The sequence below is a fragment of the Anomaloglossus baeobatrachus genome, unplaced genomic scaffold (genome assembly GCF_048569485.1).
Source record: "Anomaloglossus baeobatrachus isolate aAnoBae1 unplaced genomic scaffold, aAnoBae1.hap1 Scaffold_2569, whole genome shotgun sequence".
NCBI classification, from domain to species: domain Eukaryota; kingdom Metazoa; phylum Chordata; class Amphibia; order Anura; family Aromobatidae; genus Anomaloglossus; species Anomaloglossus baeobatrachus.
The window spans coordinates 137,316-201,078 of record NW_027442128.1 but is presented as its reverse complement, the minus strand read 5'-3'; the positions used below and the strand labels follow the sequence as shown (position 1 = coordinate 201,078).

The window sequence follows — 63,763 nt, the reverse complement described above, 5'->3', positions numbered from 1 at the left end:
ATACCGTCACCCCCGATCCCTTCATAGCGTTACTGTATAATGTCCCAGCATTCCCAGCAGTGTCACCTCTCCAGTCAGCAGCTCAATCATCTTGTAGGTGAGTTCTAGGATCTTCTGGTCATTGATGTCCTCATGTATCGGGGGGTGAGGTGGAGGCCCCGTGATTGGGCTCAGGGGTCTTTCCCATCCCTCAGACACAGGGGCCTGACAGCGCTCACTATGGGTCTTCTTCACTACTGTGTAATCCTGGTTATGGAGAGACACAGTAATAAATCTCACTACAGACATTTCCAGTGTCCTCACCTCTCCAGTTCTGTCCATCTGTTATTCCCATAGATAAGAATGATGTAATGTGACGTCATCAGAATCTCTCACCTCTCCAGTAAGCCGGAAGAGGATCTCTAGTGTGAGGTGTAATATCCTCTCCGCCATCTTGTCCCTGTCGATATCCATCCTTGATGGGTCAATCAGGAGAATTCTCTTATATAGAAGATCTCCACTGAGAGGATCAAATATTGTAAGGACCTGAATGGGGAGAAGATGACGATGTAACATCATAAAGAATCTGGTGTAATAATACAATTTTTGGAGATAACCGTTCACTAGATAGGGATGATTGCCGCACTGCCATGAGGAGTCCAGACTAACTCTGCTGACTCATTACAGTGAATGGATCTTTAGGGGGTTTCATCTGAATCATGTCATTTGAAGAATTACATGTAGACCTGTCATGCTAATAGGTTGAGGAGAAGGGACGTAGCCTCACTGCGCCCTGAACCAGGCTTATCCAGAGGGGCATGATTAAGTGCCTACCCAGTCATCACCAGAGCCTCTGAGGTTGGAGTTTGCTGACAGTAGGCACCAGTTACCAATGTGTTCCACCAAGAGGCTGTGCATCATGAGAAAGATAGGGTGGGAACCACTGCTTCTAGAGAAGAACAGGAAGGATAACCCTGTCACTTACTCTGAGCAACCCTGAGCTCCCCGATGTCCCAAGAGAGGTTCTTTCACGTCGTGTGACAATCACGTGTCTTACCCTAACCACAACTGTGTCTAGTGAGCAGGGCAGGAGGAACACTAGTCCTTCTTTATGATAATGACACAAAAGGAAAAAGAAACTGCATTCCCAAACAAGTGGTAAAAAAGAGGGATGGAAGAGAAATGAATAAAAAGGGAGATGATCAATAGGAAGACACCAAAAAATGTTTTCCAAGCAGCAATCTCCAGGATCAAATTAAAAAAAAATTCTCTTTCCATGGCTCTCACCTCCATGCCAGCACCATGGAAAAGCAAGTTATCCCTGGCAACTACTGAGGTAAAGTGGTGAGAACTTATACCAGGAGGGAGTGCAAAAATCAGAGCAGCTGAGACAACTCAGGATGGTAAGCCAAGAAAGACACAAGGGTCCGCTTAACCCTAGAAGCACCAGCACAAGGATCGTCTGCACAGCTAAGTGGAAAACAAAGCAGATCCAAGTAGTACTAGCTTGCGCGGTGACCTTCTGACCCATGGGATAGGGGCGACCTCTCTCTGTCTGATAACCTGGTGTCGAAACTCTGATGTAAGTGTTCAGTGTAGAGAACGGGATAAATGTGATCCAAAAGTCACAGACAGATGGAGAAGTCACATCTATGATCAGCTCTAATCCTGCTGTGGCGCCCCTGAGGCTTCAGGCGCCACAGGGTACTGCACCTCAATTAAGGTGTAGTACTTATCCTGGGTCCAAGGAGGGTCGGTACCAGTTCCACCAACACACATACACACAGTTACAATGTGTTGCCCTCCCCAATGGGGACCGTACCAGTGTCAGGTCACAGTAGGGGGTCACTACAGCGGTTGGGTTTACAGGACACCACCGCACCAGGGGCTCCCCGATCCACAGGAGCTGGGACCCAGGGTCAGGGAGAAGCAACCACCAGGGGGAGTCAGGAGCAAACAGTGGGAAGAGCAGGTTGACCTAGTGAGAGTAGTCAACCAGCCTGTGGCAGCGCCTGGAGGCAACAGCTTGGAACACACAACACAACTACAAAGGAGGGAACAGCTCTAGACACGGAGCAGAGCGGATGTGCTGCGAGGCAGCTCTGTGGGCCAAGGCGTTTGGACACGGGCGCTGGGGAGAAGCAGGCGGCTGCTTCCACAGGACCCACGCTGTCTGGGTACAGAACCCTACGGCAGATATACTTCACGTTGTCTACCAACTCTGCAATGGTCACAGGAATGGCTAGAAGAGTCACCGGACCTGTCCCACCGAGTCTGCAGCCAAATAGCATATAGGATCCAGAGCTGAGGTCTTGGACCAGTCCCACATCGGAACCACGCTATCAGCATACAGAATGGGACACTTTACTGACACCGGGATCCCCAAGTGATTCACGCCACAGGGATCCAATACTTAGCGCAGCAAAGGAGGAAGGGCTCATAGACTGACATACACCAGATCTGACCTTCCACAGAATCGTTATTGTCTGGAGTCCATCGTGGCGGAGAATGGTACTCTGGGGCAGCGCCTGAACTACCAGTGAGTAAAAGACCTGGAACCGCAGCCCCTGTCTCTGCTTCTCCTTTTCTGGCACCAACGGGGACCACCACCACCCCCGTCCGTCTTCAGTCATCCTTCCTGAGGTAACCCCACTATGCCTGTGATGAGCGACACCTTACCAGCGGCGACCTTCACCACCAGCCCCGGAGAGGATAAAACAAGACTGAGCACAAGACCTTCACAGCTGTTGACACATCCTAGGGAGATTTCATAGCACCTTCTCTCCATCTACCTGATGATCCTGAGGAACTTTGGGATCTTCTTGTTTACAGTCCTGTGGGAGAAGAGGACGGGGACATCCCTCTGGTGTTTTCCTCTTACTGGATGGAACTGGAGGAGACACATACAGGGACTGAATTCATTCATTACATACAGATAATTATAGGCCGTGTGTATTTAGTCCTGTCTATTACCTGGTGATGTGAGGGGCAGGGGAACCTCCATCATGACGTCCTTGTACAGATCTTTGTGTCCTTCTAAATACTCCCACTCCTCCATGGAGAAATAGACGGTGACGTCCTGACACCTTATAGGAACCTGTCACATACAATGATACCGTCACCCCCGATCCCTTCATAGCGTTACTGTATAATGTCCCAGCATTCCCAGCAGTGTCACCTCTCCAGTCAGCAGCTCAATCATCTTGTAGGGGAGTTCTAGGATCTTCTGGCCATTGATGTCCTCATGTATCGGGGGGTGAGGTGGAGGCCCCAAGATTGGGCTCAGGGGTCTTCCCCATCCCTCAGACACAGGGGCCTGACAGCGCTCACTAGAGGTCTTCTTCACTACTGTGTAATCCTGGTTATGGGGAGACACAGTAATAAATCTCACTCCAGACATTTCCAGAGTCCTCACCTCTCCAGTTCTGTCCATCTGTTATTCCCATAGATAAGAATGATGTAATGTGACGTCATCAGAATCTCTCACCTCTCCAGTAAGCCGGAAGAGGATCTCTAGGGTGAGGTGTAATATCCTCTCCGCCATCTTGTCCCTGTCCATATCCATCCTTCACGGGGCAATCAGGAGAATTCTCTTATATAGAAAAAAACCACTGAGAGGATCCGATATTATAAGGACCTGAATGGGGAGAAGATGAGCCGATATGTAACATTAATCGAGATAATAATGGAGGGAAGATATCATTTGGGCAGTAGAAAAAAATTCAAGATGAAATGAAGTTGCACCTAAAATGATATCAATGAAAACGTCAGTTCATCAAGCAAAAAACAAGTCGTCACTTAACTCTGATTTCAGAAAATGGAGACACAAGCCGATTTTTTTACGTTTTTTTTTGTTTTTTTTTTTTACAAAAGTCTGATTTTTATTTACTCCTAGAGATGAGTGAACCTGAAGTTCGGTTTTCGGTACAAACTCAGACTTTTGCAAGATAGCAAAGTTCAGTTTTGGGTTCGGGAGCTTTACGTATGGAAACCGCTCTCGTGTGATCAGATGTATTGTGCACCAAGAAATAAAACTGAAAAGACCCGCCCTCCCCTGTTAGTGATCTGTTTATGGCTGCATGTGGGCGGAGACCTGAACTGCCAATCAATGATTTCAAATAAAGTCCATGTCAAGTCCAAGTCCAGAACCGATCTTTGCAAATGATCAGCTGGACCAGCAGAAGCCGAACGTCCACGGGTCCGCTCATCTCTAGTCACCACTGAGATAATAAATGTCTGATATTGCCGTAATCATACTGACCTGGAGAATCACGCTGATCGATCACTTCCAGCACATCGGGAATAGAGTAAAAACAATGATGGAATTAGTTTTTTCCTCAACATTTCGCAGCACTTTGAATTTTTACTTAATTTCCAGTAAATTTTATGGTAAAATTAAAACCTATGCGACATTTAAAAAAAACAAAAAAAACAACTATCCTTTATACGGCAATGTGGGAGGAAAAATAAAAGAGCCGCGCAGTTACCCACGATCATGTATCAACGGAGATGAAATCCGTCCATCTCTAGATAAGGCACAGATGGTTTATTACTGCCTCTGCCTTCTCTGTCACTGTATACACAGCTTTGGTGTAATGCAGCGGGAATGGTGAGGGACCTGACAGTGACACAGATCTCTGTGTGAGAGCCCATGCACCAACGGTAGTTGCCAACTGTAATTGTTTGGGGCCTGGTGAGTGCAATTATTTTTTTGGGTATCTGCTTCCTTTTGAGGGTCTCCACTTTCTTTTGGGGTGCCTGCTTTCTTTGATAAAACTCCTCCTGTATTCTTTAACTTTTTTAGATATTTGGACAATTCATTATGGAACCACAACTGGAGCTTATTTTTGGAGTAGGGTTTATATCTTAAGTATACTCAAAAAGCCCTCAAAAATCCTACTAGGGCTTATTTTCCGGGTACGTCTTATTTTCAAGGAAACAGGGTAGAAAGTGCTGACGGTGCCTCCTCCCTCATATACAGAGGATATGGTCACCGCTGAGTCATTATATCAGCCCCAGTTACAAGGGAAGGAAGATGAAAATAAATACTGAATTGACCCCCCCGCCCCCTTCCAAATGTGTGACATATAGTAGAATACCACGGTCAATCCAAATCTCTGTTATTAGCCCCGACCAGGTAAAAAACAGCGATATACACAAAATAAGAAGTGTTACTAAATAGCTATGAAATATGTAAATGTGATCATAGACATATATTGAGACGGCGTCCAGCTTTCAGTCATAGGGGTGGCAACGATGCGGTTTTAGTCACTGCTCAGTATACCGCACTCTCGGCACTGACTGACAGCAGGTTCCAATGCTCAGCGGCTGTCAGTCAGTGTGGGGAAAAGGGTATATATGTGGTAATAACAGACATTTCCCTTATTTTCAAACTGGTATCGCTTGACATCAGACACAATGCTGAAGTTGGTTTCTTAATCATCCAGTTTCTTATTCGAGGCTGAAGTTGGTTTATTTTTTTTTTCAGTTTTTATTGTTTTGGTTTTTTTTTACAGGTTTAACAACAAACATAAAAAATCACAATAATAAAATACAATACAGTGCGGAGCCCTGATGTGAATAAACTTAAAAGCAACAAAAAAAGTATCAAACTGGCACAAAATGGGCATCAAAGTGACATCAAAGCTCTTTTTTCACAAGGGTAACAGGAAAAAATGCACCATACAATTTATTGTGCAGTTTTTCCTGAGTACACAGATACCTCATATGTGGTGGAAATCAAATGTTTGGGTGCACGGCAGGGCTCGGAAGGGAAGGAGCGCCATTTGACTGTAAAATTGGCTGGATTCATTAGCAAATGCCATGTCGTGTTTGGAGCTCCTGAGGCGCCTAAACAGTGGAGCTCCATCAAAAGTGATCACATTTTGGAAACTAGACCCCTCAAGGATTTTATCCAGGGGTATAGTGAGCATTTTGAACCCACAGGTACTTTATAGAATTTAATAAACTTAGGTCGTCATATTGAAAATTTTCTTTTTTTTTCACAAAACTGTTGCTTTAGCACCAAATTGCTCACTTTTTCAAGCGGCAACACCAAAATGTGGACAACACAATTTGTTATCCAATTTCTTATGAGCGCAGGAATACCCAACACGTGGCTAAAAACCTCTGTTTGGACAAACGGGAGGGCTCATAACAGAAGGAGCACCATGTGAATTTTGGAAAAATTGAAAAAAATTGCAGGCACCATGTCGCCTTTTTGAGGACCCCTAAAGGGACCTATACAGCATAAACCCCCACAAGTGACCCCATTTTGAAAACTAGACCCTCAAGGATTTCATTCGAGGGTATAGTGAGCATTTTGAACCCACAGGTACTTCACAAAAGTGTTGCTGTAGTGCCAAATTTCTCACTTTTAGGCTATGTGCCCACGACCAGGTGACACTGTGTCTAGACGCAATGTCAGCTTTCGTGCAGAGATGCGAGTATTGTCCACTGGAGAACGCAGCTGCCCGGGCCACGATCCAGATTCAGGATGCTGAAGACTTTAGCTGTATTTTCCCTTTGGACGAAACTCTCGTCTCCACTGCATAAATTGACATCCTTAGGCTCAGGAAGCCGCGCTGCAGGTCAGTTTATGCTGAGGAAAAAAACAAGCACAGTGGGCAGGAGATTTCCAAAAATCCTTCCATTGCGCTTGTACTGCACAGCGCAGCATTTTGGAAGCAGCAAAAAGACTCTGTGTCCAAAATGCTGCAAACACTGATTGTGGACACAAAGCCTAAAAAGCTAGGATGGATGGATAGACAAACACATATCTAATGTCCCACCACCCAGCATAATCTAAGCTGGCACCCTTTAATGACTTTCATGTGGCAGTGAAGGGTGTTTACCTTATATTTAGCCAAAAAAATAAATAATTTAAAAAAAACCTATGTGGGTTCCCCCCATTTTTGATAGCCAGCTAGGGTAAAGCAGATGGCTGAAGCCTGCAGATCACAGTTGGCAGCTTCACCTTGGCTGGTGATCCAAAACAGAGGGCACCCCACGCTATTTTTTTTTTAAAATTATTGATAAATAATTTAAAAAAAAACCATGGGTTCCCCCCAAATTGGATCACCAGCGAAGGTAAAGCTGACAGCTGGCGTCTGGTATTCTCAGAGTGGGGAGGTCCATGGTTATTTGGCCCTTCCCAACCAAATAGCAGGCTGCAGCCGTCCCAGCAGTGGCGCATCCATTAGATGTACCAATCCTGGCACTTCACTCTGGCTCATCCCGTTGCCCTGGTGCGGTGGCAAACAGGGTAATACATGGGGTTGATACCAGCTGTGTAATGTCACCTGGCATCAAGCCCTGGGGATAGAACCGCTCTGCGTATGCAGCCGATATTTTTCAGAAGATGAGTAGGGATCGCGAGGAAGGAGCAGCAGCTGGTATCAGGAGACCGGGGGAGGACCGGGGAGTGACAGGGGTGACTTAGCTGGACCTGGGGAGGACATTTCTGTCACATCTGACATGTCAGATGTGACAGAAATCAGAGGAGGAGGATGAATGCAGCGTGCAGCCACCATCTTAGATTATCAGTATGAGGAGGGGGAATGGGGGGCACTTTGGCCAGACGGGGGACCGGAGGAGGGGATTTATCTCCCATCTGACATGTCTGATCAAGCAGTGCTGGCTCCTCCCTTTCTAATATGAACATGTACCTGATCAAAAACCGGAGTAAACTGGTCTGGAACTGGACATGAAGGGGTTAATGATAATGATGATGACCCCAAAATAACAGAGACCCTGCACCAGTGCACTTACCTCCACCTGCAGAGCCGCACACTAGATATATAATACCCTGCACCTACCTCCACCTGCAGAGCCGCACACTAGATATATAATAACCTGCACCTACCTCCACCTGCAGAGCCGCACACTAGATATATAATACCCTGCACCTACCTCCACCTGCAGAGCCGCACACTAGATATATAATACCCTGCACCTACCTCCACCTGCAGAGCCGCACACTAGATATATAATACCCTGCACCTACCTCCTCCTGCAGAGCCGCACACTAGATATATAATACCCTGCACCTACCTCCACCTGCAGAGCCGCACACTAGATATATAATACCCTGCACCTACCTCCACCTGCAGAGCCGCACACTAGATATATAATACCCTGCACCTACCTCCACCTGCAGAGCCGCACACTAGATATATAATACCCTGCACCTACCTCCACCTGCAGAGCCACACACTAGATATATAATACCCTGCACCTACCTCCACCTGCAGAGCCGCACACTAGATATATAATACCCTGCACCTACCTCCACCTGCAGAGCCACACACTAGATATATAATACCCTGCACCTACCTCCACCTGCAGAGCCGCACACTAGATATATAATACCCTGCACCTACCTCCTCCTGCAGAGCCGCACACTAGATATATAATACCCTGCACCTACCTCCACCTGCAGAGCCGCACACTAGATATATAATAGCCTGCACCTACCTCCACCTGCAGAGCCGCACACTAGATATATAATACCCTGCACTTACCTCCACCTGCAGAGCCGCACACTAGATATATGGCTGCTCTGTGCTTACAGGACCTGTGATGATGTCACATGGAGGGGAGGAGTCAGGGGTCACATGATCAGCTCCTCAGTGTATGCAAGACTCTGCTGTGCTGGTTGTCATGGTGCTGGATGAGGGGAAGTTTATGTGTGGGATCAGGAGGGGTTTACAGTGTGGATGTAGCAGAGCTGTGTGTGTACGAGGTGTACAGAGCGGAGCCGTGTGTGTACGAGGTGTACGGAGCAGAGCCGTGTGTGTACGAGGTGTACGGAGCGGAGCTGTGTGTGTACGAGGTGTACGGAGCGGAGCCGTGTGTGTACGAGGCGTACGGAGCGGAGCCGTGTGTGTACGAGGCGTACGGACCGGAGCCGTGTGTGTACGAGGTGTACGGAGCAGAGCCGTGTGTGTACGGAGCGGAGCCGCGTGTGTACGAGGTGTACGGAGCGGAGCCGTGTGTGTACGAGGTGTACGGAGCGGAGCCGTGAGTGTACGAGGTGTACGGAGCGGAGCCCTGTGTACGAGGTGTACGGAGCGGAGCCGTGTGTGTACGAGGTGTACGAAGCGGAGCCGTGTGTGTACGAGGTGTACGGAGCAGAGCCGTGTGTACGAGGTGTACGGAGCGGAGCCGTGTGTGTACGAGGTGTACGGAGCGGAGCCGTGTGTGTACGAGCTGTACGGAGCGGAGCCGTATATGTACGAGGTGTAAGGAGCGGTGTCGTGTGTGTACGAGGTGTACGGAGCGGAGCCGTGTGTGTACGAATCAGAGCCGTGTGTGTATGAGGTGTACGGAGCGGAGCCGTGTGTGTATGAGGTGTACGGATCAGAGCCGTGTGTGTACGAGGTGTACGGAGCGGAGCCGTGTGTGCGCGACGTGTACTGTAAAAACATTAAATATTATTAATACATCTAGCTATCATACCCATTATAATAGGACATATTGAGTGTGATGGTGGGATATGGGGGGAAGTGTATCTTGCTGTACAGATTCCTATTTTAAGCTTGGTTCATTGTCCATTATTTGTACTGCTTGTGTGTACATTGTATTGTTTGTAAGTAAGTGCAAGGTTACAGCCTCTTGAGGAACTTCCGTCCCTGGGTGTGGGTGAAGGTGGGCCTAGAGTCCACCTACTGTAACATCTTTGCTTACCAGGAAGATTCAGTCAGTCTGTTTGAGAACTAGAAGGAAGATTGATCCTCTGGCAGGGAAAAGCTGAGGCTGCGGCCAGCATGCCAGAGAGACTGTAAGAAACCCCCATTTGCCTGGAAAAGGACTGCTGCAGGATTGTGACTGATTCCCTGGACATTTATGCCATTACTGGACAATTTTACCCTCTGTTTTGTGGATTATGTTATGGACCATTTGATTTGCTTGGAATAAATGCTTTTTGTATTGTACAGCCATCTCTCGCTCTGTTGAATGTGTGATATGGGAGAAGAACCCCGTGACAACAGGTGGCAGTGGTGGGATCAACAGAGCACAGCCCAATGGAGATCCACCCACAGAGTGAGTACAGAGACTGGACCGTATCCAGTCTACAGGAGATAGCCAGAGATCTGGGCCTGAGCTACCAGGGACTGAGTAAAGAGGCCTTAATTGATCTACTGGTTGATGCGAGCCAGTCCACCTCCTCCCAGATGTCTGACGGACAAACATTGGGGATGGGGAACCCTGCTCCAAAAAGCCAGTGGGTGGTGCGGTTTGAAGAAAAAATGGCAGCTCTTGGCGAGCACAGCGGAGACAAGAAACAATGGAGTCCGACAGAGGGAGTAATGTGAGTTGGAGTGTAAACTCAGCGATCCGGGAGCCTGTACTGATCACCCGGGCAGACTTCAAGCCATTTGATGAGGCTTCTGGAGATGTGGAAGGGTTCTTCAAGGACTTTGAGCAGCAGTGTGCGGTGATGGAGGTTCCCCACTCTGGCTGGGTGCGTTTGTTAGTGGGACTCCTGAATGGAAGCCTGGCAGAGGCTTATCGCACCATTGACTCACAGCGGAAACCGGGATTATAACATTGTAAAACGGACTATCCTGGATTTCCATGCCATCACCCCAGACTCACATAGGGCACAGTTCCAAGACCTCCCATGCACCACGTGGGGATCGTTTAGGATGTATGCCCATAAGATGTCCCAGGAATGTCGAAGATGGCTGGAAACGGAAGACGCTTTCACTGTGGAAGACGTTATGCAGGTATTTCTTATAGAACAATTTCTTTACAAGTGTCCCTCAGAATTATGGGAATGGGTCAGAGAGCGCAAGCCGTGCCCCTTTGATCGAGTTGCAGCCCTGGCTGATGAAGCCCTTACTATCTGACCACTATGGAGGGGGCTTCTGGACAATAAGCCACAGCCTTCTCCTGCTCCTCGGCCCTCTCCAATTATATCTGCCCCTCCATGCAGCTGCAGGCCAATGACAACCACGGCTCACGATTCTGGGCCCCAACAGTTCCGACCACGCCCTGAGGAAATTACAGAGAGGAGATGTTATGGGTGCGGGCAACCTAGGCAGCTGCAATCCATTTGTCCCGCAAAGATTCGGAGGGACCCCCACACACCTACATCTCGTCCGGTACATTTTGTGCACTCCATATTTCCTGAGGAAGAGTTACTACCACCTCCACCGGAGTGTACCACTGACGCCTGCACCATAGATGCCGCTGTTTTAGTGTATGGCCTCTGGCCTTTGTCACCAGGTTCTCCTACTGCCTTCTCCAGAATGCACATTGAAAGGAGTACGACGCAGAGGAGATGTTATCGATGTGGGCAACCTGGGCATTTGCAAAACATTTGCCCTGCTGGTCGTTTAAGGAATGACCTTGCACCAAATCGACCTGTTCATTCTCTACAGCCGAACTACCATCAAAGTAAGCACTTACAGGTACAGGAGGTTGTGCTGGATGGACAGAGAGTCATTGGATTTTGTGACTCCAGGGCATTTCTCACAATAGCTGATCCCCGAGTGGCTCGGCCAGAGGTGATACATCATGGACCAGGGATTGTTATTGAATTGGCTGGAGGACAAAGGAGGAATATCCCAAAGGCGACTGTGAATCTGGACTTTGGCTTTGGAGTCAAGCAATGTGTGGTTGGGGTGATGGGCGGCCTGCCTGCAGATATTCTCCTAGGAAATGATGTGGGAGATCTACAATGCCGATTTGTGGGTGCAGGAAACACAGTTGGAGTAAAGGAGGACAAAAAGGGAAGTTTGTCCTTCCAACCCTATCGCTGTACAAGGGACTACCTACAGCTTCTCCATCCAATACAAGCGTGGAAGCCAACACCAGAATGCTGATGGACTGTCCCGGCAAATAGAACCATATACTATCCACAGCTAAGCAATATGGACTTAAGTGAGATGGCCAGAGATCTGTGTAGACCTCATGGCATACTCACTAATTCAGAAGAAGGGAGAGGTTGTGATGGTGGGATATGGGGGGAAGTGTATCTTGCTGTACAGATTCCTATTTTAAGCTTGGTTCATTGTCCATTATTTGTACTGCTTGTGTGTACATTGTATTGTTTGTAAGTAAGTGCAAGGTTACAGCCTCTTGAGGAACTTCCGTCCCTGGGTGTGGGTGAAGGTGGGCCTAGAGTCCACCTACTGTAACCTCTTTGCTTACCAGGGAGATTCAGTCAGTCTGTTTGAGAACTAGAAGGAAGAAGATTGATCCTCTGGCAGGGAAAAGCTGAGGCTGCGGCCAGCATGCCAGAGAGACTGTAAGAAACCCCCATTTGCCTGGAAAAGGACTGCTGGAGGATTGTGACTGATTCCCTGGACATTTATGCCATTACTGGACAATTTTACCCTCTGTTTTGTGGATTATGTTATGGACCATTTGATTTGCTTGGAATAAATGCTTTTTGTATTGTACAGCCATCTCTCGCTCTGTTGAATGTGTGATATGGGAGAAGAACCCCGTGACAACAGGTGGCAGTGGTGGGATCAACAGAGCACAGCCCAATGGAGATCCACCCACAGAGTGAGTACAGAGACTGGACCGTATCCAGTCTACAGGAGATAGCCAGAGATCTGGGCCTGAGCTACCAGGGACTGAGTAAAGAGGCCTTAATTGATCTACTGGTTGATGCGAGCCAGTCCACCTCCTCCCAGATGTCTGACGGACAAACATTGGGGACGGGGAACCCTGCTCCAAAAAGCCAGTGGGTGGTGCGGTTTGAAGAAAAAATGGCAGCTCTTGGCCCCGGTGTATCTCAGGAATATACGGAGCAGGCTGCTCGCCGAGCACAGCGGAGACAAGAAACAATGGAGTCTGACAGAGGGAGTAATGTGAGTTGGAGTGTAAACTCAGCGATCCGGGAGCCTGTACTGATCACCCGGGCAGACTTCAAGCCATTTGATGAGGCTTCTGGAGATGTGGAAGGGTTCTTCAAGGACTTTGAGCAGCAGTGTGCGGTGATGGAGGTTCCCCACTCTGGCTGGGTGCGTTTTTAGTGGGACTCCTGAATGGAAGCCTGGCAGAGGCTTATCGCACCATTGACTCACAGCGGATCCGGGATTATAACATTGTAAAACGGACTATCCTGGATTTCCATGCCATCACCCCAGACTCACATAGGGCACAGTTCCAAGACCTCCCATGCACCACGTGGGGATCGTTTAGGATGTATGCCCATAACATGTCCCAGGAATGTCGAAGATGGCTGGAAGCGGAAGACGCTTTCACTGTGGAAGACGTTATGCAGGTATTTCTTATAGAACAATTTCTTTACAAGTGTCCCTCAGAATTATGGGAATGGGTCAGAGAGCGCAAGCCGTGCTCCTTGGATCGAGTTGCAGCTCTGGCTGATGAAGCCCTTACTATCTGACCACTATGGAGGGAGCTTCTGGACAATAAGCCACAGCCTTCTCCTGCTCCTCGGCCCTCTCCAATTATATCTGCCCCTCCACGCAGCTGCAGGCCAATGACAACGACGGCTCACGATTCTGGGCCCCAACAGTTCCGACCACGCCCTGAGGAAATTACAGAAAGGAGATGTTATGGGTGCGGGCAACCTAGGCAGCTGCAATCCAATTGTCCCGCAAAGATTCGGAGGGACCCCCACACACCTACATCTCGTCCGGTACATTTTGTGCACTCCATATTTCCTGAGGAAGAGTTACTACCACCTCCACCGGAGTGTACCACTGACGCCTGCACCAAAGATGCTGCTGTTGGAGTGTATGGCCTCCGGCCTTTGTCACCAGGTTCTCCTACTGCCTTCTCCAGAATGCACATTGGAAGGAGTACGACGCAGAGGAGATGTTATCGATGTGGGCAACCTGGGCATTTGCGAAAAACTTGCCCTGCTGGTCGTTTAAGGAATGACCTTGCACCAAATTGACCTGTTCATTCTCTACAGCCGAACTACCATCAAAGTAAGCACTTACAGGAGGTTGTGCTGGATGGACAGAGAGTCATTGGATTTTGTGACTCCAGGGCATTTCTCACAATAGCTGATCCCCGAGTGGCTCGGCCAGAGGTGATACATCATGGACCAGGGATTGTTATTGAATTGGCTGGAGGACAAAGGAGGAATATCCCAAAGGCGACTGTGAATCTGGACTTTGGCTTTGGAGTCAAGCAATGTGTGGTTGGGGTGATGAGCGGCCTGCCTGTAGATATTCTCCTAGGAAATGATGTGGGAGATCTACAATGCTGATTTGTGGGTGCAGGAAACACAGTTGGAGTAAAGGAGGACAAAAAGGGAAGTTTGTCCTTCCAACCCTATCGCTGTACAAGGGACTACCTACAGCTTCTCCATCCAATACAAGCGTGGAAGTCAACACCAGAATGCTGATGGACTGTCCCGGCAAGTAGAACCATATACTATCCACAGCTGAGCAATATGGACTTAAGTGAGATGGCCAGAGATCTGTGTAGACCTCATGGCATACTCACTTATTCAGAAGAAGGGAGAGGTTGTGATGGTGGAATATGGGGGGAAGTGTATCTTGCTGTACAGATTCCTATTTTAAGCTTGGTTCATTGTCCATTATTTGTACTGCTTGTGTGTACATTGTATTGTTTGTAAGTAAGTGCAAGGTTACAGCCTCTTAGGAACTTCCGTCCCTGGGTGTGGGTGAAGGTGGGCCTAGAGTCCACCTACTGTAACCTCTTTGCTTACCAGGAAGATTCAGTCAGTCTGTTTGAGAACTAGAAGGAAGAAGATTGATCCTCTGGCAGGGAAAAGCTGAGGCTGTGGCCAGCATGCCAGAGAGACTGTGAGAAACCCCCATTTGCCTGGAAACGGAATGCTGGAGGATTGTGACTGATTCCCTGGACATTTATGCCATTACTGGACAATTTTACCCTCTGTTTTATGGATTATGTTATGGACCATTTGATTTGCTTGGAATAAATGCTCTTTGGATTGTACAGCCATCTCTCGCTCTGTTGATTGTGTGATATGGGATCCCGTCACAATTAATTAAAAAAAAACATTAAATATTATTAATACAGCTAGCTAAACTTAGAATATTAGGACATATTGAGTATATATGCTGACAGTCCTGTCTATATTGGAGGCTTACATCATGTGTACAGCAGAATCTCCCTATATGGATTTGAACTGCTGCATATATAACATCACACTTCTCGGAGGGGAAGGGTCCGGAGGCAGAGGGGAATCGCCCCTGCAGAAGGACCCATGTCGAAGCTGCTGAGCCCTAAACCATCCACCCATCCAAGATGAAGCAACACATGATGACACGTCTCCAGCATGCCCTTACCCATTCAGGATCCAGGGAAAGATGAATGAAGAATAAGACTTCTACTGATTTAGTAAAGAAATGGACTATTATTGAACTCCTCACGTAAGCTAACGAAGAATACTATTTTTCATTTCTGTAACTGAACTAATGAATTGTTCTATTTTTGTCAACCATTTCTACTCAATATAAAATACATTTATTTTTACATTTTTTGAAGTCTATTACTCATGCGTCTTATCACATATTTAAAGAAAAATATATTTAAGATATATATTTTTAACAGACTATTAGACCATTATATGTATACGGTTCAAACAACACTATAATTCCATCACCACGAAAAAAGGCTCCAACTGCTTGATTAACTATATACATGAAAATCACGATGGTAACCCTCACTCCTTGTGGTTTGCAGGTCTGGTCTGATGCAGTTGTTATTTTTTAGTCCACGAATGGCATTATACTGATTTTTGGTTAAATTATATAACTTTTAAGGCTAGGGCCTCATGAGCATTAATGCGATTGCATTGCATGACACTTGGCTCCCACTCTGCTGGAGTGTAAGCTGAGTGTGATGCCACTGTGATGCTATCCTGCGATCGCAGCACAGCTGCGGCAAAGAGGGACAGGCGCTGCGGAGGAGAGGGAGGGACTTATCTCCCTATCTTTTCCCTTGTCAGCTGATGTGTATGTCGCACTGCACTCCGTTGTGAAGCGAGTGCAATGCGATGTTTCTCTCGCACCCATAGACTTTTATGGGTGCGAGTGAAAGCTAATCAGATTCCACCCACAGAATGCTGCAATTGTTTTTTCGGTCCGATTAGGGCTGAGAAAAAAATTGCTCATGGGAGCTGCTCCATAGAGTAACATTGGTCCGAGTGGAAAGCGATTTTTTTTTATCACATTCCACTCTCCGTTTTACTCGCCGTCTGTCCTTAGCCTTACTGTTATTGCAGGAGACATAACGGTGCAGAGCCAACAGGTCCTTTTCTACCAAATTCTGAATCATGTCTAATGATGGTATACGAGATGTTACTGGATAATAATCAGGGTTTGAGACCTTAAGGTACCGTCACACTAAGCAACTTACCAGCGATCCCAACAACGATAGGGATCGCTGGTAAGTTGCTAGGAGGTTGCTGGTGAGATGTCACTCTGCGACGCTCCAGCGATCCCACCAGCAACCTGACCTGGCAGGGATCGCTGGAGCGTGGCTACACAAGTTGCTGGTGAGCTCACCAGCAACCAGTGACCAGCTCCCAGCGCCGCGTGGAAGATGCTGCGCTTGGTAACTAAGGTAAATATCGGGTAACCAACCCGATATTTACCTTGGTTACCACTGCACGGAGCTACACGTGCAGAGAGCAGGGAGCAGCGCACACTGAGCGCTGGCTCCTTGCTCTCCTAGTTACAGCACACATCGGATTAATTAACCCGATGTGTGCTGCAGCTAAATGTGCACAGAGCAGGGAGCAGTGCACAATGCTTAGCGCTGGCTCCTTGCTCTCCTAGTTACAGCACACATCGGGTTAATTAACCCGATGTGTGCTGCAGCTAAATGTGCACAGAGCAGGGAGCAGTGCACAATGCTTAGCGCTGGCTCCTTGCTCTCCTAGTTACAGCACACATCGGGTTAATTAACCCGATGTGTGCTGCAGCTAAATGTGCACAGAGCAGGAGCCGGCACTGACAGTGAGAGTGGAGGAGGCTGTATCAAAGGTAAATATCGGGTAACCAAGGACAGGGCTTCTTGGTTACCCGATGTTTACATTGGTTACCAGCCTCTGCAGAAGCCGGCTCCTGCTGCCTGCACATTTAGTTGTTGCTGTCTCGCTGTCACACACAGCGATCTGTGCTTCACAGCAGGACAGCAACAACTAAAAAATGGCCCAGGACATTCAGCAACAACCAACGACCTCACAGCAGGGGCCAGGTTGTTGCTGGATGTCACACACAGCAACATCGCTAGCAACGTCACAAAAGTTGTTCGTTACCAGCGATGTTGCTAGCGATGTTGCTTAGTGTGACGGGGCCTTTAGATTTTACATCATGATCTCCCACCAATTCTTCCAAATTACGATCCTCATCCATTTAGTTTAGCATTACAATGGCCTTCTGTTCAGAGAAAGAGAATCCTTCAAAATCTGTTCCCTTCCCCCGCTCTGCTAAACTTTCCTGTGCTCCATGTTCGGTTTTATAGGTAGCCGGACACGCTCCATGTGCTGAGCTTAACTGGCCTATATAAGGCTACCAAGATACACACCTGTGACCTGGTAATAAGACTATTAGTCTGTGCACAGCGACCTGTCTGCAGTCTCCAGAACATCTCCAGACTATCTGTGGCATCCAGCACCTCAGCTACCAATCTGCCTGTGGCTTCCAGTATGTCTGCACTTGTCTGAGGTCTCCAGGACGTCTGCGGCTTCCTATACCTCAGTTACCTGTCTGCCTGTGGGTGTCAGTACCTCTGCAGCCTGTCTGCAGTCTTCAGGACTTCTGCTGTATGCCTGTGACTGGTAGTGCCTCTGCTACTCGTCCCAGGTTTTGCAGGATATCTGCTCCATGTCCGTCCACGGCTTTCAGTCTCCTGTCTGCCTACAGCTTCCATTACCTCACTTTGTGAGCCCTTCACAGAATACCAAGACCATGGATCCCAATGGCGCAGTTACAATATTTTTTGGGAAAGTCCCTACACGACTCCGCTCCGCACACCTCGTACACACGCGGCTCCGCTCAAGTACACCTCGTACACACACAGCTCTGCTCCGCACACCTCGTACACACACGGCTCCGCTCCGTACACCTCATACACACGCGGCTCCGCTCCGTACACCTCGTACACATGCGGCTACGCTCCGTACACCTCGTACACACGCGGCTCCGCTCCGCACACCTCGTACACACGCGGATCCGCTCCGTACACTTCGTACACACGCGGCTCTGCTCCATACACCTCGTACACACACGGCTCCACTCCGTACACCTCGTACACACACGGCTCTGCTACATCCACACTGTAAACCCCTCCTGACCCCACACTTGGCGCTCTGGACAAGCCAGGTCGTCACAGATACTACAACAACACACCTCACACCCCGACTAGGCACACCGAAGTCAAACAAAATCCTTGTTGCCTCCCTCCAGGGGCTGATGTCCACACCAGGGGGTGGGCCAGGCGGTTGGCCCCGCCCACCGAGGAGTTCACAGTCCTGGAGACGGGAAAAGGAAGACAGATAGAGTTTGAAGTTGGAGAAGTGAGGAGTGAAGTGAAGTGGTAGTAGAGGAGACTAAAGGCGTCCGGGTGTGTGGCCCGGACGGAACAGCAAGGTTGGCAGACGGTGGTGACCGTCTGCAGGAGAGGCTAATTGGAGCGAACCGTAAGGACTGGAGACGGGCGGTGGCCCGATGGTACCGGATCGGGGAGCAAAGAGAAGCCAGTACCATTCGGCAGGGATTACGGACCCCGACCAGGCTAGGAGTCGCCGTAAAACCGGTCAAATCCGTTAGCAAAGGGAACCTCTGGGGTTTCCCAGCAGTCAAGACCCGATTGAAGGCAACAGCTCAAACCATAAAGGGAAACACAGTCACCGCCAAGGCTACAGTTCCCAGGGCCAGAGCCTGCGGGCAAAAGGGGCTCCCTCAGCATCCATCCAAGCTGGGGAGCGTCTTCCCGAGTAGTGGAGGCGCGAAAGCTGAAACCCCGCCCCTGTAGAGGATGAGCCGGAAAAAGACTAAGGGGGACGGATGGCGTCTGGCCGCATGTAGCCCGCGGCTATAGAAGCAGGGACGCCGGGACTCTGCGATCTGCTGATTCCTGGAAAGTATGTCTGCTCCACCCATCTACGCAGAGGCTACAGAGCCGGTGCCCGGAACGGCGGCGTGGCTCAGGGCCCGAACGGCAGGGATCTGCCGACGCTACCGGAGTCAGATATGTATGCTGATGGAGCAGTGGACCGCGGAGGTGGAGGAGGTAGCTGCGGTCGCCCGGGTGTATGGAATGGAGGCCATGATGGAGGAGCTGGTGAGTGACCCACGCCCCTGTGTCCCCGAGGGACCGGCCGTTGCGGCTGAGGGACCCGGTCTACCCCTGGCCCCCATGCCGCCTCCGTCTTCCCTGCCCGTGCACCGCGCTACTGCTGGTCCGTCTGGCGTACACCAATTCGTAGCAGTGGCCGAGAGAGTGGTGAGCCCGGCGGCTGCGGCAGCTGGCGGTGACCCGCCTGGCGCAGGGACGGATGATAGCGACTCCGGACCTGACACAGAGCCTGTTTCGGAGGAGGACGAAGGGGTCGTTGCCCTGTGTGACATGTTGGCCACTTACATCCCCCGGAGCGGAAATAACGGGTACCGGGCGGCCCTTCCTCGTCGCGCCTGCTATGCGCTGGAGGGGCTGGTTCCCGTGTTCCTCCACCCGGGGCCGGCTGAGGATGATGAAAGCGAGCAGTGATGGCAGCGGAGCCTCGCTGCAGTTGTCCCCGTTGGGACCACCAGTTTGAAAGTTTTTAAATGATAAGCGAATCAACCGAAGTTCATCTGATTGACAACCGTGATTTAACCGGCCGTTGCCAGCAACTGGTCCCCGTAGGGACTTTCTGAAACCATTTCATAGAAACTGCTACGGACAAGCCCGAAAACTGGCAGGGCAACCACAAACTTAGTGGAATGTAAATAAAAATGTTGTTGGCTTGATACCGTTACCGCCTCCGGAGAGGCAGATTTGTGAGGATGGGCCTGGAGGAAAGTGATGGCCCAGGCCCGCCACTACCGTAACCGGTGGCGATCCTCCGGGGGTTCAGGGGTCCCCCATGGACGTGGGTCCCCTGAAAGAGACAGAACCCGCTCGGGCAGCCTGGTGATGGACTGGGGTCAAGGGGTGCTGCCCACTTCTTAGGGGCAGCATCAGGGCCAGGTTGTTTGGGTGGGAGAAGAGCGGAAGCCGTAACCGTTTTAATAAAAATGTTTTGTAACGTTTAAGAATGTGCCTCCCGATGTGGGAAGATTACAAAAAAAAATGCTTATGTTTCACATGTTTTTACCGTTTTTATCTTTTGCAGTTAAAAAAAATAAATAAATAAAACCGGTGATGGACGGGCAGCCCGCGGACGGTCTGCATTTTACTAAGGGGGAATGTGGCGCCCTGGACAAGCCAGGTCGTCACAGATACTACAACAACACACCTCACACCCCAGCTAGGCACACCGAAGTCAAACAAAATCCTTGTTGCCTCCCTCCAGGGGCTGATGTCCACACCAGGGGGTGGGCCAGGCGGTTGGCCCCGCCCACCGAGGAGTTCACAGTCCTGGAGGCGGGAAAAAGAAGACAGATAGAGTTTGAAGTTGGAGAAGTGAGGAGTGAAGTGAAGTGGTAGTAGAGGAGACTGAAGGCGTCCGGGTGTGTGGCCTGGACGGAACAGCAAGGTTGGCAGACGGTGGTGACCGTCTGCAGGAGAGGCTAATTGGAGCAAACCGTAAGGACTGGGGACGGGCGGTGGCCCGATGGTACCGGATCGGGGAGCAAAGAGAAGCCAGCACCATTCGGCAGGGCTTACGGACCCCGACCAGGCTAGGAGTCGCCGTAAAACCGGTCAAATCCGTTAGCGAAGGGAATCTCCGGGGTTTCCCAGCAGTCAAAACCCGATTGAAGGCAACAGCTCAAACCGTAAAGGGAAACACAGTCACCGCCAAGGCTACAGTTCCCAGGGCCAGAGCCTGCGGGCAAAAGGGGCTCCCTCAGCATCCATCCAAGCTGGGGAGCGGGTTACCGGTGGGAAGCCATTGGAACCGTTAACACAACACAGGTGCAGGGAAAGGCAGTCACCATCAACCTACCGGGAGAGCTACCGCAGCCGTCTGTGGGACCCGTCCATCCAGCCGTTTGTTTTACCGGAGACTTTGCATTCATTATTGGCTGATTGAGTACCACCGTGCCGTGCGGCACAGCGCTGCCCCCGCGACCCTGCACCTCACCAGGCCCCGTAACCCGCCTGCCATCCCTCCCTCACCGGGCCCCGGAACTACCAACCCCCCTACCCACGGAGGGGAGAACCAACATCCAAGCTGCTCCCTGTCACCGCTCCCGGGATCCCCATCCAGAGCAGCGGTGGTGTCACAACCTCACCACAACCGTGGGTGGAGTCACGGCAATAATCCTAAACCAAACCACTCCCCCCCCTTTCACTCACGGGCGAGGAGCGCCGCTCGAGTCCCCGGGATCCGGCCCACCGCTCAAGCCACCAACCGAGCGAGCAGCAGCAGCAGCCGGACCCGAGCAGTGGGAGAGCGCAGCGTCCCCTCCCCGCCCGCGACACACACATAAACTTCCCCTCATCCAGCACCATGACAACCAGCACTGCAGAGTCCTGCATACACTGAGGAGCTGATCATGTGACCCCTGACTCCTCCCCTCCATGTGACATCATCACAGGTCCTGTAAGCACAGAGCAGCCATTATTATTATTATTATTATTATTGTTTATTTATAGAGCACCATTGATTCCATGGTGCTGTACATGAGGGGGTTACATACAGAATACATGTACACGTTACAATAGACAGACTAGCACAGGGGGAAGAGGGCCCTGCCCTTGCGGGCTTACATCCTAAAGGATTTTGGGGAGGAGACAGTAGGTGGGGCCATATATCTAGTGTGCGGCTCTGCAGGTGGAGGTAGGTGCAGGGTATTATATATCTAGTGTGCGGCTCTGCAGGAGGAGGTAGGTGCAGGGTATTATATATCTAGTGTGCGGCTCTGCAGGTGGAGGTAGGTGCAGGTTATTATATATCTAGTGTGCGGCTCTGCAGGTGGAGGTAGGTGCAGGGTATTATATATCTAGTGTGCGGCTCTGCAGGTGGAGGTAGGTGCAGGGTATTATATATCTAGTGTGCGGCTCTGCAGGTGGAGGTAGGTGCAGGGTATTATATATCTAGTGTGCGGCTCTGCAGGTGGAGGTAGGTGCAGGTTATTATATATCTAGTGTGCGGCTCTGCAGGTGGAGGTAGGTGCAGGGTATTATATATCTAGTGTGCGGCTCTGCAGGTGGAGGTAGGTGCAGGGTATTATATATCTAGTGTGCGGCTCTGCAGGTGGAGGTAGGTGCAGGGTATTATATATCTGTGTGCGGCTCTGCAGGTGGAGGTAGGTGCAGGGTATTATATATCTAGTGTGCGGCTCTGCAGGTGGAGGTAGGTGCAGGGTATTATATATCTAGTGTGCGGCTCTGCAGGTGGAGGTAGGTGCAGGGTATTATATATCTAGTGTGCGGCTCTGCAGGTGGAGGTAGGTGCAGGGTATTATATATCTAGTGTGCGGCTCTGCAGGTGGAGGTAGGTGCAGGGTATTATATATCTAGTGTGCGGCTCTGCAGGTGGAGGCAGGTGCAGGGTATTATATATCTAGTGTGCGGCTCTGCAGGTGGAGGTAGGTGCAGGGTATTATATATCTAGTGTGCGGCTCTGCAGGAGGAGGTAGGTGCAGGGTATTATATATCTAGTGTGCGGCTCTGCAGGTGGAGGTAGGTGCAGGGTATTATATATCTAGTGTGCGGCTCTGCAGGTGGAGGTAGGTGCAGGGTATTATATATCTAGTGTGCGGCTCTGCAGGTGGAGGTAGGTGCAGGGTATTATATATCTAGTGTGCGGCTCTGCAGGTGGAGGTAGGTGCAGGTTATTATATATCTAGTGTGCGGCTCTGCAGGTGGAGGTAGGTGCAGGGTATTATATATCTAGTGTGCGGCTCTGCAGGAGGAGGTAGGTGCAGGGTATTATATATCTAGTGTGCGGCTCTGCAGGTGGAGGTAGGTGCAGGGTATTATATATCTAGTGTGCGGCTCTGCAGGTGGAGGTAGGTGCAGGGTATTATATATCTAGTGTGCGGCTCTGCAGGTGGAGGTAGGTGCAGGGTATTAAATATCTGGTGTGCGGCTCTGCAGGTGGAGGTAGGTGCAGGGTATTATATATCTAGTGTGCGGCTCTGCAGGTGGAGGTAGGTGCAGGGTATTATATATCTAGTGTGCGGCTCTGCAGGTGGAGGTAGGTGCAGGGTATTATATATCTAGTGTGCGGCTCTGCAGGTGGAGGTAGGTGCAGGGTATTATATATCTAGTGTGCGGCTCTGCAGGTGGAGGTAGGTGCAGGGTATTATATATCTAGTGTGCGGCTCTGCAGGTGGAGGTAGGTGCAGGGTATTATATATCTAGTGTGCGGCTCTGCAGGTGGAGGTAGGTGCAGGGTCTCTATTATTTTGAGGTAATCATTATCATTAACCCTTCATGTCTCAGCTATTTTCAACTTTAACCAGTTCAGGACCAGTTTTCCGCTATTCCAGACTCGTTTTCATTCTGTTTTTGGTTTGTACATTCAGATTAACCCCTTAAGGATGAAGCCAGTTTTGTACTTCATGACGGGGCCATTTTTTGCAATTCTGACCAGTGTCACTTTGACACCAAAAAGTGGACCCCACGGTTTGTTCCGCACTTTCTCCTGAGCACGGTGATACCTCACATGTGGTCAGAAACCTGTGTTTGGACAAACGGGAGGGCTCAGAACGAAAGCAGCACCACGTGAATATTGAAAAAGTTGAAATAAATTGCAGATACCATGTCGCATTTGCAAGGCTCCTAAGGCACCTATACAGCAGAAACCCCCACAAGTGACCCCATTTTGGACACTACACCACTCAAAGATTTTATTCAGGGATATAGTGAGCAGGTAGTTCACAAAAATGTCGCTGTAATGCCAAATTTCGCACTTTTAGGCTGTGCCCATGATCCGGTGAGGATGCAGTGTCAGCCTTCTGCACAGATGCCAGTGTTGTCCACACGAGAATGCAGCTGCTCGTGCTCACGATCCGGGTTCAGGCCGCTGCGGACTTTATTCTCCAGGCTGCGAAGAATACTGTCATCTCCACAGTATAAACTGACATCCTGCGTCTCAGGAAGCCGCACCGCTGGTCAGTTTATGCTGCAGAGAAAGGAAGCACAGTGGGGATGAGATTTCTAAACATCCTGCTACTGTGCTTGTACTGCACATCATCGCAGTCAAAACACTCTATGTCTAAACCACTGCAAATCCTGATTGTGGGCACATAGCCTAATAAGCTAGGATGGATGGATGGCTAGATAAATAGATGTCAAACACATTTATAATGTCCCACCCCCTGCATAGTCTAAGCTGGCACCCTTTAGTAACTTTCATGGGGCACTAAAGGGTGTTTAACCTTGTATGCAGCCCTAAAAAATAAATAAATAATAAAAAAAAAACAAAAACAACAAAACTAGAGTAAAGCAGACGGCTGCAGACCACAGGTGGCAGCTTCACCTTGGCTGGTAATCCAAAATGGAGGTCTCCCCATGCTGTTTTTTTTCATTATTTATAAATAATTAAGAAAAAAAGTGGGGGTTCCCCCCCCCCCCAAAAAAAAATAGATTTCCAGTAAAGGTAAAGTGAACAGGAACAGCTGTGGTGTGGTATTCTCAGGGTGGGAGGGACAATGGTTATTTGGCCCTTCTCAGCCTAAAAATAACAGGCCGCAGTCGCCCCAAAAGTGGCACAACCATTAGATGCGCTAATCCTGGTGCTTCGCCCTGACTCTTCATGTTGCCCTGATGCGGTGGCAAATGAGGTAATAAATGGTGTTGATGGGGTTGGGGTTAATGATATCATGGCGTCTATCAGATACCCGCCATCACTAACCTAGTCAGTTATAAAAAAAAAAGACAAAAAAAAAATTATTTGAATAAACTCTCCCCAACACATTCCCTCATTCACCAATTTATTGAAAAGAAAAAAAAATCCGGTCCACCGTAATCCTTTTTGGAAATCCCATGACGAAAATCCAGAATATAGGGGGCACGCTCAGAGAACATATCTCCCTTTTTCTGCAAGTGCAGACCCCCCATGTGATGAGTGTGGGTGCAGTGATGCTACACTCACACTTCCTGGGTCCGCAGCACGACAGTGTGAGCTGCAGTAAGCTCAGTGTCACTACTAGCAGGGAGCCGACTGAGAGCCATTCTGCACATGCGGCCAGCATCTTTTTAGGAGGAGGAGAAGGGATCGTCACTGCAGGAGGTAACGAGAGACTGGGGATTGACAGGGGGTGACCTGGCTGGACCTGGGGAGACCTTTGATGTCACATCTGACATGTGAGATGCAACAGAACTCAGAGGAGGAGGATGAGCGCAGCATGCGCGGCGGCCATTTTAGATCATGGGGTTGAGTGTGGGACTAGGGGGGCACTTTGGCCACATCGGGGGACCAGGGAGGCGACTTATCTCCCATCTACATTGATTAATTATACCAGGTGGTAGATAAATCATTTTTTCCCCCCTGAATCGTGATCTCTAGGGTCTGAGCTATCCCCGGTAGCTGAAACCATGGAGATTTTCCGATGCTGAGGGCCGGTATACACTTTATTTCTTGCCGCTGTTTTAAAACGGCGAATCAGAATAAGTACCTTTTTCTGCTACCATTTTAATCCGTAAGGCAGTTATAAAGGGGTTAAAGATCTGTGAAAATCTTTTTCCTTGTTCGGATATTCAAGTAAATGTTGCGCATTTTCTCGTGATTTCCTCGGCTTCATTTTCATGTTCCTCTCATCGTATTTATTGTTTTTGCTTTTATGACGAGGCTGAAGTCGGTTTCTTATTCGACGATTTTTTTTAAAAATTTTTTAATGGTTTTTAGCAACAAAAATAAAAAATCACAATATAATCCACTGCAGTGCGGAGCCCGGATGTGAATACACTGAAGAGCAGCAACAAAAGTGATAAAACTGGCACAAAACTGGCATCAAAGTGGCACCGAAGGGTGTTGTGGAAAGGGTTAAATGGCCTTGGCCCACTGATCTATATAGGTGAAACCATAATAATATGAGAATAGACTGAAATCAGAGAACAATGGCGGCTTTCCCTTTATGATTACTAATTAATGCCAGAAACCCATTTACATCAGCCGGAAGAGAACTTTACAGAACACCAGTTACTTATTCACATCTGAGTGAATTGGCTATTTGCTCACTTTGCTGCCAGTTCTGATGCCCAGAACCCATTTGGGCCGGGCTGGAGTGACCTGAATCTGATGCGAGACCTCACTATATAATGGTGGTGTGAGATCAGTGACCCAAGGCCATTTAACACTTTCAAAAAAACCTCCGGTGCCCACTTTAATGGCCAGTTTTGTGCCCGTTTTATAGTTTTTGTAGCTGCTTTTAAGTATCTTCATATCCGGGCTCCTCGCTGTATTGTACTTTATTATTGGGATTTTTTTACGTTTGTTGTTAAACCTGTAAAAAGAAAAACAGAAAAAAAATCCAAATAAGAAACAACTTCAGCCCCGAATAAGAAACTGGACCAATAAGAAACCAACTTCAGCATCGGGTTTTTATTGCTGATGTCGAGCGATACTGGTGGGAAAATGAGGGAAATGTCTGTGATTACCACATATATACCCTGCCCCCGCAGTGACTGACAGCCGCTCAGCATTAGAACCTGCTGTCAGTCAGTGCTGAGAGCACGTATACAACCACTGATCACTGTATACTGAGCAGTGACTAAAACCTCATCAGGGTCATCCCTATGACTGAAAGCCGGACACTGTCATATTATATGTTTATGACCACATGTAAATATTTCTTAGCTATTTAGTAACACTTATTATTTTGTATATATGGCTGATTTTTACCTGGTCGGGGCTAATAACAGAAATTTGGATTGACCATGGTATTTTCTTATATTTCACATATTCCAAGTAGGGAGGCGGGAGGGGTCAGTTCAGTATTTAAGTATATTTAATTTCCTTCTTATCAGTGACCACATGACCTCTGTGTATGGGGGGAGGAGGCACAGTCAGCTCTTTCCACCTTGAAAATAAGCCCTAGTAGGATTTTTGGGGCTTTTTTGACCAGGGCTGTGGAGTCGGAGTCGGAGTCGTGGAGTCGGAGTCGGAGCTCATTTTGGTGGAGTCGGAGTCGGAGTCGGTATAAAATGCACCGACTCCGACTCCTAAAATATATAATAAATTGGGGACAGGAGTGCAATGCAGAATGTGCTGAATATTTTACTAAATAACAACATTTAGTATAATGCTTATATTTAAGTGAAAAATTTATTGTAGTACAATGTGAACATCAGACATTTAATTGTTTTTATGATACAATAATCAAGATATTTGGATAGAACATAAAATATTTATTGGAATACAACTTTAGAACACAAAAAAACTAATAAATTGTAAATATGTAATATATATAATATATATATATATATACAGTGTATATACACACACACAAGATATATATGTAATCTACTGTATATTACATAGTGTATTACATATTTACAATTTATTACAGTTTTTTGTGTTCTAAAGTTGTATTCCAATAAATATATTTTATGTTCTATCCAAATATCTTGATTATTGTATCATAAAAATTATTAAATGTCTGATGTTCACATACACATATTCATGTACTACAATAAATTTTTCACCTAACTATAAGCAATATATGTAGGAGCCGGAGTCGGAGTCGGAGTCGGTGCAAGAGAATTTGAGGAGTCGGAGTCGGAGTCGGAGTCGAAGGTTTGGCTTACCGACTCCACAGCCCTGTTTTTGACTATACTGTAATTAAAATATAAGCCCTACTCTAAAAATAAGCCTTAGCTGCGTTTCCATAGGGAAGTGTCCAAGCATCTAAAAAAGTTAAAGAATACAGCAGGACTCGTCATCAAAGAAAGCAGACATCCCCAAAAGAAAGCAGACTGACCCCCCCCCCACCCACCCACCCAAAACAAAAATTAAACTTACCAGACCCCAAACAATTACAGTTAGCAAGTACCGATGGTGGATGGGCTCTCACACAGAGATCTGTGTCGCTGTCAGGTCCCTTGCCATTCCAGCTGCATTGTACTGCAGAGCTGTGTATACAGGGACAGAGAAGGCAGAGGCAGTAATAAACCGTCTCTGCCTTATGTAGAGATGGACGGATTTCCTCTCCGTTGTCACATGTTTGCGTATAGATGCACTGCTATGTAATGACATTGTAGAACATCACTACAGAGTAGGAGTCAGATCGCCCGGATGTTTAACCCCTTCGCCCCCGGCCAATTTTTCAGGGGGTTTTATTGTTTTTTTCGCTCCCCTTCTTCTGAGAGCTGTAACTTTATTATTTTTCAGTCCATTTTGCCATGTGGGGCTTGTTTTTTGTGGAACAAGTTCTACTTTTCAATGAAACCATGAGTTTTACCATATAGTGCACTGGAAAACAGCAAAAAAATTCCAAATGCAGAAAAATTGCAAACAAAGCGTGATTGCACGATTGTTCTTCAGATATTTTATTCTCTGTGTTTACTATATAGAAAAACTGATGTGTGGGTGTGATGTCTGAGGTCGGTACAAGTTCGTAGACATCAAACATGGATAGGTTTACTTTTATCTAAGGGGCTAAAAAAAGAGAAGTTTGTCCAAAAAAGTGGTGCACATTTTGCGCATCCTGTAGCGTTCTCATGATCTATGGCTCAGTGACGGCTTACTTTTTCTGTCTCAAGCTGAAGATTTTAATTGTACCGTTTTTGCGCAGATACTACAGTTTGATCGCCTGTTATCGCATTTTGCTCAAAATTTATGGTGACCAAAAAACATAATTTTGGCGTTTGGCTATATCGTTTATCAATCAGATAAATTGGTTTCATATTTTGATAGATCAGGCCTTTCTGAACGCGGCGATACCAAATGTGTGTATATTTTTATTTTTTTTAACCCTTTCATTGTCAATGGGGTGAAAGGAGCGTGATTTGAACTTTTAGTGTTTTTTTTTTTTTTACTTATTTTTATTTTACTAGTTCCCCTAGGGGGCTATAACGATCAGCAGTCTGATCGCTCATTCATTTCTCCCGATCAGAGCAGCACTGGTCAGATCGGGGAAAATACTCAGCTCCTGTAACCTGCAGTACTTGGCTGCTTGTTACAGGACCCAAGTCATGTGGGCTACAGGAGTCATCATATGACCCTGTACTACCATCACAACCATCGAATCCACGTGATCAGGTCACGTGACTTCCGGTGGAGGTCTATGAGTAAAGTTTTATGGCGATTGCGATTATACTGGGTCTGTCACAATTTGACAGCGCCATTTAAGAGGTTAACAGCCACAGGCAGATTGCGGATCTGCTCGTACCTGCTAGGCACACATCTCAGCTGTATAAATCAGCTGAGATGTGCCCCTATCTCCGCCGGCTGCTGGCAGCAGCGGGAGGGAATTAACACTATGACCACTAGAACATAATTTTACTGCCCACGGTCGTTAAGGGGTTAAAGTCTACGAGCTCCAAAACCAGTTTAGAATATCTAAACTTTGTTATCTACATAATTTTTCTAGTTTAGGAGTGAAATATAATGGGGCACATTTTGTAATTGGGATAATTTTCACTAATTTGCTGCCTTCATACAAGAAATGGGTGGTAAATTGTGCGTCAGCGAGTGCACAGATCCGTACGCCATGTGTGGCCCCTCTTCTTCTGTTAGACACAAGAAAACATCGAATCCTAATTCCATTGCCCTGTTCTTAACCGAAAAACTGGGAAATGTTTTGTTTTTGCTCTTTCGTACCTCCCTACTTTTATTCCGGGAACAATTACTCTTTTATTTTTCCGTTCACATTGCCGTATGAAGGATTGTGGTTTTTTTTTTTATAAAGATAATGTGCTACTTTTATCGGTCGGTTTTACTACTTACATAGCACATGTCATGTTGAATTTTTCTTCCCTACTCAAATGATTGGCTCATCTTCTCCCCATTCAGGTCCTTTATAATATCGAAAATTTTCCTGATTGCCCCATGAAGGATGGATATGGACAGGGACAAGATGGCGGAGAGGATATTACACCTCACCCTAGAGATCCTCTTCCGGCTTACTGGAGAGGTGAGAGATTCTGATGACGTCACATTACACCATTCTTATCTATGGGAATAACAGATGGACAGAACTGGAGAGGTGAGGACTCTGGAAATGTCTGGAGTGAGATTTATTACTGTGTCTCTCCATAACCAGGATTACACAGTAGTGAAGAAGACCTCTAGTGAGCGCTGTCAGGCCCCTGTGTCTGAGGGATGGGGAAGACCCCTGAGCCCAATCACGGGGCCTCCACCTCACCCCCCGATACATGAGGACATCAATGACCAGAAGATCCTAGAACTCACCTACAAGATGATTGAGCTGCTGACTGGAGAGGTGACACTGCTGGGAATGCTGGGACATTATACAGTAACGCTATGAAGGGATCGGGGGTGACGGTATCATTGTATGTGTCAGGTTCCTATAAGGTGTCAGGACGTCACCGTCTATTTCTCCATGGAGGAGTGGGAGTATTTAGAAGGACACAAAGATCTGTACAAGGACGTCATGATGGAGATTCCCCAGCCCCTCACATCACCAGGTAATAGACAGGACTAAATACACTTGGCTTATTATTATCTGTATGTAAGGAATGAATTCAGTCCCTGTATGTGTCTCCTCCAGGTCTATCCAGTAAGAAGACAACACCAGAGAGATGTCCCCATCCTCTTCTCCCACAGGACTGTAAACAAGAAGATCCCGATGTTCCTCAGGATCATCAGGTAGATGGAGAGAAGGAGCCATGAAATCTCCCTATGATGTATAGACAGCTGTGAAGGTCTTGTGCTCAGTCTTGTTTTGTCTCCATCTGTCTGTGACTTTTGAATCACATTTATCCCGTGCTCTATGCTGAGATCTTACAACAGGGTTTTGTTACGGGGGTATCAGGACAGAAAGAGGTCGCCCCTATTCCATGGGTCAAAAGGTCGCCGCACACACAAGCACTGGTTGCACCTGCTCTGCCTTCCAGTTAGCTGTGCAGACTGTCCTTGTGCTCACCCTACTAGAGTTAAGCAGACCCTTGTGTCTTTCTTGGCTTACCGTCCTAAGTTTTCCTAGCTGTTCTGATTTCTCCACTTCCATCTGGTTTAAGAACTCACCTCTTTGCCTTAGTATTTGCCAGTGTTAGCTTGCCATTCCATGTTCTTGGTATGGGGGTGTGAGTCATGGAAAGAGAAATCATTTTGGACTTGATCCTAGAGATTGCTGCTTGGAAGTTTGTTTGGTGTAGTAGTATTCAGTATCTCCCTTTTGATTTATTTTGCTTCCCTTCTCTTTTTACCCACCTGTTCTTTTGGAATGCAGTTTCTTTTTCCCTTGTCTGTGATTTTCCCTTTGTGAAATTAATATAGAGCAGGACTAGTGTTCCTCCTGCCCTGCTCACTAGACACGGTTGTAGTTAGGGTAAGACAGGGATAAATACAGGATCGACACACAAGGTGAAAAAAACTGTCTTGGGACATTGGGGAGCTCAGGGTTGGTCAGAGTAAGAGACAAAGGTTATCTTTCCTGTTCTTCCCTAGAGTCAGTAGTTCCCACCCCATCTTTCTCGCTGGGCACCACTCACCTCTTGGTGGAATGCGACAACTAGGGACTGCCTTAAATTGGTACCTGGTGCCTACTATCAGCAAAGTCAAACCTTACGGCTCTGGTGATGACTAAGTACTCACTTAATTATGCCACTTCGAGTAAGCCTGGTTTAAGGCGCAGTGAGGTTACGCCCCTTCTCCTTGACCTATTAGTGTTATAGGTTTACATGTAAATCTCCAAATGGCATGAATCACGTGAAACCTCCCAAGGGATCCATTCACTGTAATAAAGACGCGGTGTAAAGCGGGCTTTACACGCTACGATTTCGCTACAGCGATCTTGTTGGGGTCACAGATTTTGTGACGCACATCCGGCCGCTGTAGCGATGTCGTAGCGTGTGACTACTAGGAGCGATTTTGAATCGTTGCAAAAACGTCCAAAATCGCTCCTCGTTGACATGGGGGTCCGCTGCCAGTTATCGCTGCTGTCGCTGGGACGAAGTTGATTCTCGTCCCTGCGGCAGCACACATCGCTACATGTGACGCCGCAGGAACGAGGATCATCTCCTTACCTGCCTCCGGCCACAATGCGGAAGGAAGGAGGTGGGCGGGATGTTACGTCCCGCTCATCTCCGCCCCTCCGCTTTCATTGGGCGGCCGCTTAGTGACGTCGCTGTGACGCCGAATGGACCGCCCCCTTAGAAAGGAGGCGGTACGCCGGTCACAGCGACATCGCTATGCAGGTAAGTGTGTGTGACGGGGTGCCGGATTTTGTGCACGACGGGCAGCGATCTGCCCGTTTCTCTAGTCCCTTCCACGACAGCATAGGAGGTTGTCTCTCCACGCCCTAATTGGGACAGGAAGTTCAAGAGGTTTAAAAGGACCCTCCCACCTCCCATAGCCAGTGTCTTTCCTGTCCCCATGGGGCATGGAGAGGTTTTGTTTTTTCTCCTATGCTGTGGTGGCCGGCGAACTGCAGTATATTTTTTTTTTTTTTTTCCCCCCTATTACCTTCAGCCGGACGGCATCGGTCGGGCCTTCACCGCTCCTCCCTTGCTGTTCCCTCACGCTGTGGGGGACCGCTGCTCCAGCCTTCCGGATCCTCCTGAGGGGTGATGCAGGCTGTTGAGCTCCCCGGCCGGCGTCCTCCCTGAGCCGCCGGCCGCCTCCCGCATGCACGCTGCCGGAGCGATCCGGAAGTGCTCCCGGAGGCGGGACTTCTGGTCTTGCGGACTTCCGGTCGAGCGCTTCCGGTTTGCGGAGGCAGCGTGGAGGCACGCCGACTGCGACTCGACCTGCCCAGGACCGGATGCGGGAGGCGGGGAAACGTGCACCGTCACTGGGGAGGCAGGCCCTTGTCCATAAGGGCTGCCACGAAGACATCAGATCATGGTAAGACCGTGCTCCCTGTCATGTCTTCCGCTGCAGCTGCCTCTGCAGAACCCAGTGTGCCCCCTGCTACTGTGAGTATGGAGGGGTCTGGTCCCTCGGACATAGGTCTCATCAGTGATTATGGCTCTCTGCTCTGTGTTTTCTAGGAGGACAAGGCCACCAAGAAAACTGACAGAAATGAGAAATCAGAGAAGCCTGAGAAGTCAGAAAAAACTGACAAGTCCGATAAGCCTGATAGACCTGACAGAGTGGACAAAATTAAAAAATGTCCCATCTGTATAAAGAAGCTCCCTGCAGTATGGGATAAAAAGCTTTGCCAGCAATGTACGGACCAGGTTATTAGGGCCGAACAACCATCTCTGATAGATGAGTTGCGGTCCATGATGAAACAGGAGATTAGGGCCTCACTGGCTTCTCTCCCTGTGCCTGGCCCTGTTCCTGGCCCTGTTCCTGGCCCTGTGCCTGGCCCTGCTCCTGGCCCTGCTCCTGGCCCTGCTACTGGACCCTCTCTTCCAAAAAAGAGGAGACTCCAGTCGACCCCTTCTGATCAGGAGGACGCTGATTCCACCTCTGAGGGTCCTGATGAAGGATTTCCATCTGGGGGGTCTGACCAGTCCTTTCTTTTTCACTCAGAAGAGTTGGGGGATCTTATTGAGGCAGTTCGGAGCACTATGGGTTTAGAGGAAGTGCAGTCTCTTCCTTCAATCCAGGACGAAATGTTTGCTGGCCTGAAGTCAGTCAAACAGTTGGGATTCCCAGTTCATGCCAATATATTGGATATTGTTTCTCAGGAATGGGAATGTCCTGAGAGGCGGGTACGGAGTGACCTTAGACGCCGGTTTCCTCTGGAACCTTCGGGACTACATTGGGAGATCCCAAGAGTAGACGTTCAGGTGGCTAGGGTAGCTAAGCAAACGGCTCTTCCCTTTGAGGATACTTCCCAACTGAAGGATCAAATGGATAGGAAGGTAGAGGGCCTGATGAAGCGGTCCTGGGAGGCATCGTCTTCCTCTATTCAAGCCAACATTGCCTCCACCTGCGTATCCAGGTCCCTAATTAGGTGGTTGGACCAGTTGGAGGCTCATATTTCCCAAGGGACCCCTAGGGAGGAATTACTGGAATCCCTTCCCTTGCTTAGGAAGGCTACCTGTTTTCTGGCAGATACCTCGGTGGAATCTGTCCGCCTGGCAGCCAGGACCTCGGTGCTTTCTAACTCTGCCCGACGTGCCCTCTGGCTTAAGGCCTGGAGTGGAGACTCCACCTCTAAAATGAGGCTTTGTTCCCTTCCTTTTAAAGGGGATTTGGTGTTTGGACCTGCCCTGGATGATATCCTGGACAAGGCGACTGATCGTAAGGCCTTGCCCGATCCTAGACCTACCAGGAAGCGGTCCTTTCGTCCCTCGATGCCTCAGGCCTCCCAGCCCAGAGGGAAAGGGAAGGCAGGCAGGTGGAGCTATCCCAAAGGTAGAGGGAGAAACATCCTCATCCCTCCACATCAGCAACGTCCTCAGCAGGACAAGCAGTGACTCGGCCCGGGTGGGGGGAAGACTCTCAGCGTTTCTTACCCAGTGGCAGTCCATAACCTCTTGCCAATGGGTTCTGAAGATCATCTCGGATGGTCTTCTCATAGAATTCCTTTCCCCCCCTCTTCCGGGTCTCCGAGTCACTGCGCTGGCATCGCCGGGTTCACAGACTCTGTTGTACACAAAGATTTTAGAGTTAGTGCACTCGGGGGTCGTTTCCCCAGTCCCGAGTCGGGAAGAAGGGATAGGACACTACTCCCGTCTCTTCCTGGTCAAGAAGCCATCCGGCGACGTCCGTATAATTATCAATTTAAAAAGTCTAAACCGTCAGGTCAGGTACCGGCGGTTCAAGATGGAGTCGGTGAGATCAGCTATTCCCCTGATAGGTCTACACCACCAGATGGCCTCTATCGATCTGAAAGATGCCTACTTCCATGTACCCGTCCATCCGGGACACAGACAATACCTCAGGTTTGCGGTGCTTCACGGGGAAGAAGTACTTCATTTCCAATTCAATGTACTTCCCTTCGGGATCTCCTCAGCTCCAAGGATCTTTTCCAAGATCATGGCAGAGGTGGTCGCCTTTATAAGATTGCAGGGTATCTGTCTAGTTCCGTATCTGGACGACTTTCTTCTCATGGCTCCGTCTGCTCCAACCCTCCGGAGCCATGTGGAGAGGTCTTTGGGAATCCTTCGGTCTCTGGGATGGATTCCCAATCTCAAAAAATCACAGTTAACCCCCTCCTCCACACGGCAGTTTCTCGGAGTGCTGCTGGACTCCGACAGACAGGCATCTTTTCTCCCAGAGGGCCACAGGATAGCTCTGTTATCCAAAATCTCGAAGCTCCGCAGGCAGGCTCGCCCAACGCTTCGAGCGGCTATGTCGGCCCTGGGTTCCATGACATCCTGCATCCCCTCGGTCAGGTGGGCTCAGGCCCATTCTCGGTATCTCCAGGATCATATCCTGACACACTGGGACAGACTCCCGTCATCCCTAAACAGAAGGTTTCGCCTCTCGGAGTCCGTCTCCTCATCCCTTCTCTGGTGGCTGAGTCCCGCCAACCTGCAGGTGGGGGTTGCCTGGACTCAGAAACCCCTGGTTACACTGACCACAGATGCCAGCCTACGTGGATGGGGGGCAATGGTGGCAAATTCCCCATTTCAAGGGGTCTGGAGTCCTTACGTCAGCTCCCAATCCTCCAACTACCGGGAGCTCAGGGCAGTCAGGGAAGCCCTCCTTGCGGCTCAGGACCTCGTCCGGGACTCTCACGTCCTGGTATATTCAGACAATGTCACAACAGTGGCACATCTCCGCCATCAGGGCAGTACACGCTCCGGCGCCCTGAAGTCGGTATCCTCCCGAATCTTTCAATGGGCAGAACAATCTCTGCTCTCCCTTTCTGCGGTCCATCTGAAGGGCTCCCTCAATCTTCAGGCGGATTTCCTGAGTCGTCGGGATGTTCATCCAGGGGAATGGAGCCTGGATCAGGCAGTGTTCTGCTCTCTAGTGGCAAGGTGGGGTGCACCAGAGGTGGACCTCTTTGCCTCAGCAGAGAATCGCAAGGTCGCAACATATTTCTCCCTGAACCCAAGGGACGAGGCTTTAGGGGTAGACGCTTTCTGCCACAGTTGGTCCTTTCGCCTCGCTTACGCGTTCCCCCCTCTTCCTCTTCTCGCACGGGCCCTGAGGAAGATCAGAGACGAGGGGGTCCCAACTATACTGGTAGCCCCTCTGTGGCCCCGGAGGAGTTGGTACAGCTTGGTCATGACGCTAGGAATCGACGGCCCAGTCCTCTTAGGTTCGGACCCCAGCTTACTGTCACAGGGTCCGATTTTCCATCCGGCTCCTCAGAAACTCAACTTGGCTGCCTGGCTTCTGAGGCCCGGGCACTGAAGGCTCAAGGGCTTTCTGACAAAGTTGTGGCTACGCTGCAGAAGAACCGTAAACCTGTGACTAATAGTATATACAACAAAATCTGGAAGAGATTTTCCTCCTGGTGTGGTTCTCGGCCTCCTGACCCTTTTCGGCCTAATATTGCGCAGATTCTGGACTTTCTCCAAAGTGGTTTAGACTTAGGTCTTAGGCCCAGCTCCCTGAAAGTTCAGGTGTCAGCACTCAGTGCAGTCTTTGACACGGCTCTGGCAGATCATCGTTGGATCCGTCGGTTCTTTGTGTCCGCTGGTAGACTCTGTCCACGTCGGAGGGTCCTGACGCCTCGCTGGGATCTCAATGTGGTCCTTACAGGACTATCTCAATCTCCGTTTGAACCTCTGTGCTCTTGTAACATTCGTTCCCTTTCTCACAAGACTGCTTTTCTTGTGGCTATTACATCTGCTCGCAGAGTCGGCGAACTTCAGGCTTTGTCTGTTAGGGAACCTTATCTGACCATCAGAGATGACAGCATTGTTTTTCAGCTGGACCCTTCCTTCCTTCCCAAGGTGGTTTCGGATTTTCACCGTTCGCAGTCCATCGTCCTGCCTTCATTCTGTCAGAATCCTCGGACTCCGGGTGAGGAAGTGTTTCATTCTTTGGATGTCCGTCGGATAGTGTTGCACTACCTAGAGGTTACTGCTTCTTGGCGCCTTGATTCTAACCTGTTCATCCAGCCCTTTGGCCGCAATAAGGGCAAGAAGGTGGCTAAGAGTACAGTCGCCAACTGGATTGTGCGAGCAATTAGAGATGCATACCTCGCTCAGCATCTCTCTCCGCCTACTGGATTCACGGCGCACTCCACCAGGGCTACCTCTGCCTCCTGGGCCGAACGGGCAGGGGCCTCCCCTGAGCAGATCTGCAAGGCGGCTACGTGGTCTTCGCTCCATACCTTCACGAAGCATTATCGTCTGGATCTGGATTCCAACAGGGATTTGGCCTTTGGCAGGAAAGTCCTGCAGGCTGTGGTCCCCCCCTAGGTATCAATTCTTTGGTATTCCTCCTATGCTGTCGTGGAAGGGACTAGAGAAATAAGAATTATTCTTACCGATAATTCGCTTTCTAGGACCTTCCACGACAGCAGGTAATTCCCTCCCCTATGTATTCATGTATTCCTGAATGTGTAGTACTTCTCATATGCTATGGATTCTTTGTAAGACACTGGCTATGGGAGGTGGGAGGGTCCTTTTAAACCTCTTGAACTTCCTGTCCCAATTAGGGCGTGGAGAGACAACCTCCTATGCTGTCGTGGAAGGTCCTAGAAAGCGAATTATCGGTAAGAATAATTCTTATTTCGCACAAACGATGGGGGCGGGTCGCATGCTAGTGATATCGGGCTGGATATCGCAGCATGTAAAGCCACCCTTAGAATATGTGCGCACTTTGCATAATTTCATGCATTTACGCTGCGTATAACACTGCAGCATAAATGCATGCGTCCTGTGTCCCCTGCACAATCTATGAAGATTGTGCATAATCCGTGCGCATGATGCTTTTTTGAACGCAGCGTTTTGAGAGTCAAAAATTTGACAAAATCTCTGCGTTTAAAAATGCAGCATGTCACTTCTTTCGTGCGCTTTGGATGCTGCTCCCACTCCGTCTATGGGAGAGGCAGCATCCTGAGCGTATGAAAATGGCATCTATTCTGCAGACACATTGCATCCAGTACGCAGTGTTTCAACAGCGATTTGATGCGTAATGCACTGCCCAAATCGCTGCAGAATTTGCAGCATGGACGTGTGCACATAGCCTTAGGGGTACTTTGCATGCTGCGACATCACAAGCCGATGCTGCAATGTCGAGCGTGATAGTCCCCGCCCCCGTCGCAGCAGCGATATCTTGTGATAGCTGCCGTAGCGAACATTATCGCTACGCCGGGTTCACATGCACTCACCTGCCGTGCGACGTCGCTCTGGCCAGCGACCCGCCTCCTTCCTAAGGGGGCGGGTCGTATGGCGTCACTGCGACGTCACACGGCAGGCGGCCAATAGCAGCGAAGGGACGGAGATGAGCAGGATGTAAACATCCCGCCCACCTCCGTCCTTCCGCATTGCAGCCGGGACGCAGGTAGGAGATGTTCCTCGCTCCTGCGGCTTCACACACAGCGATGTGTGCTGCCGCAGGAATGAGGAACTATATCGTACCTGTTGCTGCACCGGTATTATGGAAATGTCGGACCCTACACCGATGATACGATAACGACGCTTTTGCGCTCGTTAATCGTATCAAAAAGGATTTGCACACTATGATATAGACTGCGACGCCGGATGTGCGTCACTTTCGATTTGACCCCACCGACATCGCACCTGTGATGTCGTAGTGTGCAAAGCCCGCCTTAGTCTGGTCTCCGTCTCGCCTCTGTTCTGTGGTGTCTGTCTTTTCAGAAATACACAAAACTGTGGCCAACCATTCTTTTACTGCACACTTAAAAAAAAATGAACACCCTAGGATCATAGGCCAGAGACAGTACATAGTGTCTCCATCTGCCTCCTTATAGGGAATGTTCCATTCAGAGTTTCATCTGAATCTCGTATTTCAGAGATTTAACCCCTGTGTAAGCACTCAGTGTAGAGAGCAGGATAAATGTGAGTCACACCTTACTGCGATCTTTGGGAGGCAGAACAAACAAATCAACAGTGGGTCAAGAATTTATTTGATATGCTGAGGCATAAGTGATTAGGGTTTATATCGGATTTTTACGTTTGGCTACTATCACACACTAAACCGTTTTCATATTTTGAGAGCTACAATTGTTTTATTCTTCTACGAGTCATGTGAAGGCTTTTCTTTTTACGGGATGTGTTGGCGTTTTCATTTGTATCATTTTCAGACACTTCACATTTTTTGATCACTCCTTATTGTGATTCTTGGGAGGCAGAATGAACAAAAAACAACAATTCAGAATTGTATTTATTTTTCATGTCTTTCACCGCGTGGTAAAAGTGATGAGTCGGCTTTATTCCTCGGTCAGGACGATTACAGCAATACGACATTTATATTTAATTCATGTTTTGTTTCCTTCACACAATTAAAACAATTTTATGGGAAAAAAATGATTTTGCATCGCTATTCTGAGAGCTATAACTCTTTGATTTTTCCACTGACGGAGCTGTATGGTGCTTTGTTTATTGCCGGGTGAGACAACCTTTTCATGGATACCATATTTAATTACATGTGATTTATTTTTTTTTAACTTCTTTTTATTAAGTTTCAGAATACAATATGTATGTCAAAGATAATAATAACAAAAAGTTGAGACATTAATTTATCAAAATGAGCTCAAACAGCCCCCAAAATCCCCCCCCCCCTCTCTGCGTGCGCCCTCTATTTTATAGTGTCTATTATTATGGAATTGGGTTGTGTCCACTTATAAGTCCTAACAGGTACCACGATGTGTGCTCAAACTGAGCTCTAAGCCTGGCTTTAGTGACATCTGTTAACGTGGGCATGAAGGGACCATATTTCAAAGAATTTCCTTGTCAGCTTTTCTTTGTCTGAAAGAGCATCCAGCCAGTCCATTTTACATATGAACATGACCTTTGTTTGAATGAGTGGTATTGATGGCGGTTCCGGACTAAGCCACTTATGTAATATACTTTTTATAGTGGCCGAGGCCCATACAATAAGAGCTGCTTTAGTATGTTTTGGTATTTTTAGCTGCTCTTCTTCAAGAATGTTAAAGATAACCCATTGTGGCATCAATGGGAATTTAATGTCATATGTGGTTTGTAAGACTGAATGGACGCTCCTCCAAACCCCCCCGAATCCTCGCACACTCCCAAAGGTGATGAAATAACTCTGTCTTCTCCATGCCACATTTAGAGCATACATAGTTTGTTGCTGGGTTTATTTTTGATTGAATATAGGGGGTGACGTAGGCTCAATGAAAAATCATCAGTGCCATGTCTGTGTAACTGCTAGCTGATATCATCTCCTTTGAATCAATGTTGCTTTCAAGAAATCCTCACTTTTATATTCCAGTATGACCTCCCCCGACCTTAAAAGGCCTCTGACTCCTGTCTCCCTTGACCAATATGATCTTAATCTTGCGTATATATGATTCGTCGAGAAAATCTGCGTCCTTGCTTATCTAGGTCTGTCCCTCGCTCACGTAGTGGTTTATTAGCGATACATTTCTGTGCAAAACTGCGAGCTTGGAGGAACAAAAAAGGGTTTCCAGCAAAAACTTGGAAGCGTTGTGCCAGTGTCTCATAGGGGAGAATTAAATATCCAGGGTCCAGTAGATCTGCCACATAGGCACAACCCTGCCTCGCCAATGTATCATATTGTGATGGAGTCCTGCCCTTAAGGAACCTCGGGTTCCCCATAAAAGGCTGGAATGGCGAGTCCCAGGCGCTTGCCCCACACAATTTCCGTATCCTTCTCCATGTTTCAATCGTCTGCCATATTGTTGGAGGTTCCCTAATCTCATTCGGAGTTTCATCACCCTTCAGTTGCATGGGTTTTTTTTTTTTTTTATCGTGTTTTTTATTCCTCTTTTTCACTGACAGTTTGATGAGAAAACATATTTTTTTTTTCCATTTTTATTCATTTTATTTTTGTTTTATGGTGTTTACTGAAAGGTTAACCAATGTGACAGATTTATAGATTAGAGTGTTCTGGATGCAGCAATACCAAATATGTGTTGTTTTTTTTTCTTTTTCTTTGTTTTTACATAAATATACGTAATTATTGGTAGAATATTTTTTTCTTTTGTTTTATTTTTTGTGTTATATTTTTACTTATCTGTGTACATTTATAATACTGGGCAACAGTTCCCACCATGAATGGTAATATTGTGACCTTTGTTGGTAAATATGGCTGCCTTTTCAGTGCTCTGAAAACTCAGCTTTGCTCTGTTAGTCTAAAGCCTCATTCTGAAACCCATGCAGCACAGACATCTGAATGAGGCTTTACACTGACATAGAAGAGCTCAGTTTGCAGAGTGCAGTAAAAAGAAAGTAACAGGAAAGTCAGCATCTGCTTTCAGTCCGTGTATCAAATCACATGTTATACATTCCGCTGAGACATCTATCTAATCCTATATTGTGAGATACAGTTGCCAGAGCCATGTATCTAATCCTATCATGTGTGATTGCTATGCTGTGTATTTACTGTTAGGATAAGATATATGGACTGTATCTTACATATCATATGAGATACAATCGGCTGATCTGTATATCCTATTATGTATGAAGCTGACTCCTGAACTGTCTATTTACTGCGATTTAAGCGCTGCAGCCACATTGATATGATTGCTCCGCTGAAATCTCTGTAGAGACCAGTGAGCAGCACAGTGACAACTAACAAAATGTGCAAAAATTGTATAGTAATATAACCGCTCTTCAGTTATAACTGTCCATCCATCGAGTCATTCTGTTTCTTCGTCTGTTGGGCCGCACCAACCATAACTTCCCATAAACTGTTCAGAGATGGGACTATTTTCCTTCAGCAGAAATCTTTAGAAAAGGAGCCCACAAGTTCTCTGTAGGATTTAGGTCAGGTGAGGAAGGAGCCGAGTAAGTAAATATCAGCTTTAAAAATATTTCTTCGAAAATCTTGATGTGAAGAGTACACAAAGGGCGCAGCAGGCAGATTATATTAGTGCCATTCTGTTGTTTTCGGGATGATACTCCTGTGTTTCCTTTAGTCTCTGATGACATCACTGCAGCTACGTCATTGGTCACAGCGGTGATGTCACTATGTATGACACGTGATCGCTGTGGCCGTCAATTTGCTGTAACTCATGTGACTGTAACATCACTGTGACCTCAATCTCCGAGTATCCGTCCTAACCAGATATTAACATTATATTTCACGCCACACTCAATCTACACGTTCTGTCTCCTAATCTCATATGTTTCCCCTTATTTTCTCCAGTAATTGTATTATTACAGCGGATTCTTTATGATGTTATATCGTCATCTTCTCCTCTGATAGATACAGATGACCCATCTATGAGAGGCAGGAGGTGAGGAAACCCTTCTGCCCTTAGTCCTTGGCCCCTTTCTGCCATCGGTCCTCGGCCCCTTTCGGCCTTCGGCCCTCGGCCCTTTTCTGCCTTCGGCCCCTTTCTGCCATCGGTCGTCGGCCCCTTTCTGCCATCGGTCGTCGGCCCCTTTCTGCCATCAGTCGTCGGCCCCTTTCTGCCTTTGGCCCCTTTCTGCCATCGGTCCTTGGCCCCTTTCGGCCTTCGGCCCTCGGCCCCTTTCTGCCTTCGGCCCCTTTCTGCCATTGGTCTTCGGCCCCTTTCTGCCCTCGGTCCTCAGCCCCTTTCTGCCCTCGGTCCTCGGCCCCTTTCTGCCTTCAGCCCCTTTCTGCCCTCGGTCCTCGGCCCCTTTCTGCCCTCGATCCCTTTCTGCCCTAGGTCCTCGGCCCCTCTCTACCCTAGGTCCTCGGCCCCTTTCTACCCTAGGTCCTCGGCCCCTTTCTGCCCTAGGTCCTCGGCCCCTTTCTGCCATCGGTCGTCGACCCCTTTCTGCCCTCGGCCCCTTTCTGCCATTGGTACTCGGCTCCTTTCTGCCCTCGGTCCTCGGCCCCTTTCTGCCCTCGGTCCTCGGTCCCTTTCTGCCCTCGGTCCCTTTCTGCCCTAGGTCCTCGGCCCCTTTCTACCCTAGGTCCTCGGCCCCTTTCTGCCCTAGGTCCTCGGCCCCTTTCTGCCCTAGGTCCTCGGCCCCTTTCTGCCCTAGGTCCTTGGCCCCTTTCTGCCCTAGGTCCTCGGTCCCTTTCTGCCCTAGGTCCTCGGCCCCTTTCTGCCCTCGGTTCTCGGCCCCTTTCTGCCCTCGGTCCCTTTCTGCCCTCGGTCCTTGGCCCCTTTCTGCCCCCACACAGTGTAATGTTCCCCCAGAATGTTCTCATTATACAGTGCTGGCCAAAAGTATTGGCACCCCTGCAATTCTGTCAGAGAATACTCAGTTTGTTCCTGAAAATGATTGCAATCACAAATTATTTGGTATTATTATCTTCATTTAATTTGTCTTCAATGAAAAAAAAAAAAAAAAAATGTCAAAAAGCCAAATTGGATATAATTCCACACCAAACATAAAAAAGGGGGTGGAGAAAAGCATTGGCACTGTTTGAGAAATCATGTGATGCTTCTCTAATTTGTGTAATTAACAGCACCTGTAACTTACCTGTGGCACCTAACAGGTGTTGGCAATAACTAAATCACACTTGCAGCAGATGACATGGATTAAAGTTGACCCAACCTCTGTTCTGTGTCCTTGTGTGTAGCACATTGAGCATGGAGAAAAGAAAGAAGACCAAAGAACTGTCTGAGGACTTGAGACTCCAAATTGTGAGGAAGCATGAGCAATCTCAAGGCTACAAGTCCATCTCCAAAGACCTGAAAGTTCCTATGTCTACGGTGCGCAGTGTCATCAAGAAGTGTAAAGCCCATGGCACTGTGGCTAACCTCCCTAGATGTGGAAGGAAAAGAAAAATTGACGAGGAATTTCAATGCAAGATTGTGCGGATGGTGGATAAAGAACCTCGACTAACATCGAAACAAGTTCAAGCTGCCCTGCAGTCCGAGGTTACAACAGTGTCAACCCGTACTATCCGTCGGCGTCTGAATGAAAAGGGAGTGTATGGTAGGATACCCAGGAAGACCCCACTTCTTGCCCCGAGACATAAAAAAGCCAGGCTGGAGTTTGCCAAAACTTACCTGAGAAAGCCTAAAACGTTTTGGAAGAATGTTCTCTGGTCAGATGAGACAAAAGTAGACCTTTTTGTGAAAAGCCATCAACATAGAGTTTACAGGAAAAAAAAAAGAGGCATTCAAAGAAAAGAACACGGTCCCTACAGTCAAACATGACGGAGGTTCCCTGATGTTTTAGGGTTGCTTTGCTGCCTCTGGCACTGGACTGCTTGACCATGTGCATGGCATTATGAAGTCTGAAGACTACCAACAAATTTTGCAGCATAATGTAGGGCCCAGTGTGAGAAAGCTGGATCTCCCTCAGAGGTAATGGGTCTTCCAGCAGGACAATGACCCAAAACACACTTCAAAAAGCACTAGACAATGGTTTGAGAGAAAGCCCTCTAGACTACTAAAGTGGCCAGCAATGAGTCCAGACCTGAATCCCATAGAACACCTGTGGAGAGATCTCAAAATGGCAGTTTGGAGAAGGCACCCTTCACATCTCAGGGACCTGGAGCAGTTTGCCAAAGAAGAATGGTCTAAAATTCCAGCAGAGCATTGTAAGAAACTCATTGATGGTTACCGGAAGCGGTTGTTAACAGTTATTTTGGCTAAAGGTTGTGCAACCAAGTATTAGGCTAAGGGTGCCAATACTTTTGTCTGGCCCATTTTTGGAGTTTTGTGTGAAATGATCAATGATTTGATTTTTGTTTCATTCTCTTTTGTGTTTTTTCATTGCAAGCAAAATAAATTAAGATAATAATACCAAAGAATTTGTGATTGCAATCATTTTCAGGAAGAAACTGAGTATTCTCTGACAGAATTGCAGGGGTGCCAATACTTTTGGCCAGCACTGTATATTTCCCCTTATGATCTTGAGTAATTGTATTATTACAGCGGATTCTTTATGATCTTACATCGTCATCTTCTTCCCATGCAGGTCCCTACAATATCGGATCCTCTCAGTGGAGATCTTCTATATAAGAGAATTCTCCTGATTGCCCCATCAAGGATGGATATGGACAGGGACAAGATGGCGGAGAGGATATTACACCTCACCCTAGAGATCTTCTTCCGGCTTACTGGAGAGGTGAGAGATTCTGATGACGTCACATTACATCATTCTTATCTATGGGAATAACAGATGGACAGAACTGGAGAGGTGAGGACTCTGGAAATGTCTGGAGTGAGATTTATTACTGTGTCTCTCCATAACCAGGATTACACAGTAGTGAAGAAGACCTCTAGTGAGCGCTGTCAGGCCCCTGTGTCTGAGGGATGGGGAAGACCCCTGAGCCCAATCACGGGGCCTCCACCTCACCCCCCGATACATGAGGACATCAATGACCAGAAGATCCTAGAACTCACCTACAAGATGATTGAGCTGCTGACTGGAGAGGTGACACTGCTGGGAATGCTGGGACATTATACAGTAGCGCTATGAAGGGATCGGGGGTGACAGTATCATTGTATGTGTCAGGTTTCTATAAGGTGTCAGGACGTCACCGTCTATTTCTCCATGGAGGAGTGGGAGTATTTAGAAGGACTCAAAGATCTGTACAAGGACGTCATGATGGAGGTTCCCCAGCCCCTCACATCACCAGGTAATAGACAGGACTAAATACACACGGCCTATAATTATCTGTATGTAAGGAATGAATTCAGTCCCTGTATGTGTCTCCTCCAGGTCTATCCAGTAAGAGGACAACACCAGAGAGATGTCCCCGTCCTCTTCTCCCACAGGACTGTAAACAAGAAGACCCCGATGTTCCTCAGGATCATCAGGTAGATGGAGAGAAGGTGCCATGAAATCTCCCTATGATGTGTAGACGGCTGTGAAGGTCTTGTGCTCAGTCTTGTTTTATCCTCCAGTATTATATGTGTTATACTTGTGTAATGAGAGCGGTGGAGATGGCAGGATTAGAGCTGATCATAGATGGGACTTCTCCATCTGTCTGTGACTTTTACAATATTTGTTTCAGGGGGAAGATCTGCCCCATATTAATACTACAGAGACTTATGTGAGGGGTGATGAGCGGTGGAAAGAGGAGAGTCCTACAGATGACTGCGCAGGTGAGTAGTGACCACTAAATGCAGAGAAGTCACAGATTCTGCTCATTCAGCAGCTGCTACGATGTGGGACTAAAAAGAAAGAACATTTTTGTCCTAAAAATAAGGTGTAAGAGGTTTCCCGTACATCCTAGACATGGAGAATGTGCAGTTTATAGTGGAATGAATATCCTTTCTTATTTAGATATAGAATGAACATGGAAACCGTACAATCTATTGCAAAATGAACACGCATTCCATATTAATAGATGTATATATGTGGCGCCCCAGGACCTGGTCGCCACAACAGCATTGCCCTCCCAAAGGGTTAATGCTGAGCCTGGAGGTAATGGGGAGGTCCATTGGCCAGCAAGTTTAACACCCAACGCAGTTCTCCCTCCGGCCAGCAGGGGGAGCTCTGAACCTGGGATTCCAGGGAGCATCCCCTAAGTCTGATCTGAGGGAGGAAGTAGTGGTCAGTCTGTAGAGAGCAGTAGAAGTGAACAGACGCAGAGTGAGCTGTCCTGTGAATCCTGGGGCCTAGAGCTAGAGTAGCTTGGCCCAGAGAAGCAGGAGTAGCTGAGAGGCAACGGAGAGACTCGGACATCGGAGTCTGTGGCCACCAGGGCTTAAACATACTCCCTGGTAGCCGAATCCGAAGGGCAGGGGAGCTGCAAGCACCTGGCCCAAAAGCATCCCAAATGCACAGCTGCAGCATCAAGGCCCGGTGTGGACTCCAGCAGAGAAGCACCAGAGAGAGGGCCTGCGCAGCCTGCTACAGAGGGAAAGGGACGCACCATCAGTCCCAGCAGCAAGAGGGCCATTGCTGGATTCAGAGAAGCAGGGTCCTATCATAACAAAGAAAAGCATAGGAGTAGGCCTCATACTCAGCTGGCCAGAAAGATCTCCCCAAGTACTTCCAGGCCGACCGGATCCCCATCACCACCTGTAACGGTCTCCCAGGACTGGACTGTTCCCAAAGTAAAAGAGGAAAAGGTAAAGAGACTGTTGTTTGTGCCTGGTTCTTTCATTGCCTGTCGGCCCTGCACCGTGTTAGCCACACAACCCCATAGACTTCCACGAGCACTAACAGTGTCCCCGGGGCTCCTCCCAACTGTGGGGAGCAGTACCACCATTGCTGCTATAACATCACCCCGGAGACCTCACACAGCAGCGGCGGCTTAATAGCCGCAGACCACAGGTGGCGTCACGAACACAAACTTTATTCATCAAGCCACATATTCCACTGACACCCACCAGGGCCACGGAGCCGGGCCCAGCCACCACTGACTACCTCCAGACTAGTCCGGCCCGGCATCGGGTGTCCCATAGCCCTGGGGTGGGCAAGTCAACTTTGGCGTCACAAACAGGATTTCGTGCCCGGTTACACCGGGTACTGTGCGCCTGAAGAATAGTGTTTTACTGTGAGAAACTGCCGCCATTGCAGCCACTGAGCGCAGGAAGAAGGGGGGCGTGCCTGACAAAGAGCGCGAAGGGAGCGCGCCATCAGAGCAGAGCGCTGTTAACCCCGCGCGACCCAGAAGGGAATTTGAACAGTGAACGGAGCCTGGTAAGGTCCACTAAGGGGGAGGAAGATGTCCGACTCGGAGGGAGGGCAGGTGGCTGCCATAGCCCGAGACGCCGCAGCACCAGCCGAAGCAATCCTAGTCGCCGTCGCCCCAGCCCCCGCTGTAGCGCCGGTAATGCCGATCACGATGCCGTACATCCCAGGAGCGGAGTGGCTGCCGCAGTATTCCGGGGAGTCCCATACCTTGAGCGACTTCAGAGAAAGTCTGCACAGCTTGTTCCGGGTGTATCCTCTGACTGAGAGCCAGAAGGTGGGCATATTAATGGGGCAGCTAGCCGGCGCGGCCCAGCGTGAAGTGAAGTCCTGGCCTGATACAGATAAAGGGACAGCAACCCAGATACTGGCCAAGTTAAAGAGTACTTTTGACACCCACACCGCAGCAGAAATAAAGATGAGATTCTTTGGGTGCAAACAACGGGCCACATACAGCATAAGGGACTATGCCTTAAACTTGCAGGAGGCCCTGAGAGCAGTTAAACAGGTGGACCCAGAGAGTGTACATGAAGGAGACAAACTCCTAACTGAGCAGTTCATAGAGGGGCTCCTGTCAGATGCCCACAGGACCCAGCTGCGTATCATGGTCCTGCAGAACCCTGCTCTGGACTTTGCAAAGTTTAAGGACCAGGCCATCCGGGTACTGAGAGAATCTACACCGAATGACCCAGTACCCCTCCGGCCTCTTGCTATCACGTACCCCAGGGTGGTGCCTGCAACACCAGCGGCTGCAGGGGCCGAGGCGCAGTCCCTGGAAAAGGATCCCACTGCAGAGCTCAGACAGCAGGTCCAGGAGCTGACCAAGACTGTAGCTGCCCTGGCCAAGACCATGCAGTCTCTACAAGTGACCCCATCACCTGCAAGAATCGAGTTGGCCTCCAGCCCAGATGACGTCCCATGGATGCGACAGAGGAGGATTCCGCCGACCCGAGGCAGAGACACAGACCGGTATGATTCCACGGGACAACCGATCTGCCGCCGCTGCAGCCAGGCGGGCCACATTGCACGACGCTGTCCTTTAAATGGGCCGAGCCTGGGGCCAGGAGCCGACCCCCAGGTGTAAGGAAGCCCGGCTCAACCCCCAGCCGCAGCAAGTATGTGGGAGGACGACCGGTCCTTCCTATTGTGCTGGATGGGATCCCTTTGAATGCCCTCCTGGATACGGGGTCCCAGGTAACAACCATCCCCTATAAACTGTACAAAAGATATTGGGCTGATTCAGACATTGACCATGGCCCAGATGATGATTTAACAATTGTGGCCAGTAATGGTCAGCCCTTGCCTCAAATTGGGTACAAAGAAGTAACCATTAAAGTGGGGCGGGTAGAATTGCCATGTCAGGGGATGATAATTGTAGATATTGATCGCAAAGAATCTGACCCACTGCTAACCATTGGTACAAATGTGATAGAAAATTGTATTGCCGAAGTGATAATTTTGTTGCAACAGGCGTCTGAAACTGCCAGCTCCGGGCAGCAGCGTGCCCTACAGAGGGAAATCAGAGCCCTGATGAGGAGGCAGCAGGTAGAGCTGGCCGGAGGAGAAATTGGCAGTGTGAGGGTAAGTGACCCCCTCCCAATTGCAATACCCCCAAGAAGTGAAATGTTGATATGGTGTCGGGCAGCAATAGGCCTCAAGGGTCAGGATTACCATGCCTTGGTAGAACCAGTGTATTCAGACAGTAGGCCTGGAGTCCTGATAGCCAGAGGGGTAGCAGACGTCCGCAAGGGGAGAGTGCCCGTCCGTGTCCTGAATTGTGGGGAAGAGGAAGCCAAATTGCCCCGGTACGCCACTGTAGCAAAACTGTACACTGTCAGCAACAATACCATCAAAGCAGTGGAACCCTTGATCCCGTCCGACCAGGCGGAAGACAATGGCTCCAAGGGGCAGCTGGAAGACTGGTGCCAAAAATTACATGTGGGCACCGACTCCACCCCCTCACACCAAAAGCATGGGGTTTACCGGGTGGTACAGGAGTACGAGCGGGTCTTCAGCAAACACCCCCTAGATTTTGGGCAGGTGAAAGGGGTTAAACATCAAATCCCCACGGGTGATCATCATCCCATTAAAGAGATACCGCCCTGTACCCCCCGCACAGTATCAGCGTGCCAAAGAAATGTTACGGGAAATGAAGGAGGCTGGGGTTATCAGAGATAGTTGTAGCCCCTGGGCAGCTCCACTAGTGCTCGTAAAGAAAAAAGATGGTACAATGAGAATGTGTGTAGATTACAGGCAAATTAACCGCATTACACATAAAGATGCTTATCCACTGCCCAGAATAGAGGAGTCACTCACAGCCTTAAAGTCAGCTAACTATTTCTCCACCTTGGATCTCACCAGTGGGTATTGGCAGGTTCCCGTGGCAGAGGCGGACAAGGAGAAGACTGCATTCACGACACCAATGGGCCTCTGTGAGTTCAACTGTGTGCCATTCGGGCTCTGCAACGCCCCAGGGACATTCCAAAGGTTGATGGAGTGCTGCTTGGGCCACCACAACTTTGAAACCGTGCTGTTGTACCTGGATGACGTCATAGTCTACTCCAAGACTTATGAAGACCACCTGAGGCACTTAGCAGAAGTGTTTGAGTCCTTGTTGAAATATGGCCTGAAGATAAAGCCGTCCAAATGTCACCTCTTGAAGCCAAAGGTACAGTACCTGGGTCATGTGGTCAGCGCAGAAGGTGTGGCACCTGATCCAGAGAAAGTCACTGTAATGAAGGACTGGCCAAGACCCACCACGGTAAAGGAGGTGCGACAGTTCCTTCGGCTGGTGGGCTACTACCGAAGGTTCATTGATGGTTTCACCAAGATAGCAGCGCCCCTTCAAGATCTCCTGGTGGGCCAGCCAAAGCAGGCTAAGAAGCAGAGCCCTCCATTTGAATGGAGCAGCCAACTAGAAACATCCTTTGTCCGGCTGAAAGGGGCTCTCACGGGAGAAGAAATTCTGGCCTACCCTGACTACAGCCAGCCGTTTGTACTGTATACAGACGCCAGCAACGTGGGACTGGGAGCAGTTCTGTCCCAGGTGCAGGGAGGCAAAGAGAGGGTGATAGCGTACGCCAGTAGGAAGCTTCGGCCCACAGAAAGGAATCCAGAAAACTACAGTTCCTTCAAGCTGGAGTTCCTCGCTATTGTTTGGGCAGTGACTGAACGCTTCAAGCACTATCTGGCATCGGCCAAGTTCACCATCTTCACGGACAACAATCCGTTGACACACCTGGCAACAGCCAAGTTAGGTGCGTTGGAACAGCGATGGATGGCCCGGCTGTCTAACTTTGACTTTACCATCAAGTATCGGGCTGGCAAGAAGAATAACAATGCTGATGCGCTGTCCAGAATGCCTCACTTACCCGAGTCTGGAGAAGACCTGGATGAACTCGAAGAGATAGAGTTACCGTCTTTCCATCACCAAGGTGTTTCCCAGTGTGAGCATGCTGTAGGAGTGAAGCGCTCGAGCCAGCACGAGGTCTCGGTCAACCCATTACTCCACCATAATTGGGAAGAGACACAGAACGGTGACCCGGCCGTGCGATTGGTCAAAGAAAAGCTAGCACAAGCTGAGGCTCATCTTGGCCCAGATGCTCCAGAAGAAGCCCAGCAGTTGTGGAAGGAGAGGGGACGACTGTTCACCTATCAAGGCAAGCTCTGTAAGAGATATGTCAACTGGCGAACGAATGAACTCGTCTGGCAGATAGTGGTTCCGCAGAGGGATGCTCCAATGGTCCTAGCAACCTATCATGATAATGCAGGACACTTCGGGTGGAAGAAGTTGGAGACCCTACTCCGTGATCGGTTCTACTGGGTGCACATGAGAAAGACAGTCGAGAAGTGGTGCCGAGACTGTGGTCCGTGTAACCTGAGGCGGAAAGATGATGCCAGCCAGAGGTCTCCCCTACAGCCAATTGTCACGAAGCAGCCCCTGGAGTTGGTGGCCCTGGACCACGTGAAGTTAACACCCAGCCGGTCAGGCTATGTGTACGCCCTCACCATTGTGGACCATTACTCTCGTTTCCTGGTAGTAGTGCCCGTGAAGGACCAGACAGCCAGAACAGCAGCGAGAGCATTTCAGGCCTACTTTTGTCGACCTCACGGTTACCCTGAAAGGGTACTGACTGATCAGGGTCCTGCATTCGAGGCAGAAGTGTTCCAAGAGTTCTGTAACATGTATGGTTGTAAGAAAATCAGAACCACTCCGTACCACCCCCAAACCAATGGATTGTGCGAGAAGATGAACCATGTGGTTATTGACATGCTCAAGACTCTACCTTTGGAAGAAAGAAACCAATGGCCAGAGAAGTTACCAGATCTGGTAGACTTGTACAACCATATCCCGGTAAATTCGACCAACTGCAGCCCTGCTTACCTGATGCGAGCCAGACCTGGCAAGTTACCTGTAGACTTTGAGATGGGGACTGTGTCACCTGAGGCGGTTCAGGAAATAGAGGATTGGGATACAGAGCGGCAGCAGCGGTACCGTAAGGTCCAGGAATGCGTAGAGAAGAGCCTGTCTCAAGCAAGAACGAGACAAGAGCAGCATTACAATCAAACAGCCCCAGCAATTCCCTTAGCACCTGGAGAACAAGTCCTCAAGAAGAAGCGGAGGACGCATAAATTGGATGATCAGTGGGAAAACGAGCCCTACACCATTATCCCCTCCAACTTTGACAATAGTAAGGTATGCCTCATAAGCAAGGATGAAGGCAAGACCTATCAAGCAGTTTCTCGGGACCACCTGAAAGTGTGCCCTGAACGGTGCAGAACCCAAAAAGAAGTAGAAGAAGTACAAGAAAGTCCCCAAAGTCAAGAAAAAGAGGAAGAGATGATCCAAACAATCCTTGGAAAATTCCCCAAAACTTGGACCCGAATAAACAATGCCATAGTGGTACCAGTCTTGACGTTCCCGCAGTTGGTCGAGCCAGAAACAGAAGAGGTTCCAGATCCACCTAAAGAACCGGCCGCTCCAACACGAGGTGACACGCCAGCAGTGGAACAGGAGGTTCAACCCCCTGCCAGTGGTGAACCTGCCGTACCCTTGGCGAATCTGAGATCCCGTAGGCAACCGACCTGTATCCCTGTCAGGGTTAGGCCTACCAATCACACGGGGGGGGCAGACACTCTAAGTAGTCAGGGACAAACCCCAGAGCTACGCCGGTCCCAACGTAGCACTCGGGGACAGCCCCCTCCAAGGTATAGAACATAGAAAGTAAAATACCTAACAGAATCTAAATAGTTATGTGAAATGTCTGTAATGTTGTGTATAAAATGCTTTTTTGTCTTAGGCGGTTAAGTAAATGGACAATTGGGCCACTGGACTATGGGTGGCCAACACCTAAATTGTTCATAGTTAGCACCTGTGTGCTCAACACCCCTGAAGAAAAACCCGTCCGGCGTGCATAGAGTGGGGTCATCAATGCTCTGACACACGCCCAGAGCCTACGTTGGGGGTTTGATCGCGGCGGGTCCCCCATGGAGCAGTGTAATGGACACCCGGCAGGGAGCCACACTGGACTCTTATAGTAGAGTTTAAGTTTGTAACGTTTAAGTAATGCGCCTCCCATAATGGGATGAAACGTAACATGTTATGTTTTGTTTCTACAGTCCGGGAGTACTGAATTTAACTAAGGGGGAGTGTGGCGCCCCAGGACCTGGTCGCCACAACAGCATTGCCCTCCCAAAGGGTTAATGCTGAGCCTGGAGGTAATGGGGAGGTCCATTGGCCAGCAAGTTTAACACCCAACGCAGTTCTCCCTCCGGCCAGCAGGGGGAGCTCTGAACCTGGGATTCCAGGGAGCATCCCCTAAGTCTGATCTGAGGGAGGAAGTAGTGGTCAGTCTGTAGAGAGCAGTAGAAGTGAACAGACGCAGAGTGAGCTGTCCTGTGAATCTGGGGCCTAGAGCTAGAGTAGCTTGGCCCAGAGAAGCAGGAGTAGCTGAGAGGCAACGGAGAGACTCGGACATCGGAGTCTGTGGCCACCAGGGCTTAAACATACTCCCTGGTAGCCGAATCCGAAGGGCAGGGGAGCTGCAAGCACCTGGCCCAAAAGCATCCCAAAAGCACAGCTGCAGCATCAAGGCCCGGTGTGGACTCCAGCAGAGAAGCACCAGAGAGAGGGCCTGCGCAGCCTGCTACAGAGGGAAAGGGACGTACCAACAGTCCCAGCAGCAAGAGGGCCATTGCTGGATTCAGAGAAGCAGGGTCCTATCATAACAAAGAAAAGTACAGGAGTAGGCCTCATACTCAGCTGGCCAGAAAGATCTCCCCAAGTACTTCCAGGCCGACCGGATCCCCATCACCACCTGTAACGGTCTCCCAGGACTGGACTGTTCCCAAAGTAAAAGAGGAAAAGGTAAAGAGACTGTTGTTTGTGCCTGGTTCTTTCATTGCCTGTCGGCCCTGCACCGTGTTAGCCACACAACCCCATAGACTTCCACGAGCACTAACAGTGTCCCCGGGGCTCCGCTCCACCTGTGGGGAGCAGTACCACCATTGCTGCTATAACATCACCCCGGAGGCCTCACACAGCAGCGGCGGCGTCACGAACACAAACTTTATTCATCAAGCCACATATTCCACTGACACCCACCAGGGCCACGGAGCCGGGCCCAGCCACCACTGACTACCTCCAGACTAGTCCGGCCCGGCACCGGGTGTCCCATAGCCCTGGGGTGGGCGAGTCATATACAGAGGACCTGAAAAGTCTGAACACCCCTGATAAAATACCAGGCTTTTGTCATGTTACAATAATCCTACGAAGAAGAATAATTTCAGAACTTTTTCCACCTTAATGTCACCCATAATCTGTACAATTCGACGAAGAAACAAACTGAAATCTTTTTGAGTGGAAAAATAACTAAAATAATGTGGTTGCTTAAGTATTTACACCCTTTCTTTTTGAAATGCTATAAATCACTCTACTCAGCTCTATAAGGGGTACTTTGCACGCTGCGACATCGCAAGCCGATGCTGCGATGCCGACGCGATAGTCCCTGCCCCCATCGCAGCTGCGATATCATTGTGATAGCTGCCGTAGCGAATATTATCGCTACGGTTGCTTCACATGCACTCACCTGCCGTGCGACGTCGCTCTGGCCGGCAAACCGTCTCCTTATTAAGGGGGCGGATCGTGCGGCGTCACTGCGACGTCACACGGCAGGCGGCCAATAGGAGCGGAGGGGCGGAGATGAGCGGGATGTAAACATCCCGCCCACCTCGTTCCTTCCACATAGCCGACGGGAGCCGCGTTGACGCAAGTAGGAGATGTTCCTCGCTCCTGCGACTTCACACACAGTGATGTGTGCTGCCGCAGGAATGAGGAACAACATCTGACTGTCGCGTCAGCGTAATTATGGAATTCGCCGACGCTACACCGATGATACGATTACGACGCTTTTGCGCTCGTTAATCATATCATCTAGGATTTACACACTACGGTGTCGAGAGCGACGCAGGAAGTGCGTCACTTTCGACATGACCCCACCGACATCGCATCTGCGATGTCGTAGTGTGCAAAGCCCGCCTAAGATGGTGTCTGCAGATTGGACTGTATTTTCCTGGTGATGGGTTTCCTTTAAGTCCTTTCCGACACTGTGCGTCATATTTTAAAGAACAATCCCGCAAATGGACACAATGGTACGTTCTGGCGATTATGCCGGTACAGGAGCTGTGCCAGCACGATCACAGCTGGTAGCTCGGATTAAGTGATAGCTGAGCTCTTTCTGTAAAAGCCAGATCTGGTGCCCGCATCGCCCCTGGCTGTTTATCTAGGGAACGCAGCATTTAGAAGGTTAGGAGAGAGAGGGGGCTCCTTCTCCTACCTGATCAGCACTTTCACAATGTCTCTCTGAGTCCCGATTATTGCCATGAAAGCAGGAGGTCAAATAATGAGCTCCTAATCTATGAGCTATGGTGTCCTGTTAGACCATGCCAGGAGCATGATCTAACAGGTGTTACTACAATGCACATATATTGCAATAAATATGTTTTACCAGTGAGGCAGAAACATAGAAAAATTAGAGCTTTCACAATATAGTGATGAAAAAGGTTTTTTGTAAAAATAGAGTTTCTTTGTCGCTCCATTGGGAGACCCAGACAATTGGGTGTATAGCTTCTGCCTCCGGAGGCCACACAAAGTACTACACTTTAAAAAGTGTAACCCCTCCCCTCTGCCTATACACCCTCCCGTGGATCACGGGCTCCTCAGTTTTATGCTTTGTGTGGAAGGAGGCACACATCCACTCATGCATTCTCATATTAGTTATGTCGGTTGGAAGAAAAGAGGGCCCCCACGGGGCCCACGGCATGTTCCCTTCTCACCCCACTACGTCGGCGGTGTTGTTAAGGTTGAGGTACCCATTGCGGGTACAAAGGCCGGAGCCTCATGCCGTCTCCTTCACCATCCCTTAGCGGCTCTGGGAGAAGTGGGATCCTGAGCGGTCATCCATTTACTGGGACCGTGCTCCCTCCGCAGCCCCTGTGGGAATCTGCCGGACCGGAGTCTATTCAACCTCAGGTACCGGGCCCTGCAACTCTAAGGTACTCTGTGTCCCCATTGGGGACGGTGCAGGGAGCGCACCTTCTTCTCGGACGCTGCGGCAGCTGCTGAATTGAGAAGGCCGGCGGATTTCCGCGCCGACCGTGCCTGCTTGTCGGGCGCGGTCTCAAATTTAGTCCCCGGCTTCATCGCGGCCTAGTCGCAAAAGTCCCGCCCCCGGGCCTGCCTGTCAGGGGTAAGGGCGGGACTGCCGACCTGACGTCGGATGTGAGGGCCGGAGCATCCTGTATGTTTCCTCCCCCCTCACTGATCACTGTGGGGACCCCAGATTCCCGCACTTTCCTGGCGCCGCCCACGGCTCCACTCCTCCCCTGAGAGCTCCGGCAGCCATTTTTTGGCATTCTGCCGGTGGAGGATTCTCAGTGAAGAGCTCTGCAGCTCCGGGGGACCTAAGGCAGGGAATCTGGAGGACACACACTCCGCTTTTTAGCGGTCGGTAAGCCACACCGGTCACCCGGTGCTGGTCCCCCTAGGGTGCCGGAATAGATACGTATTTATATATATATTTCTGTTCGGTGGGGCTGTATACCCTTTTTTGGCCATATACCCTCAGTGATCATTCTCCTAGGACACAACAGCATGTCGTCCACAAGGAGCAAATCTGTTAAGGCACAGGGTTTTTTTGCGGCCTGTACCTCTTGTGGGGCTATGTTACCTGCGGGTTCCACCTACCCTCACTGTGAGCAATGCTCGACCCCTGTTTCGCTTGCTCAGCCGGAGCCTCGGTCACTAGTGGGTTCCTCGGCTCATGTAGACCCCCCTGCTCCCCCTGTCCAGGCGGCAGGGACAGAGTTCGCCTCTTTTGCTGAGAAACTCTCTGAGTCACTTTCTCAATCCATGGCTCAGTCTATGGACAAGTGGTCTGCCAAGCTGCTAGAAGCTTTGCAGTCCAGACCGGTCCTTACACAGGCCCCAGCCCCTGTTGGATCGTCGCCTCCAGGCCCCTCTCGGTCCGCGCCGCAGCGCGCTCCCAGGTTGGGCCCTAGGTCTCACGTGGAGGACTCCTGCCCGGACCACAGTCCTAGACAGGCTAAGCGGGCTCGCTGGGAATCTTCCCCGACTTCTTCACGCTGCTCGGGTTCCCAGCTTGAGGACTCGCTGGAGGACGAGGCGGACGTCGCAGCTCAGGGCTCTGACCCTGACGTCGCCCTTAACCTTGATACACCTGAAGGGGACGCCTTAGTGAATGATCTTATCTCGTCCATCAACCAGGTGTTGGATCCCTCTCCCCCGCCTCCTACTGTAGAGGAGTCGGCGTCTCAGCAGGAGAAACACCAGTTTCGGTTCCTGAAAACGTACACGTAGTGCGTTTTTCGATCACTCTAACTTCAGAGATGCTGTCCAGAAGCCCAGAGCGGTTCCGGACAAGCGCTTTACTAAGCGCCTCACTGACACGCGTTATCCCTTCCCCTCTGAAGTCGTTAAGGGTTGGGCTCAATGTCCCAAGGTGGATCCTCCAGTCTCTAGATTGGCGGCTAGATCTGTGGTATCGGTTGCAGATGGCTCATCGCTAAAGGATGCCACTGACAGGCAGAGAGAGCTCCTGGTGAAGTCCATCTATGAAGCCACGGGCGCGTCTTTTGCCCCGGCCTTTGCAGCCGTGTGGGCACTCCAAGCTATCTCAGCTTGTCTGGCTGAGATTAATGCTGTCACACGTAATTCTGCTCCGCAAGTTGCGTCTTTGACTTCTCAAGCGTCAGCTTTTTCTTCCTACGCCATGAACGCAGTCCTAGACTCTGCTAGCCATACAGCTGTGGCATCCGCTAACTCTGTGGCAGTCCGCAGGGCCATGTGGCTGCGCGAATGGAAGGCAGACTCGGCCTCCAAGAGGTTCTTAACCGGTTTGCCGTTTTCTGGCGACCGGTTGTTTGGCGAACGATTGGATGAGATTATTAAGGAATCCAAGGGAAAGGACTCCTCCTTACCCCAGTCCAAACCTAAGAGACCTCAGCAACGGAAAATACAATCGAGGTTTCGGTCCTTTTGTCCCTCCGCCAAGCCCCAATCCTCTTCGTCCAGCAGGCCGGAGAAAGGCCAGAGGAACTCCTATGCGTGGCGGTCCAAGTCTCGCCCCCAAAAGGCCGCAGGAGGCACTGCCTCCAAGGCGGCCTCCTTATGACCCTCGGCATCCCCGAGCCGCATCCTCGGTCGGTGGCAGGCTCTCCCGCTTTGGCGACGCCTGGTGGCCACATGTTCAAGACCGATGGGTGAGAGACATTCTGTCTCACGGTTACAGGATAGAGTTCAGCTCTCGTCCTCCGACTCGTTTCTTCAGAACCTCTCCGCCCCCCGCTCAGGCCGACGCACTTTTTCAGGCAGTGGACGCTCTGAAGACAGAAGGAGTTGTGATCCCCGTTCCCCTTCAGGAACGTGGTCGCGGCTTTTACTCCAACTTGTTCGTGGTGCCAAAAAAGGACGGATCATTCCGTCCCGTTCTGGACCTCAAACTACTCAACAGACATGTGAGAACCAGACAGTTTCGGATTGAATCTCTCCGCTCGGTCATCGCCTCGATGTCACAAGGAGACTTCCTAGCATCGATCGACATCAAGGATGCTTATCTCCACGTGCCGATCGCACCCGAACATCAACGCTTCTTGCGTTTCGCCATCGGGGACGAACACCTTCAGTTCGTGGCATTGCCTTTCGGCCTGGCGACAGCCCCACGGGTTTTCACCAAAGTCATGGCATCCGTTGTGGCGGTCCTACACTCTCAGGGCCACTCGGTGATTCCCTACTTAGATGATCTCCTAGTCAGGGCACCTTCTCGGGTGGCGTGTCAACACAGCCTTACCGTCGCTCTGGCGACTCTCCAGCAGTTCGGGTGGATCATCAACTTCCCGAAATCCAAGTTGACACCGACCCAATCACTGACTTACCTCGGGATGGAGTTTCATACACAGTCAGCGGTAGTCAAGCTACCGCGGGACAAACAGCTTTCTCTGCAGGCAGGGGTGCAATCACTTCTTCGGGGTCAGTCACACCCCTTAAGGCGCCTCATGTACTTCCTGGGGAAGATGGTGGCAGCGATGGAGGCAGTGCCGTTCGCGCAATTCCATCTGCGGCCACTCCAATGGGACATTCTCCGCAAATGGGACAGGAGGTCGGCTTCCCTCGACAGGAACGTCTCTCTTTCCCTTGCAACCAAGACGTCTCTTCAGTGGTGGCTCCTTCCCAATTCTCTATCGCAGGGAAAATCCTTCCTACCCCCAACCTGGGCTGTGGTCACCACGGACGTGAGCCTGTCAGGGTGGGGAGCGGTTTTTCTCCACCACAGGGCTCAGGGAACCTGGACTCCGATAGAGTCTTCCCTTCAGATCAATGTTCTGGAGATAAGGGCAGTGTATCTAGCCCTATTGGCTTTCCATCGGTGGCTGGAGGGCAGGCAGATCCGTATCCAGTCGGACAACGCCACTGCCGTCGCATACATCAACCACCAAGGCGGCACTCGCAGTTGTCAAGCCTTCCAGGAAGTCCGGCGGATTCTGCAGTGGGTGGAAGCCACAGCCTCCACCATCTCCGCAGTTCACATCCCGGGCGTAGAAAACTGGGAAGCAGATTTTCTCAGTCGTCAGGGCATGGATGCGGGGGAATGGTCTCTACACCCAGAAGTGTTTCGAGAGATCTGTCGCCGCTGGGGAACGCCGGACGTCGATCTCATGGCGTCACGGCACAACAACAAAGTCCCGGCATTCATGGCTCGGTCTCAGGATCACAGAGCTCTGGCGGCGGACGCGTTAGTTCAGGATTGGTCGCAGTTTCGACTGCCTTATGTGTTTCCTCCTCTGGCGATGCTGCCCAGAGTGTTATGCAAGATCAGGTCCGACTGCCGTCGCGCCATTCTCGTCGCTCCAGACTGGCCGAGGCGGTCGTGGTACCCGGATCTGTGGCATCTCACGGTGGGTCAACCGTGGGCGCTTCCAGACCGCCCAGACTTGCTGTCACAAGGCCCGTTTTTCCATCTGAATTCTGTGGCCCTCAACCTGACTGTGTGGCCATTGAGTCCTGGCTCCTAGCGTCTTCAGGGTTATCTCAGGATGTCATTGCCACCATGAGACAGGCCAGGAAACCAACGTCCGCCAAGATCTATTACAGGTCTTGGCAAATCTTCTTATCCTGGTGCTCTGATAACGGTTTTCCTCCATGGCCGTTTGCCTTACCCACTTTTCTTTCATTCCTTCAATCCGGAATGGACAAGGGTTTGTCACTCGGCTCTCTCAAGGGCCAGGTATCGGCGCTCTCCGTATTTTTTCAAAAGCGCCTAGCCAGGCTTCCGCAGGTCCGCACGTTCCTGCAGGGAGTTTGCCACATAGTCCCACCTTACAAGCGTCCGCTGGAACCCTGGGATCTTAACAGGGTGCTAACGGCTCTTCAGAAACCACCTTTCGAGCCGCTGCGGGATGTCTCTTTATCACGTCTTTCGCAGAAGGTGGCCTTTCTAGTGGCAGTTACATCACTCCGGAGAGTGTCTGAGCTTGCAGCGCTGTCATGCAAAGCCCCCTTCCTGGTGTTTCACCAGGATAAGGTGGTTCTGTGTCCTGTCCCGGAATTTCTCCCTAAGGTGGTATCTCCTTTTCATCTCAATCAGAATATCTCCTTGCATTCATTTTGCCCTAATCCAATTCACCAATGTGAAAAGGATTTACACTCCTTGGATCTGGTGAGAGCACTCCGACTCTACGTGTCTCGCACGGCACCCCTGCGTCGTTCAGATGCGCTCTTTGTCCTTGTCGCTGGCCAGCGTAAGGGTTCGCAGGCTTCCAAGTCAACCTTGGCTCGGTGGATCAAGGAACCGATTCTCGAAGCCTACCGTTCTTCTGGGCTTCCGCTTCCTTCAGGGCTGAAAGCCCATTCTACCAGAGCCGTGGGTGCGTCCTGGGCATTGCGGCACCGGGCTACGGCTCAGCAGGTGTGTCAGGCAGCTACGTGGTCTAGTCTGCACACTTTCACGAAACACTATCAAGTGCATACCTATGCTGCGGCAGACGCCAGTCTAGGTAGGCGAGTCCTTCAGGCGGCGGTTGCCCACCTGTAAGAGGGGGCCGTTTCGGCTCTTTTTATTGAGGTATTCTTTTACCCACCCAGGGACTGCTCTTGGACGTCCCAATTGTCTGGGTCTCCCAATGGAGCGACAAAGAAGAAGGGAATTTTGTTTACTTACCGTAAATTCCTTTTCTTCTAGCTCCTATTGGGAGACCCAGCACCCGCCCCTGTGCCCTTCGGGCTGGTTGTTCTTTTGTGTACACATGTTGTTCATGTTGAATTGTTCTTTTGGTTCGTGGTTTTCAGTTCTCCGAACATCCTTCGGATTGAATTTACCCTAGACCAATTTATAAGTTTTCTCCTTCCTGCTTTTGCACCAAAACTGAGGAGCCCGTGATCCACGGGAGGGTGTATAGGCAGAGGGGAGGGGTTACACTTTTTAAAGTGTAATACATTGTGTGGCCTCCGGAGGCAGAAGCTATACACCCAATTGTCTGGGTCTCCCAATAGGAGCTAGAAGAAAAGGAATTTACGGTAAGTAAACAAAATTCCCTTCTTTTTAGGCTATGTGCACACGCTGCGTTTTTTTGACGCTGCGTTTTTGTGCGTTTTGGCCGCTAAAAACGCACCTGCGTCGAAAAAACGCGGCAAAAAACGCACGCGTTTTGCCGCGATTTGGTGCGTTTTTTTGCTGCGTTTTGCTGCGTTTTTGCTCACTGCGTCCTTATGCGTTTTTTATCAGTGAACAAAAAAAAAAAGGTCTGATGTCATTTCCTTTTTCAATGTGTTCTTCATTCTCCACTAGTGTATGCAGAAGAGCAGACAGCTGCAGAACTACAAGGCTCAGCATCCTCGATCCAATAGTGTATGCAGGACAGCAGACAGCAGCTGTCGAACTACAAGGCTCAGCATCCTCCATCCAATAGTGTATGCAGGAGAGCAGACAGCAGCTGTCGAACTACAAGGCTCAGCATCCTCCTTCCAGGACTGTATGCAGGATTTCTCTGCCCCCCCAAAAAAAAAAAATGACGTGGGCTTCGCCATATTTTTGTATGCTAGCCGGGTACAGCAGGCAGGTACGGGCTGCCCCCAACCCCCAGCTGCCTATTTGTACCCGGCTGGGAACCAAAAATATAGGGAAGCCCTTTTTTTTTAAATTATTTCATGAATTTCATGAAATAATTTAAAAAAAAAAAATGACGTGAGCTTCGCCCCATTTTTGAGTCCAGCCGGGTACAACTAGGCAGCTGGGGATTGGAATCCACAGTGCAGGGTGCCCATGCTTTCTGGGCACCCCCGCTGTGAATTGCAGTCCCGCAGCCACCCCAGAAAATGGCGCTTTCATAGAAGCGCCATCTTCTGGCGCTGTATCCAACTCTTCCGGCTGCCCTGATGCCGGGTGGCTAGCCAGGTAATAATGGAGTTAGGGCTAGCTGTATATTATCAGCTAGCCCTAAGCCCGAAATTCATGGTGTCACGCCAATATTAGACATGGCCACCATGAATTTCTAGTAAAGATAAAAAAAAAACACAACACAGAAAAATATTTTTATTAGAAATAAAACACAACACAATTAGTGACTCCATCTTTATTGAAATAAACCCCCCTCCGCAGTAATCCTGGGTCAGGGTCCCGCGCCGTCCAATCAGGATCCAATATCATCTGATCGGTTTGCTGGAAGGCAAAGCGATCAGATGATGTGTCAGGTTAAAGGATGTGAATCCCATCACACATCAGCTGATTGTATAAAAGCCGATTATACAATCAGCAGATGCATCAGTAGAAAAAAAAAAAAAAATAATACTCACTTATGTGCTGAATTACCGGCAGCTCCCGGAGCGATGGGGCGGGAGTCTGATCCTGTCCGATCGCTGCAGCAGCTGCCGGTAATCAGGGATGAAGTCTCCTGACGCATCCGCTGATACCGGCCGGGCGCCCGCGTCAGCCCGAGACTCGATCAGCTGATGCGTCAGGTGACTGCATCAGGTGATCCATCGCCAGGTCCTGCAAGCAAGGTCCTGCCCCGGGGAGACTGCACACAGCCGGAGCGGGAGCGGCGATACCGTGACAGGAGCTGGGAGCGGGCATGGCACCGCGAGGCTGCAGACAGGTGAGTATAACTTTTTTTTTTTATTCTACTGTTAACTTTTGTTTTCGCAGCCGTTTCCACCTCCTGCCTGTACATGGCGCCGCACGGCAGCATACATGCACAGGACGGGAGGTGGAAGCGGCGGTGACGGTACCGGGAGGATTCATGCTTCTGTCTATACTGACAGAAGGAATCCTCTTCCTGTACACGTCACTTTACTACCCACCTCCTGCGCTTATAGCTGCGTTTTTGGTCTTAGAAACGCACCAAAACGCAGCTATTTGCGTTTCTCATTGCGTCTTTCAACATCCCATTGAACTCAATGGATGAAAAGCGCAGTGAAAAACGCGGGAATAATTGACATGCTGCGTTTTTGTGG

The 63,763-nt window shown here is 49.6% G+C and overlaps 1 protein-coding gene and 1 long non-coding RNA gene across 2 annotated transcripts; one reads left to right on the top strand and one right to left on the bottom strand.

Annotated features, from left to right (window-relative positions):
- Positions 1-3,163: 3,163 nt before the first annotated feature.
- LOC142263283 (uncharacterized) lies at positions 3,164-21,517 on the bottom strand. Its single transcript, XR_012730389.1, has 3 exons — positions 21,059-21,517; positions 3,467-3,616; positions 3,164-3,337 (listed from the first exon to the last, which is right to left on the bottom strand). It is a non-coding gene; the product is annotated as an uncharacterized LOC142263283 (long non-coding RNA).
- Positions 21,518-30,375: 8,858 nt separating this feature from the next.
- On the top strand, positions 30,376-47,968 carry LOC142263280 (uncharacterized). Its single transcript, XM_075332209.1, has 7 exons — positions 30,376-30,654; positions 30,738-30,835; positions 45,070-45,219; positions 45,349-45,528; positions 45,610-45,733; positions 45,817-45,914; positions 46,112-47,968. Exons 1-7 carry the CDS (start codon positions 30,522-30,524, stop codon positions 46,208-46,210), a joined length of 882 nt encoding a protein of 293 aa, XP_075188324.1. The 5' UTR covers positions 30,376-30,521; the 3' UTR covers positions 46,211-47,968.
- Positions 47,969-63,763: the final 15,795 nt, after the last annotated feature.

What these genes read in the sequence shown, in the direction of transcription:
- LOC142263280 (XM_075332209.1), top strand. Translation starts at nt 30,522, where the DNA reads ATGTGTCAGGTTCCTATAAGGTGTCAGGACGTCACCGTCTATTTCTCC. An exon ending in CCAGCCCCTCACATCACCAG is followed by an intron (nt 30,655 to 30,737) that starts GTAATAGACAGG and finishes TGTCTCCTCCAG; the next exon opens with GTCTATCCAGTAAGAAGACA. An exon ending in TTGAGCTGCTGACTGGAGAG is followed by an intron (nt 45,529 to 45,609) that starts GTGACACTGCTG and finishes TGTATGTGTCAG; the next exon opens with GTTTCTATAAGGTGTCAGGA.